Source organism: Ruditapes philippinarum, unplaced genomic scaffold (genome assembly GCF_026571515.1).
Source record: "Ruditapes philippinarum isolate M1 unplaced genomic scaffold, ASM2657151v2 ctg1747_1_1_1_1, whole genome shotgun sequence".
Lineage (NCBI taxonomy): Eukaryota > Metazoa > Mollusca > Bivalvia > Venerida > Veneridae > Ruditapes > Ruditapes philippinarum.
In genome coordinates, this window is record NW_026862839.1 from 4,538 (window position 1) to 65,485 (window position 60,948).

The 60,948-nt window shown below is 32.7% G+C and overlaps 2 protein-coding genes and 1 long non-coding RNA gene across 3 annotated transcripts; 1 reads left to right on the forward strand and 2 right to left on the reverse strand.

The window, feature by feature from the left end:
* Window positions 1–24,158: 24,158 nt before the first annotated feature.
* LOC132720350 (uncharacterized) lies at window positions 24,159–34,880 on the reverse strand. The gene is made up of 11 exons (XM_060704471.1): window positions 34,849–34,880; window positions 31,271–33,856; window positions 30,761–31,030; window positions 29,661–29,840; window positions 29,199–29,261; window positions 28,449–28,668; window positions 27,952–28,204; window positions 26,769–26,892; window positions 25,973–26,041; window positions 25,017–25,643; window positions 24,159–24,493 (listed from the first exon to the last, which is right to left on the reverse strand). The coding sequence occupies exons 2-11, from the start codon at window positions 33,802–33,804 to the stop codon at window positions 24,214–24,216; spliced, it is 4,620 nt and encodes a 1,539-aa protein (XP_060560454.1). The 5' UTR covers window positions 33,805–33,856; window positions 34,849–34,880; the 3' UTR covers window positions 24,159–24,213.
* A 762-nt stretch (window positions 34,881–35,642) lies between these two features.
* Window positions 35,643–43,694, reverse strand: LOC132720351 (uncharacterized). Its single transcript, XR_009624332.1, has 3 exons — window positions 43,611–43,694; window positions 36,242–36,295; window positions 35,643–35,879 (listed from the first exon to the last, which is right to left on the reverse strand). It is a non-coding gene; the product is annotated as an uncharacterized LOC132720351 (long non-coding RNA).
* A 9,705-nt stretch (window positions 43,695–53,399) lies between these two features.
* Window positions 53,400–60,709, forward strand: LOC132720352 (uncharacterized). The gene is made up of 6 exons (XM_060704473.1): window positions 53,400–53,508; window positions 54,135–54,465; window positions 55,642–55,709; window positions 57,972–58,061; window positions 58,474–58,510; window positions 59,830–60,709. Exons 1-6 carry the CDS (start codon window positions 53,437–53,439, stop codon window positions 60,219–60,221), a joined length of 990 nt encoding a protein of 329 aa, XP_060560456.1. The 5' UTR covers window positions 53,400–53,436; the 3' UTR covers window positions 60,222–60,709.
* Window positions 60,710–60,948: the final 239 nt, after the last annotated feature.

A 60,948-nucleotide genomic window follows, 5' to 3' on the forward strand; every position in this document is an offset into this window, starting at 1 on the left:
TGATGTAATCGAGTACGCAGAACAAAACGAAAAACCTGGAATATTATTTTTTGCTGATTTTGAAAAAGCTTTCGATAGTTTGAATCATAATTTTATTTTAAAAACACTCGATATATTTAACTTTAGACCAAATTTAAAAATGTGGGTAAAATTGTTATACAAAAATCCAACAAGTTGTATTCTTTACAATGGTTTCTTGTCGGACTCATTTAATATCAGACGAGGAGTCCGACAAGGCTGTCCTTTATCTCCTTACATTTTTATTTTAGCAATTGAACTCCTCTCCATAGCAATAAGAGAGAATATAAATATTAAAGGAGAAGTAAAAAACAGCATGTTTGCTGATGATGCAACAATATTATTAGATGGTACAAATAACAATTTCAAAGAAATGTTGAATATATTTCAACAATTTTCATTCATCTCATGTCTAAATCTTAATTTTAGTAAATGTACAGCTCTAAGAATAGGCCCACTGCGAAACCAGCACGACTTTATATATTGTAGAAAAAAATATAGTAATATTTCATGAACATCAGAAAGTGTAAAAACACTAGGAATAACATTTCATTCAAAAACTGACCATATCCTCAAATTAAATTATGATAACAGATTATCTCAATTCCAAATAGACATAAACAGATGGAAAGCTAGACATGTCACAACAATTGGTAATATCTCAGTACTGAAATCATTAATAATTCCAAAATTAACTTTCCTGTTTTCTGTTCTACCTAATCCTCCAAATAATACTGTAAATACAATTAAACAACAATGTTATGAATTTATATGGAGCTCAAAAAGGGATAAGTCAAACGGGAGGTGATAATACAGGGTACAAAAACGGAGGTCTAAATATGATTGACATTCCTATATTTTTGAACTCAATAAAATCGAACTGAATAAAAAGAATAATTAACGATTCAAATAATGGGTTGTGAAAAGAAATAATAAAGAAAAATATTAATCATTTAGGTCGAATATCTTTATTTAAATGCAATATAAACACAAAAGATATATTGAAATTTAAATCAAAAATAAATTTATACACGAAGTATTAGTAGCTTGGAGTGAAATCAATTTTAATGAAAATCCGAAAAATATTTCAGAACAAATTATTTGGCAAAATTCAAACATAAAAAATAACAATAGCCTTCTCTATTTCAGACAGTGGAGAAACAAAAATATATACCATGTAAAAGATATCTATGATACAAACGCAAAAGAAAATAAAACTTTTAGTCAATTAAAAACTGAATATAACATTCCTAATATTGAGTTTTTAAATTACCATAGACTTATTTCTGTAACAACTGAGGAAATAAATATTTACGAGCTTTTAGAAAAACAGAAGCACATCTCCTCAATAGAAAATTAACACAGGTTCAAAAAGAAAGAAGGCTAAAATACCAGAATGAAAAGCTAAAATCCCAGTTAAAATGGGAGGCAGTATTTCCAGATAAAAATTTCAATTGGCAACAAATATATTTAAATGCGTTTGATATCTGTAAGGATAATATTTTGCAAATTTTTTATTTTGATTTCTTACATAGAAATATTGCAACTAACAAATTTCTCTTTAGATGTTAATTAGTGGAGTCTAGCCTTTGTGATTTTTGTAATTTGGAAATAGATAGCAAAGAACATATATTTTAGAGCTGTCAACAAACACACATTTTCTAAAATGAATTGTTTAAATGGTTGGTTGAAATTGATATAAATGCAACCCAATACACATTTTTGTCCTTTTTTTATTCACGAAATACAATTTTATTATATATTCTCTTATTTGCCAAATATTATGTATATAGTTGTAAAACAAAAAAGAAAATGCCAAATAACCTTTTGTTTAAAAGAAAATTGATTGATAGAATATCTTTAGAAAAATACATAGCATTTCAAAACGATTCTTTTGATGATTTCAACAGGAAGCGGAATAACTTTCTAATAATGTTATAAGAACTAATTGATGATATGTCAGAAGTATATTACCAAAGCAGCTTTTCTTTCTTAATATTACCCTTTTTATCTTATTGTAGTTTGTTGGAAAAAATTGTTTTGTTTACTACAGTTTTTTTTTTCTCTTGAAAATAATCCTTTTATATTTTAGCACCTCCTCAAAATTTTCAGCATTTTTCCAACTGACTCAAGGAAAATTTTTAAAATTGATTAAAAAAAACTTTATCTTGTTTAAAATATAATATCCCTTTTCTTACTTTTTCTTAAAGAGATTCACGTTTAAGCTCTTTGAAATTATTTAAAATGTCTACAACAACATAATACATTAGTTTGTAACGTATGTTATGTAAAATAATGAATTGAAAAATGTAAAATGAATGTATTATGTAAAAAGGTAAATGTAAATAAACGGGCCTTAAACGTCGTTCCAAAAAAAACAAAAACAAACTTGCATGCTATTCTTCCTTTTGATAGAGGTAGGGGTCAAGGTCAAGGGTGCCAATTACAGATTTCTACACATGATTCGTTTTCTTCATGAACTGCGATAATTTGCTTGCATCTCTTAGTAACAAATTGTTCTTTCTTATCATTAACAATTAATGAAGGCATTTACTTACCGAGTTTAATAGCTAAAGGCGTTTGAGAGAAATAATCAAGATGCAAAGGCTAAGACGGAAAAAGAACTGAAGGATAGAGTAAAACATGCTCAGGTGAGAAGACACATACAAATTAGCTACTTCACTCTCTAAAGTTAAATTATTGACAACAGTGAGCGCGGGGGCATTTGTGTTTTAAATTATCAAACACAGATTTTTGTTTTCCATGGGATGAAGTAATTTTTAGCTCGACTTTTTTTTTTTTAAAAAAAGGTAGAGGTATTGTTATGGTCGGGTTGGCGTTGCCGTTGCCGTTCCCGTCCGCAAACTTGTACCTGGATCATAACTTTTTTATTTCTTGGTGTATTATCTTCATACTTGGCCACAACAACCCTTGGGACAAGACCTTTCAGTAGACCACACTAACATTGACCTTCATCCATAAATGACCTTGACCTTCAAGGTTAAAAGTCCAATTTTTGCTTGTTCATGCTGTTATTGGCTGTAACTTTGTTATTTTTGAATGGATTGTCTTCAAACTTGGACATAATAATCTTCAAGGATATCCCTTAAAAATAACTAGCCAGACCTTGACCTTCACTCATAAATGACCTTGACTTTGAAGGTCAAATTATTGTAATTTTCATTTTTTTGGGCTATTATTGGCTGTAACTTTGTTATTTTTGAATGGATTGTCTTCAAACTTGAACATAATTATCTTCGGGGATATCCCTTAAAAATAACTAGACAGACCTTGACCTTCCCTCATAAATAACCTTGACTTTGAAGGTCAAATTATTGAAATATTCATTTTTTGGGTTATTATTGGCTGTAACTTTGTTATTTTTGAATGGATTGTCTTGAAACTTGAACATAATAATCTTCAAGGATATGTCTTAAAAATATACCGAAGGACCTGGCCTTCACTCATTAATGACATTGTCTTTGATGGTCAAATTATTGAAATTTTCATTGTTTTGGCTGTAACGAACTGTAATTTTGCTATTATTGAAGGGATCAACTTCATATTATAACAGAACATTGTGTGTGTGTGTGTGTGTGCGTGCGTGCGTGCGTGCGTGCGTGCGTGCGTGTGTGTGTGTGTGTTGGGGTGTGTGTGTGTGTGTGTGCGTGTGCGTGTGCGTGTTTATATTTATGTTTGCATCTGGCAAGACTCAGCAGTTTATTTATGTCAAGATAAAGTAGAACAAATACCAATTTGGATGAAAATGTCCAGGCCCAGAGGGCACTGGACTGTTTATTTAAAAAAACAAGAAAGAAAGGCATATAAAGCTTATATAAGTAAAAACATGACATAAAGTTGGACAGCAATTCGTCCTGTACATATAAAAATAACATGTAGTAAAACAAACAATATTAAAACTAGGCAAGGAGTTGTGGTGGGGTTGTGGCGGTAGTGTGAAAAAAAATTCAAATAAAAATTTTGCGTGCGACACCTAGTTGTAAAATTTTTTCTATGATCCGAAAGATAGAATTACACCGAAAAGTGTTTAAACACCAGAAATGCCTTAAATGTGTTTTGATGTAAAATAAGATGTAACGTACAAACATAAATCACTTTATACTGTTCCACTATATAAAGTATAATTTTATGTTTGCACCTGGCAAGACTCAGCAGTTTATTTATGTCAAGATAAAGTAGAACAAATACCAATTTGGATGAAAATGTCCAGGCCCAGAGAGCACTGGACTGTTTATTTAAAAAACAAGAAAGAAAGGCATATATGCAACAATACACATCGGCGTATTGTTGAAAGGCTCTAGACCAAGTAAGTATAGTGTTTATTTGTTTCTTGGACCCCTCCTGAATAGAGGTGACCGTTCTATTTCCAGATTCCTGGATTGTGGTGGTTTTTTGTATGTTTTTTTCCCAAAAATAAAGAACCCCCAGATCTACAAATTCCCGATTCCATATCTGCTGCCTTAGTTTTGAGTCTATAGGCGGATGGACGAGACTAAAAGATCCTAAAACCACTGAGTTGTTACTTAAATCAAGGGGAACAGGTCCAGAATCCATGGTGCTTAGACTAACACCACCCTCATGAGTGTATATTTGGTCATGGTTAGTGGACATGGATTGGACATCCTGGTCTGATTCAATTTCATAATTGGCCGTACCGTCATCTTTATCCGTGGTAGGCAGTAAATCCACAATTTCATTGAGCACTTCCTCATCCTTGCTGATGGCAGTGGCGATGAGTTGTGCCAACTTGCTGCTATCTTTTTTCTTCTGCTTCTTGCCAGATTTGGCTTTGTTTGGTGCAACTTTAGGCATTCTGAAATGTAATGTCTTACAAGAATTAATTATAGGTGGGAATATGTTGGGAAACTCCCACTTTGATATGGTATAAAAATAGTCTACTTGTACAATAAGTGAATATGACCAACTGGAACCGATTGTTAAACTAGTGGTAAAAGTGTACTTGTAGAAAGGTATCCAACCAGTGTTACCCGAAAAAATTCACACGCAGGTGATAAAATTAAATAAATAGTGTAAATAGTATGGTATAATTGTGCATCCCCAAACAAACACACGCACGTGTAAATATCTCACTAGCAGAATGTATAAACAGGGAGCAAACCACGTTCAAATGGTCAACCATACAACGAATATCCTGAGTATCAACTGATGGATGTGTCGGTATATAAAATTAACAATGCCAACTCAGGGCACTAAATGTTGTTAACAGGGACCTTATTAGGATAAAGGTCCAAAACTAAACAGAATAGATGAGACTTGTATGGCAACACAATTCATAAATAATGCAACAATGAAAGGCAAATTGAGTTATCACTTACTTATCTATGGCAAATCTTTTAATGTTAGTTTTACCAAATCAAATCTTTGCATCAAATAAATGTCCCACACAACTATCACTCATTCACTGTTTTGTCAATTTAAGTGTATATAATCTAAAACACAATGTATGAAAAGAACATGTAAAAGAAATACATATATAAATATATACACATGTGAAGACAGGAAACTTATTGTGATAAACATTTTTCAGCCAATAAAATGGAGCCTCTAACTGAAGCATAGTAACGAGGCATGCCCGTTTGGTTGTCAACATGGACACCATCATTTGCAACATAATCCCTAATAAAACGACGGTTGAAGTTGTTCCGTTTGTGAGTCCAAAATATTAGGGAAGGCTTGTCTTCACAATATGATTTTAATAACTGATTTGTTGTGTCAGCCTTGGCATGATATACATGGTCACCAGCTCTATGTAAAATTGCATAGATGACAACAACTTGACTACCACGACTAAATATATTTGAACATAAACTGATAATGCTATCTGCCAACTGATTTGGCTGCAAAACTGGAATGCATAAATCATTACTTCCAATATCTACAACTGTGCAGTTTATCTCCAATTCATTTACCAAATAAACATCGCACCAAATTGATTTCGCTTTAGACTTTGACGTGACATAAGCTCCGCCCACTCCATGCCAATAAACTTAACTTGCACCCGGTCCGAATCTAAATTTAAATTCAACAAACATTTCGTACCACACCATCTCTGGAGGCGCTTTGTAAAAGAGTGGCCCAGTAACAAACAGGGCTGGGAATCAAAACTGCGTCGTATCCTACAAAATGTAAACAAACGCCGCCATCTTGGAACGAAAAACGTATGTTTTTGTTTATAACTCTTTTTGTTGGAAATGACTGAAAACCAGATATATGTATTAACACGCTACACTATTTACCGCTTCGTTCGGTATATGTTGCTTGCACAACTATTTTGTAAAACAAAAGTTATAGCGAACTTGCAACTCGAAGCGGGGCAGAATTTTTATGAAAATGTGTGGATACGACGCAGTTCATATTGCTTTATCTATCGTTTTTTCTTTAAAATCAATTATATATTTGTTTCAGAGTTCACCATAAACTTCGAAATATAATTTTGCATCATTTACTAAAATTTCATTAAAGAGAGATGTTTATTTTCAAAGAAAATAATGATTTTTACGAAATGATACGACGCAGTTGTAAATAAAATATGATACGACGCAGTTGTATTATCATTGCAGGCTGCATATTGGTTAAACTATTTAAATTATGTACTAGGTATGCTAATAACGTCCAAAAATATTTCTTGTTTACAACTTAAGTCAAAACCAGAGGTCACTCATTGGTTCCATAAAATGGAAATGTACGTAATACAATTCTATTAAGGCTGCATTTTTCGGTCGCGTTTTAGTACCTATCATAAGCATCATCAGATTCCGAAAAGCTGTATCAAATGCAATATACATTGAAACACGTGATCGCACACCCATATGACTACTTGTTCCAGTGTTGCCTTAGCATGATTCTAAAACTGTTCCCGTGAGTTTGAAATGGGAGTGATTACTATTTTTGATACAAAATTCAATATTCCAGTGTAACCTCTCCTGGACCCTGTAGTTATCAGGAATGACCTTTTTTTAAAAAAAAAAAAAAAAAGAGAAAGAATTACAAATTTTGAAAAGGTCTCTTGCTATCGGAAGATAGCTCCTTTGTTACTTGTAATTAGCAATAATTTCCATCAATTCCGTTATAACTTATGTCTTTTACGTGCCGATTTTATTGTATTCATTTTCTTAATTATCGGTGAGAACAGATGAGCTTGACTATTTGAAATTGAACATTAAATTATTAAAATTATATTATAAATGGTTAAGCTACAATATATTTTTGCAAGTAGGTTATGCGTTTTGTTTAGTCATTTTATGTTCAGCCCCGCGGAACTTTACCGCTGATTTTTGTCGTATTGCATTTCTTAAATATCGCCGATGAGGAAAGGTCTATGTGTTTTCTATATTTGCACTTAAGTATTTTTCTCCATTAAATAACTTTAGATTTTCAAAATCGAGTTACATATGATACAACTACAAATTATTTTGTAAAGAAGGTGTCCGTTTGCAAAGGATTTTTACGATGTGCACCGATAATTTGATACAGATATAGACAGACATGATCTTTCAACAGTATTGAAGAAGTTTTCACAATATTGAAAAGAAAATTTAGGTCAGATTATCGCATCGAATTTTCTAGAGACAAGGCATCTTAACATACCTTCATACTGAAGTGTGATTTTTATTTGATAATGAATTGCCTGAAAACTTAAACAAAAGTTTTCAGAAAATGACTTCACAGAGAATTACCCCCTGTTTACATTGAAAATTTCTCTGCTAGTCATACCGAAATAAGAAATTTAAATGTTATTCTCTTTATAATTAATTCAAATATTTATAATCTTAAAACTTCACGCCAGAAGTTAATAAAAAGCTGCTTATTTGTACAGGTGACGTTAACACATTTTGTTGAAAAAAAACCTAACAAATCCGACAGGTGTGTCCGACCGAGGCCGAGCTGTTTATGTTTACTGAATTCAAAACACTTAAACTGAACTGCTATGAATTCGAAAACACCAGGGACTTTTTATTCTTTCGTGTGGAAAACCTATCAAGCTAGTTTCAAAATGTCGATGGTTCTCTGCAGGTGCACTATTTTGCCTGAAATAATGCACAAAGGTGCACCTGAGGTCCTCGCCCCTAATGTGTAGAGTGAAAGTTTGAAAACAAACCACAAAAAACAGTCATTTCCCAGGACGTTAACTTAGAGCGTAGCTAGCCAAAATGAATTCAAGTTAATAGATTTCTACATTTTTTTTTGCGAATAATATTGAACATACAGGAAAATATAAGAAATTATTTCAGATATTATGATCAATTAGGTAACATGTTCATGATTAACTAAAAAGTAGCTTCCGCAATGTAAACTTTCAAATTAAATGTTATATTGGACATGACACAATGTATTCTAAATAATCAAAAGCAAAAGAAAATTGCTTCACATCTCAAATGATCTGGTGTTTTTATCTAGCGCAAGTGATTATTCCATAAAATAGAAATATACTGCCAAAATTATCCCTTTTGAAAAGACTGCCAAAAATACAACTGCGTCGTATCATATTTTATTTTCAACTGCGTCGTATCATTCCGTAAAAATCATTATTTTCTTTGAAAATAAACATCTCTTTTAAATGAAATTTTAGTAAATGATGCAAAATTATATTTCGAAGTTTATGATGAACTCTGAAACAAATATATAATTGATTTTAAAGAAAAAACGATAGATAAAGCAATATGAACTGCGTCGTATCCACACATTTTCATAAAAATTCTGCCCCGCTTCGAGTTGCAAGTTCGCTATAACTTTTGTTTTACAAAATAGTTGTGCAAGCAACATATACCGAACGAAGCGGTAAATAGTGTAGCGTGTTAATACATATATCTGGTTTTCAGTCATTTCCAACAAAAAGAGTTATAAACAAAAACATACGTTTTTCGTTCCAAGATGGCGGCGTTTGTTTACATTTTGTAGGATACGACGCAGTTTTGATTCCCAACCCTGAACAAAGCATTCATAACTATTCTCAAACAAAGAGATTAATGAAAAGGAACGATACAAATTATGTAACAAACCCACGCTATCCACGCTGTCCTAATTAGGTCAAATCACGCTCGTCGTTGAAGCTGTCGCCGAGAAAAACTAACTGTTTTTTAACCAGAAGCTATTTGCGTCTACGTGGTAGATTAAATAAGCTTTCCCAAATAAATTATTATTGAGAATAACTGTTGACGAGCAATAAATAAAATATAAAATAGAGTGAAAAAATTTTCAGATAGAAATTTTGCGTGCGACACCTTGTGGTGAAAAATTTTCTATGATCTGAAAGATAGAATTACACCGAAAAGTGTTTAAACACCAGAAATGCCTTAAATGTGCTAAGATGTAAAATAAGATGTAACTGTATCACTAAATCACTTTATACTGTTCCACTATATAAAGTATAATTTTATACATATCTATCATCATCATCATCATCATCATCATCATCATCATCATCATCATCATCATCATCATCATCATCATCATCTTCATCATCATCATCATCATCATCAACAACAACAACAACAACGAATTGTGCATGTTTCTATTTTTAGAATTGCGTGTTTCTATTATTAGAATTGCGTGTTCTATTTATAGAATTGCGTGTTACTATTTATAGAATTGCGTGTTTCTATTTATAGAATTAAATGTTTCTATTTTTAGAATTTAGTCTTTCTATTTATTGAATTGCATGTTTTTATTGATAGAATTGCGTGTTTCTATTTATAGAATTGAGTGTTTCTATTTTTAAAAATTGCGTGTTACTATTTATAGAAATTGTGTGTTACTATTTATAGAATTGCGTGTTACTATTTTTAGAATTGAGTGTTTCTATTTATTGAATTGCGTGTTTTTATTTATAGAATTGCGTGTTTCTATTTTTAGAATTGCGTGTTACTATTTTTAGAAATTGCTAGTTACTATTTTTAGAATTGCTTGTTACTATTTTTAGAATTGCGTGTTCTAAAACTGCGTGTTTCTATTTTTAGCATTGCGTGTTACTATTTATAGAATTGCGTGTTACTATTTTTAGAATTGCTTGTTACTATTTTTAGAATTGCCTGTTACTATTTTTAGAATTGCGTGTTTCTATTTATACAATTGCTTGGTTCTATTTATAGAATTGCGTGTTACTATTTTTAGAATTGCATGTTACTTTTTTTAGAAATTGCGTGTTACTATTTTTACAATTGCGTGTTTCTATTTTTAGAATTGCGTGTTACTATTTATAGAATTTGCCTGTTACTATTTTTTAGAATTGCTTGATACTATTTTTAGAATTGCGTGTTTCTATTTTGAAAATTGCGTGTTTCTATTTTAAGAATTGCGTGTTACTATAAATAGAATTGCGTGTTACTATTTATAGAATTGCGTGTTTCTATTTATAGAATTGCGTATTTCTATTTTTAGAATTGCATGTTACTATTTATAGAATAAGGTGTTTCTATTCTAAGAAATTGCATGTTTTTATTTTTAGAATTGCGTGTTACTATTTATAGAATTGCGAGTACAATTTATAGAATTGCATGTTTCTATTTATAGAATTGCTTGTTTCTATTTACAGAATTGTGTGTTTCTATTTTTAGAATTGCGTGTTTCTATTTTTAGAAATTGCGTGTTATTATTAATAGAAATTGCGTGTTTCTATTTTTAGAATTGCGTGTTACTATTTTTAGAATTGCGTGTTCTAAAAATTGCGTGTTTCTATTTTTAGCATTGCGTGTTACTATTTATAGAATTGCGTGTTACTATTTTTAGAATTGCTTGTAACTATGTTTAGAATTGCCTGTTACTATTTTTAGAATTGTGTGTTTCTATTTATACAATTGCATGTTTCTATTTAAAGAATTGCGTGTTTCTATTTTTAGAATTGCTTGTTACTTTTTATAGAATTGCGTGTTACTATTTTTAGAATTGCGTGTTTTTATTTATTGAATTGCTTGTTTCTATTTTTAGAATTGTGTGTTAATATTTATAGAATTGCGTGTTTCTATTTTAGAATTGCGTGTTACTATTTTTAGAATTGCGTGTTACTATCTATAGAAATGCATGTTACTTTTTATAGAATTGCGTGTTCTATTTATAGGATTGTGTGTTATTATTTTTAGAATTGCGTGTTTCTATTTATAGAATTGCGTGTTACTATTCATAGAATGGCGTGTTGCTTTTTATAGAATTGCTTGTTACTATTTATAGAATTGCGTGTTTCTATTTATAGAATTGAGTGTTTCTATTTTTAGAATTTAGTCTTTCTATTTATTGAATTGCATGTTTTTATTTATAGAATTGCGTGTTTCTATTTATAGAATTGCATGTTACTATTTTTTGAAATTGCGTGTTACTATTTATAGAAATTGCTTGTTACTATTTTTAGAATTGAGTGTTTCTATTTTTTGAATTGCGTGTATTAATTTTTAGAATTGTGTGTTTCTATTTATAGAATTGCGTGTTACTATTTATAGAATTGCGTGTTACTATTTATAGAATTGCGTGTTTCTGTTTTTAGAATTGCGTGTTTCTATTTTTAAAATTGTATGTTTGTATTTACAGAATTTAGTTTTTTTATTTATAGAATTGCGTGTTTCTATTTATAGAATTGCATGTTTCTATTTATAGAATTGCGTGTTTCTATTCATATATATATATATTCAAAATAGATAAATAAAACTAATGTGACAAGACAGACCAACTTAATTTGTATAAAGAAAACTTTAAGATATGTTCAAACCTTTCGAAAAAGTAAAAAGTCGAGCGTTGCCCCTGCCCGGCGGTGGCTCTTGTTGAATTGGGGTGCTACCATTCTATAGTGAAATTACTCCCATTGGCGACTGTAAATAAATAAAGTGTACAATAACCATGTACATTTATATGACATTTTACAGGTAAACATTTATAACCTTATTTTAATGCTACATGTATTTATTATGACTTTGTTGTAATTTTAAAGACATTTATGTTAAGTTTGTTTAAATGTATCAACATTTTAAGTTTTAGTTCTTTTATGTTGAAAATGCACCATCCTGGTGTATTTTTTGTACTCGTGTTCATCAACCAGAAAATAATGTTTAAAAAATAGCATGGAATAGGAAGTAGATGTTTTTTCAAGAATTATAATGCTAGAAGGGGTTTGTTTCTCAACAGCTTGGATTTTTTGTGGAAAGACTTGTCATACATGCTGGCTTCTACTAAATATTTCATAAATCTTTAAAGTGCATTGGTCCATAATGGGAGGTTTGTAATTGCTGATAGTACTTATTATTGTACAACAAACCACAAATTAACTAAAATAATAACAAAATGATTATATATCTGGCAACAAACCACAAAATTATTATACATGGATATTGCTTATAATTGTGAGATATATGAATGATATGAAATATCTGTATCAATGAGGCTCAAAAAAATATTGTTTCAGAACAAAATATTATTATTCATCTTATACATGTTTATACTAATTAACTTGAAATACTTTTGGAAAACATGCCCATTGTAGACCAATCCACTTTGCTTGCATATTTACATAATTATGACCTTTCATTGCTTAGACAATGTTTTGAAATTGATATTTATTTAAACAGGTAAATATCAACACAAACTGTAAGCAAAGTTTCTCAGTTATTAACTACATTTTGACATAGTTATGCCCCATCTTAATATTTTGTGCCAACTTGATTTTGTAAATGGGCCCAATCAAAGTTTTATACACAAAATTTGATGTCAATCAAATTGTCATCTTAATTAGATAAAATGTATATAAGCCTATAATTGATGTCAATTTGTGTTCAAGGACCATATTTTTATGTAAGCATGTATAGAAAACTAAAAAAATATCAGATTTGCAGTGATATTGCAGCAATTTGAAAATGAATTAATAAAATTGTATATTAAGTATCTGGGTATTGCTTTATTTCATCATTGAAATCTGGAGATATAACATATAACATTCATTAAGAGAGCATTTTTCTACTAAGTAGTGGCATCAGATTTGACCTCCAGAATGCATTTCAATATATTTATACAACCAGGCAGAAATATTACAATTTGATGGCATTTGGCAGGTGTTGTTATTCTTTGTACAGTTCGCGAAGGGTATCCAACGTCTTCTATGACCCTTTTTAGCTCACAAGAACCAAAGGAGGTTCAGGATGAGCTATTAGTATCGAAGGGGGTTGCTCCAGCGTCATGCATCAACAATCATCTTCTCTGAAACTGATACGCAGGTTTACATCAAATTTGGTCTGTAACATCCTTGTGACGGTCACACTTTAATTTACTCATATGATTTCAATTGGCCTTTTAAGGGGTCAACAGAGCTAAGAATAGAAATAACCTTTAAAGATCCTGTATGTTTGTAGATTGATATTGTTACTGTGTGTATACGACACATCGAAGAATATGTAAAATGTGTACTGCAAATATTTGTGAACATTACATTTAAAACTACCATGCCAGGACATATTTATTCGGTAAGGGCTTTTGGCTTTTCATTCTACATAGAATACCCTCCAAACATGTACAAAATCGAAGTCGCATTGGAACCAGACAAATGGTTTTTAAACGGTTGGCTCTAGAATATGGCGTATACTCTAAAGTTTTTACAACTAGTTAACACATGTTACAGGAAGAAAAGATTCGCGTTCCAAAAAACGACCATTCCATGCGGAAATCTCCTGTACATATTACTTAGGTTAGGGCTTTTGGCTTTATATTGTGCACAAAAGATCCTCCAAACTTGTACAAAATCGAATTCGCATTAGAATCAAACAAAATTAATAGTGTTTAAACGGTTGGCTCTGGAAAATGGTGAATATCCCGAAAATTTATACAATTTATAAACAGAAAGAACAAATCGTCGGATATTCCTTGGGATACGGCTTTCAGCTTTATATTGTGCAAAGAAGACCCTCTAAACTTATACCAATTTAAATCTGCATTGTAATCAGATCAATGGTATTTAAATGATTGGCTTGGGAATATGGTGTATTTTTCTGAAAATTTATCAATTTTATATTCACAAAGACCACATCGCCCGTCCAATAGAGATATTTTAATGGGACCTCTCGCTATTGCATTTCTTATGGTATAGCTATGAGGGGGATCATCTAGTAAGATAAAAACAAGTTGATAATTACATTTTTAAGTATGCATCGTTCATTTTAAATAACTAATTGTACAAGACGTCAATTCATATAAGAAATTTTTCTATAGTGCGTTAATTTCTCACACTAATCGTACTTTGATTTATATACAGTATCACAATGATGTAAATCTGAGGTTTTGAAGGATGTTGTCTCTTAGATGTTGTTTTTTTCAGACAAAAGGTGTTTAAACGGTTGGCTTAGGAAAATGGTGTTTTTTATTGACGTCCGCGCCAAAGCGCGGCGCCTTTTATGTAATGAAATCAGATTTTGTGAAAGGGCGACAGGAACTTCTCGAACCTTTATAGTTGTTCATAATAAAAGCCGATCATTCCGATCGGTATGAGGATGCTTGATTATTATTAGTCGCGATTTGTACAATGAATAGCGAACTGGAGAATTTCTAAATGCAAACATTTTCAAATTAGAATCTAAATAAACTTTTCCGTCAATAAATCGCGCTCTTCAGGGTATTTCTATTTATCATTTTGTAGTACACAGTGGATTATTATGGTATGTTATTCCGAAAGCTGTAAATAGAATGATGAGTTGATGACCTAAATATTCCGAAAATCTATTTATAGATGGATGTACTCCTGTCGGTAAATCCCGGTCTCTCCTGGTCTATTTTGACGACCGGCGAATAGTACCACACGTTTATTGTCCGGTCTCTCCCGGTTTTGGAGTAGATGTTTGATATCGTTACAGAACAGAACAAATATTTTTACAGATAAACACGGATTTATTAATATAAATCCGTGAGATAAATAAGCTTTTTTTTCAAAATGAATGTTTGTCACTTAGTTTGGTTACAATAATTAAGAAACACAGATCAACTCTCAAAATTATTGATTATTATTATAGATAAACATACAATTCGAAAAAAAACCCAACAACACACATCGCATGTTTTATTTTATCTATATGAGATAAAAACAATAAATATGTACAATAATTGAGAAAAAATGTACATTTTTATGGCATTAATATGACACTATTAACTTTGAAACATTTTATCTAATTTATTATTCGTGTTGAGTAAAGATGCCGAGGAATTGTTCAAAGTTACAAATCAGATTTTCTGAATTATTCAATTGATTGATAATTTAAGAAATGATAAAGAAAAATACAAATGTACATGTATATGGTTTAAGAATAAACAATATTATATATTGAAAGATTAACCATAATTTACTGACTTTTTGCAGTTAAGTTTTGACTTATAATCGTCGGTCATTATGACAATTGAATTCTTAAAATAATAGTGTAAACGTAAAAATTCAGTATTAAAATAGTGCATAAAACACAAAAAAGTAAAGCAAACAATATTCATAAAATCTGTATTTTTTTATTAAAAAAGATATTACAATTAGTGTATAATAAGCATTTATGCTCAACATGATCAACATGGTAATATAACAAGTGTCTTATTGTTACTAAGTGTGAACAGATACCATAAGAGGGGGTCTTCGCTAATAGCGATAACATAATAAGGGAAAATTACACAAGTGTGGTGTTGATCATGCGTTACTCAAATGGATTATAAATGATTGTATACATGTATATCCGTGGCTATTAATAATCAATTCAATTTATTTTATTCACTCAGATCATACAAACATGACAACATGAGGTAAAAATACAATTACATAATAAATGAGGCTTCAGAATCAGACAGTATCAAAATAACATGATATATAAATTGTTAACATAAATATTGCGGGAGAGTCAGTATTAAAACAAATACTTCAATAGGGTTCTCCACAGCATAACATTTATACAATTTTTGGCTCATTTGAATCTTAATATAATTTCTTTAATAAATAAACAAAGTTTTTTGTAATCTGGAATGTTAACATCAGTGTTCATAAGAAGATCAATAGAATGTATATTATGTTTCTGTAAATAGTTATGTTTCAAAAATCGTTTCCTGCTGTTATCAAAACAAGGACACTCAAAAATATAATGATATTCATCACCAATTGATCTATCACACAGTGTACAGACACGCCTGTTAAGTTCGATGTTGTTCCAACTTCCGGTTTCTACTGGCAATTTGTTATTTCTTGTTCTAAATTTTATCATGTATTGTAAAAATTTTGATGGAGTTTTTACAAGATATGTTTCAAAACAAAAATTATGTTTGAATAATCTATAATTCATACATTTACTAGAATTCTCAATATCAGAATACCACTCATTTAAAAATAAATCTGATAATTTTTGTTTGACTGACATCGTTAACCATTTATGGTTATGAAATTCATGGTTATGCCAAATGTTATACAGACCACATTCATACAAAATATTCTGAACAAATTTTATCCACTGAAATCTTAATCTAGATACAGTCTGGGAGTTATTAAAATTATTTAACAAAATACGATATATCAAACACGGTAACTTGTTCTGTTGTGGTATGACTAAGTCTGACCAATATGATATAATTCTACATTTAATTTCAATAGATATTGGTTTAACACCAGTTTCACCGTAAACCATACAATTTGGTGTACTTGACTTTAAACCTAGAATATATTTCAAAAATTTAAGCTGTACTCTTTCAATACAATCAATATTACCAAAACCCCATATCTCACATCTGTACAGTAGGACAGGTTTTACAATTTTGTTAAATAAATATATTTGCATGTCAATTGGCAATTCTAACATTTTAAATTTTTTTATAAGACTATACATAGCTTCACGATCATAAAGAAATAACAAGTAATATTCTAATTTCTAGCATGCCAATCAAATTTATAAATAATGAACAATGTCTTTCGTTCCTTCGTTCATAAGTGATATACAATTCTGGTAAAAACCAATGAACCATTGAACAGTTTATCAACATAATTATATCTACTAGTTCATCTGCACCTGATGCATTTCTTGCTTGGACGCCCTTTGATAAAGCGCGGCGCCTTTTATGTAATGAAAGTAGATTTTGTGAAAGGGCGACAGCAACTTCTCGAGCCTTTTATAGTTGTTCATAATAAAAGCCGATCATTCCGATCGGTATGAGGGAGCTTGATTATTAATTAGTCGCGATTTGTACAATGAATAGCGAACTGGAGAATTTCGTAATGCAAACATTTTCAAATTAGAATCTAAATAACCTTTTCCGTCAATAAATCGTGCTCTTCAGGGTATTTCTATTTATCATTTTGTAGTACACAGTGGATTATTATGGTATGTTATTCCGAAAGCTGTAAATAGAATGATGAAATGATGACCTTAATATTCCGAAAATCTATTTATAGATGGATGTACTCCTGTCGGTAAATCCCGGTCTCTCCTGGTCTATTTTGACGACCGTCGAATAGTACCACACGTTTATTGTCCGGTCTCTCCCGGTTTTGGAGTAGATGTTTGATATCGTTACAGAACAGAACAAATATTTTTACAGATAAACACGGATTTATTAATATAAATCCGTGAGATAAATAAGCTTTTTTTTCAAAATGAATGTTTGTCACTTAGTTTGGTTACAATAATTAAGAAACACAGATCAACTCTCAAAATTATTGATTATTATTATAGATAAACATACAATTCGAAAAAAAACCCCAACAACACACATCGCATGTTTTATTTTATCTATATGAGATAAAAACAATAAATATGTACAATAATTGAGAAAAAATGTACATTTTTATGGCATTAATATGACACTATCAACTTTGAAACATTTTATTTAATTTGTTATTCGTGTTTAGTAAAGATGCCGAGGAATTGTTCAAAGTTACAAATCAGATTTTATGAATTATTCAATTGATTGATAATTTAAGAAATGATAAAGAAAAATACAAATGTACATGTATATGGTTTAAGAATAAACAATATTATATATTGAAAGATTAACCATAATTTACTGACTTTTTGCAGTTAAGTTTTGACTTATAATCGTCGGTCATTATGACAATTGAATTCTTAAAATAATAGTAAACGTAAAAATTCAGTATTAAAATAGTGCATAAAACACAAAAAAGAAAAGCAAACAATATGTATAAAATCTGTATTTTTTTATTAAAAAAGATATTACAATTAGTGTATAATAAACATTTATGCTCAACATGATCAACATGGTAATATAACAAGTGTTTTATTTTTACTAAGTGTGAACAGATACCTTAAGAGGGGGTCTTCGCTAATAGCGATAACATAATAAGGGACAATTACACAAGTGTGGTGTTGATCATGTGTTACTCAAATGGATTATAAATGATTGTATACATGTATATCCATTGCTATTAATAATCACGATCATAAAGAAATAACAAGTAATATTCTAATTTCTAGCACGCCAATCAAATTTATAAATAATGAACAATGTCTTTCGTTCCTTCGTTCATAAGTGATATACAATTCTGGTAAAAACCAATGAACTATTGAACAGTTTATCAACATAATAATATCTACTAGTTCATCTGCACCTGATGCATTTCTTGCTTGGACGCCCTTTGATGCTTTGCATCAATGCTTTTCTTGTACAATTTATATAGAGAAAAAAACAAATCGCTGAAACAAAAAACGACCATGCCACGCGGAGATCTCTAGGACATACTTCTTGGGTAAGGTCTTTGGGCTTTTTATTGTACATAGAATACCCTCCAAACTTGTACAAAATCGAATCTGCATTGTAATCAGACATATGGTTTTTAAACAGTTGGCTCTAGAATATAGTGTATATTCTAACATTTTTACTATTAATAAACAGAAAGAAAAAAATCGAACATACTATGCGGAAATGTCCTGGACATATTTCTTAGGTTAGGGCTTTGGGCTTCATATCATGCAAAGAGGACCTTCCGAACTTGTACAAAATCGAATCCGCATTGGAATCAGACAAAGGTTGTTTAAACGGTTGGCTCTGGAAAATGGTGAATTTTCCGACAATTTATACAATTTATGTAAAGAAAGAACAGATCGTCGGTCCAAAAAACGACCATGCCATGCGGAAATCTCCTGGGCATATTCCTTGGGTAACGGCTTTGAGCTTTATATTGTGCAAAGAAGACCCTCTAAACTTGTACAAAATTGAATCTGCATTGTTATCAGATCAACGTTGTTGGAATGAATGGCGTATTTTTCTAAAAATTTATCAAATTTATATACACAAAGACCACATCGCCAGTTCAATTGAAAGTTTTAATGGGTCCTCTTGCTATTACATTTCTTATTGTAAAGCTATGAGAAAGATCATCTAATCTGATAGAAACAAGTTGGCAATTACATTTTTCTTAAGTATGTAGCGTCATTTTACAATAATTAATTGCGCATGACCTCAATTCATATAAGAACCTTTTCTATAGTGCGTTAACTTCTCACACTAATTGCGATCGTACTTTTAATTATATACAGTATCACAATGATGTATATCTGAAGTTTAGAAGGATGTTGTCTTTTTCTGTCATTTTACTGTTAATAGGAGAAAATAAGCAAATCGAATGTCCAAAAACGACCATCCAACGCGGAAATCTCTAGGACATATTTCTTGAGTCAGGGCCTTAGGCGTTACATTGTGCACAGAAGACCCTCCAAATCTGTTCAAAATCGAATCTGCATTGGAATTAAACAAATAGTGTTTAAACGGTTGACTTATTTTTATACAATATATATAGAGAAAGAACAAATAGCTGAAACAAAAACGACCATGCCATGCGGAAATCTCTAGGACATATTTCATTTGTAAGGGCTATGGGCTTTTTATTAGCTCACCTGAGCATGCTCAGGGTGAGCTTTTAGGATCGATGATTGTCCGTCGTCCGTTCACATTTAGTTGTTAACACTCTAGCGGTCGCATTTTTGCCTCAATCATCATCAAACTTGGTCAGAATGCTTATCTAGTCGATAGCTCGGGGGTCATCTCGGATGAGAAACTAGGTCACAAGAGCTAAAAATAGAAAAACCTTGTTAACACTCTAGAGGTCTCATTTTTGTCTCAATCATCTTCAAACTTGGTCAGGATGTTTGTCTAGGTGAAAGCTCGGATGAGTTGGAACATTGGTCATCTCGGATGAAAAAGTAGGTCGCCGGAGCTAAAAATAGAAAAACCTTGTTAACACTCTAATGGTCACGTGTTTGCATCAAACATCATCAAACTTGGTCAGGATGCTTATCTAGTTGAAAGCTTGGATGAGTTCGAACATGGGTCATCTCGGATGAAAAAATAAGTCACCGGAGCTCAAAATAGAAAAACCTTGTTAACACTCTAGCGGTCACATTTTTGCATCAATCATCATCAAACTTTGTCAAGATGCTTATCTAGGTAATAGCTCGGATGAGTTCGAACATGGGTCATCTCGGATGAAAAACTAGGTCACCGAAGCTAAAAATAGAAAAACCTTGTTAACACTCTAGCAGTCATATTTTTTTCCTGAATCATCATCAAACTTGGTCAGGATGTTTGTCTAGGTGATAGCTCAAATGAGATTGATCATGGGTCATCTCGGATAAAAAAGTAAGTCACCGGAGCTCAAAATAGAAAAACCTTGTTAACTCTCTAGCGGTCACATTTTTGCATCAATATCATCATCAAACTTTATCAAGATGCTTGTCTAGGTGATAGCACGGATGAGTTCGAACATGGGTCATCTCGGATGAAAAAGTAGGTCGCCGGAGCTAAAAATAGAAAAACCTTGTTACCACTCTAGCGGTAACATTTTTGCATCAGTCATCGTCAAACTTGGCCAGGATGTTTGTCTTGGTGATAGCTCGGATGAGTTTGAACATTGGTCATCTGGGATGAAAAAGTAAGTCACCGGAGCTAAAAATAGAAAAACCTTGTTAAAACTCTAGCGGTCACATTTTTGCATCAATCATCATCAAACTTGATCAAGATGCTTGTCTAAGTGATAGATCGGATGAGTTTGAACATGGGTCATCTCGGATGAAAAACTAGGTCACAGGAGCTAGAAATAGAAAAACCTTGTTAACACTCTAGTGGTCACAGTTTTGACTCAATTGTCATCAAACTTGGTCAGGAAACTTGTCTAGGTCATTGCTGGGAATAAATAGAACATGGGTCATCTCGAATGAAAAAAACTAGGTCACCGGAGCTAAAAATAGAAAAATCTTGTTAACACTCTAGTTGCTACTGTTTTCATCCAAGTATCCTGGAAATTGGTCTGCAAGTTTGTTTTGATGATTTCTAGGTCAAGTTTGAATATGTGTCACCTGGGTAAAAAACTAGGTCACACTGCTCAAATATGGATAATCCTTGTTAACACTGTAGTGGTCACATTTTTGACTCACCTGTCATGAGACTTGGTCAGAATGCTTGTCTAAGTAATTGTTTGGATGAGTTTGATAAGTCAGGTTAGCGATCTAGGGCCAGCATGGCCCTCTTGTTGTACATAGAATACCCTCCAAACTTGAACAAAATCGAATCCGCATTGAAACCAGACAAATGATGTTTAAACGGTTGGCTCTAGAATATGGTGTATATTTTAAAATCTTTACTAATAATAAACAGGAAGAAAAGATTCGCGTTCCAAAAATCGACCATATCATGCGGAAATCTTCTAGACATATTTCTTAGATAAGGGCTTTAGGCTTTATATCATGCAAAGAAGACCCTCCAAACTTATACAAAATCGAATCCGCATTGGAATCAAACAAATGGTGTTTAAACGGTTGGCTCTGGAAAATGGTGAATTTTCCGAAAATGTATACAATTTATATACAGAAAGAACAAATCGTCGGTTAATAAACGACCATGCCATGCGGAAAATATCCTGGGCATATTCATTGGGTATAACAGCTTTCATCTTTATATTGTGCAAAGAAAACCCTCTAAGCTTGTACAAAATCGAATATCCATTGTTATCAGATCAATTGTGTTTGAATTGTTGGCTTAGGAAAATGGTGTATTTTTCTGAAAATTTGTAAAATTTATATACACAAAGACCACATCGCCCGTCCAATAGAGATATTTTAATGGGACCTCTCGCTATTACATTTCTTATTGTAAAGCTATGAGAAAGATCATCTAGTCTGATAAAAGTTGATAATTACATTTAAAGTATGTATCGTTCATTTTAAATAACTAATTGTACATGACGTCAATTCATATAAGAAATTTTTCTATAGTGCGTTAATTTCTCACACTTATCGTACTTTTATTTATATACAGTATCACAATGATGTAAATCTGAGGTTTTGAAGGATGTTGTCTCTTAGATGTTGCTTTTTTCTGACAAATGATGTTTAAACGGTTGGCTTAGGAAAATGGTGTTTTTTATACAATTTATATAGAGAAAAAAACAAATCGCTGAAACAAAAAAACGGCCATGCCACGCGGAAATCTCTAGGACATATTTTTAGGGTAAGGTCTTTGGGCTTTTTATTGTACATAGAATACCCTCTGAACTTGTACAAAATCGAATCTGCATTGGAATCCGACAAATGGCGTTTAAACGGTTGGCTTAGGAAAATGCTGTTTTTTATACAATTTGTATAGAGAAAAAAATAAATCGCTGAAACAAAAAAAAACGACCATGCCACGCGGAAATCTCTAGGACATATTTCTTGAGTAAGGGCTTTGGGCTTTTCATTGTACATAGAATACCCTCCATACTTGTACAAACCCGAATCCGCATTGTTATCAGACAAATGGTGTTTACACTGTTAACTTAGGAAAATGGTGTTTTTTATACAATATTGAGAAGAACAAATCGCTGAAACAAAAAAAAAACGACCATGCCACGCGGAAATCTCTAGGACATATTTCTTCGGTAAGGGTTTTGGGCTTTTTATTGTACAAAAAGAACTAATCGATGAAACAAAAAAAAAACGACCATGCCACGCGGAAATCTCTAGGACATATTTCTTGGGTAAGGGCTTTTGGCTTTTTATTGTGCATAGAATACCCTTTATCCTTGTCGAAACGAATCCGCATTGGCATCAGACAAATGGTGTTTAAACGGTTGGCTTAGGAAAATGCTGTTTTAATACAATTTATATAGAGAAAGAACAAATCGCTGAAAGAAAAAACGACCATGCCACGCAGAATCTCTTGGACATCTTTCTTAGGTAAGGGCTTTGGGCTTTTTATTGTACATAGAATACCCTCCAAACTTGTACAAAATCGAATCTGCATTGTAATCAGACATATGGTTTTTAAACAGTTGGCTCTAGAATATAGTATATACATTCTAACATTTTTACTATTAATAAACAGAAAGAAAAGATTTGCGTTCCAAAAATCGAACATACCATGCGGAATGTCCTGGACATATTTCTTAGGTTACGGCTTTTGGCTTCATATCATGCAAAGAAGACCCTCCTAACTTGTACAAAATCGAATCTGCATTGGAATCAAACAAAGGATATTTTAACGGTTGGCTCTGGAAAATGGTGGATTTTCCGAAAATGTATACAATTTATTTACAGAAGGAACAAATCGACGGTCCAAAAAACGACCATGTTATGTGGAAATCTCCTGGGCATATTCCTTAGGTTACGGCTTTGGGCTTTATATTGGGCAAAAAAGACCCTCTAAACTGTACAAAATCGAATCTGCATTCTAATCAGATCAATGGTGTTTAAATGGTTGGCTTAGGAAAATGGTGTATTTTTCTCACAATTTATCAAATATATAATTCAAACACCATTGATCTGATAACAATGGATTTTCGATTTTGTACAAGTTTAGAAGGTTTTCTTTGCACAATATAAAGCTGAAAGCCGTTACCCAAGGAATATGCCCAGGACAATCCAGCCAGGCTCTATACTGTTAGTAGCCCTATTTTTGTATATTGATATTGAAATCCCTTAGGCTTTCAATTGACAAAGCTGGACTATCTCATTGCCTAAGGATTAATCTGTTGAATATTTGTAATGGAGATATCAATATAAGTCTGCCAACACGATATCTAGCCTAGTTGACAGCATAATTACAGGCTTGCCTGGCTCTATACTGGCGGCAAATAACAATCATTTTCAGTTTCAGCAGGATAAAAGTTAAAATCATCTATTCATGAATCATATAAACGAAAACTCTGATCTTTTAATCATTTCATATGTTTAATTTCTTTAATTATCAAAATACAAAATCCGGCTTTGAAATCGGTGGCAGTTTTCTCGTGTTTCTTGCATTAACTCTCTGTGTGTTTGGTTTTGTAATGGGAGGTAACTGCGCCCTTGTGTTTGGCTTCGGAATGTGAGGTAACTGTGCCCTTGTGTTTGGCTTCGGAATGGGAGCTAACTGCGCCCTTGTGTTATGCTTCGGAATGGGAGGTAAGTGTGCCCTTGTGTTTGGCTTTCGCAATGGAGCTAACTGCGCCCTTGTACTTGGCTTTGGAATTGGAGCTAACTGCGCCCTATAAAATAAACAATGCTTATCATTGATGCAGAATACAAATATTTAAAATAGAAATTAATAAAAAGGGCAAAATAGTAGTTTATTTATTGCATATGAAAACATGATTTGTAACCGACCTAATAACAATGCTATACAAACAAGTTTATTTGGCATCAGCTCCTTGAACTTCATTATGAACTAGAATATGTTAGCTATGCTAAGGACGAAGATTCTATTCAGGTGCCCACTTATGCCTGAAACAATTTCCGAAATGGCACGTGGGGTCTTCCTGTACCAGTTAAGCCAGAAAAATGCCATATATAAGTAACGGTGTGACTGAACCCCCCTCCCCCCCACACACACAATTTTAGAATATGTCATTATGTATAGACACTTGCAACTTTAATATTTCTGACATTTACGGTAGTTCAATGGGTTTAAGTCGTGTACATTTCTGCTGCGTTTTTTAAGCTATGCAAGAAGATGATACTGGAATAAATACGTAAGTGTCAAAAAGCAAGTACAAATTTTGCTGCACTAACCTTTGTTTTGCATTTAAAGATCTGGCAAGTTTTGGTACTTGATCTTGCGCTGGTTTTCTCTGTGGCGGCTCTAAAGGTGGCAACTTGGACTTCATGTACCTATCACCATCATGCTTCGGTTGTGCAGCATGCTGTTTAATCTTGTTTGATTCCAATTGATGTCGCAGACTATTTCTGTTTTGAGTTTTCATTGTGTCTTCCGACTTAGTTTTAAGTCCAACCATTGTTTTATTTGTACTGGTAGTAGCAGTGTTTGAAGACTTAGAGTAATTTGGCTTACGGGTGGGAAGTTTGGGGTTCTCAGCTTTAGTGATATCATTTGTGTTCTTTTGAGTTGCACGATTGTTCTCTTCTTTAAAAGTTTTCAGCGTTCCTGCAACATGCTGTGCTTTTAATCGATTCACATTTGAAACATTCTTGTTTCCCACAGGAGTTTGGCTTCCACCATGTGTATCAATATGTTTCTTTGTTTCAGCCACGTTTTGAGTGGTATTTTGTGAATTTTTATGTCCAGATTTTAATCCTTTATTCCTTTTTATTAGGGGTTTTCTTTCTATCTGTGACATTTTGCTTGCCGACTTTACATTGCTGCTGGTCATTGTTGAAGATTTGTTTGCAGAGTTTTGCCTGGTGATTTAATCATAATACATGAACACTATTTATTTTATATGATTGCCCTTTTCTTATTCTTTAGACTTTCCTCAGTAAACCAAAGTATTCAAATCAATTAATTATTTCATTTTAAGTATCAAAAGAAATGCAAAAACAAAATCAATTTTGTTTTGCGATATATATTTTCTTCTGTCAAATCGTTCTCACTAATTTTATAGTTAATTCATTAACTTGATAGTCAGAAAAGTCAAGGTTTTCAAATTACAATTTTTCTTGTAGCTGTACAAATATAAACTATGATATTGAGATGCACTGATATAAGTTTGAATATTAAATTCATGTACCTAGAAACGCTCTGGTCACTCTCTGTAAGCACTCCCTGTGTTTCTGGCATTTTAGGAGGTATCTTTGGCCTGTAATAAAAACAATAAAGTGAGGACATATAAATAAATATACATGTATAATGTTACAGCCTTTGCAAATGTAAGCTCAATGTAACTGGGATAGTACACAATTATAATTTTTATTATCTATTCGGATTTTTAAATGTAATAAGTACTGTAATATTTTGCTAAAGATTTGCAAGAAAGAGTTAAGATAAATGTGTGAAGACATTACGCTAAGTTCGTCCAGCGATTCTAATTCTGTCTGGGATTTTAAATTATTTATGTTTTAAGAAATCCCTTAAGCTTTCTGAACGTCAGTTATTCTGGCTCATGACTGGTGAAAGGTGTAAAATTGATATCATGAAACAAGAAAGGCACAGGGATGTTCCTCAGATTTAAAACAATAGAGGAAAAGTACATGATTGTGTACTTCCGGTAAATTCAAACAAGGTTTACGTCAAAGCAGTTGGAGCACAATTAATGCAATTAGTGACACAGATGTGTTTCCCATAAGGCATAATGCAAAATGAATTGAGGAGCTTAAGTGATTTTCTTCAACAAAATATGGAGAAAAAACATATGACCGTGGCAGTTTTGATGCGACTTAAAAACTGGACAAAATCATTTTACAGTTCAATAACATTTTGAAGGAATAAGAAAACCCTGTTACATTTCTAAATCAGACATATGCATGCGTGAGAAAAGAGATAATTGTTGTATTAATTTTTACTAGTATAAGATATACAATAATTACATATAATTGTTGTCCATAGGATCTTTGAAAAATTTCCCTTTTCTCTCTTTGTCTTTCTTATGCCGTCCTCCTTTCTTATATTCTTCTTCAATTTTTTGTATCTTTTCTTGTCTTACTTTATTTCCTACAAAAAGGAGAAAATATCACAATTGAATGAAAGACACGAGAGACTGCCGTGGTTGTGCCAACGAAATGCACTACACGATGATCAATCAGTCCACTATATACTGTTAAGTTTTGACATTTTGTAAACAAGAAATAGGTAGAAAACAACAAGAGCATTTCATTGATTCTAAAATGACGAAGCTACTTTTTAAATTAGATAAACTAACAACAATTCAATCGTGAAATAAAAGATGTTCTCAGTTTTAAACGGAATTTAAAACATCATTGTCATCAGCTAGATTGACATATTTTGTCTCAGAACTTTACATTTATACATGTATTTAAATAATAAATTGAACGAACATATGCATAAAAACATGAAACAAATAATTGTTTTGTTTTATTGTTAACCGTTTCAATGTCCATCTCAATCTCAACTGTAGATCCTTTTAATTTCGTTATCAAAAAAAAAAATTACCAAAAATAATTGTACCATCTTTTTTGTACCATTTGTGAAAAGTGCACAGCATTTTCTATATACCAACGGTATGTGTATTTGGAAGAATATGTCCTTACACAACTCGAAAGTTAAATGCGTTTGAAAAACAACAACAACAACGAACGAACGTTAACTATGAAACTTAAATTTAACTTGTAATAGTTCTTTAAAAAGTTACTTCCGGCCTGCATGTATAAGGTCTATTTACTTCAAAGCATCGTCAAAGAATCTGATGAATAATTCACAGAACATTATACCATATGTAGAATTCAACAATGTTTATATTTTCACAGCAAGTATGAAAACTAATGTTTTTGGGGTTTTTTTTTAATAAAAATAAAATATGGCATCCAAGATTCGAAAGTTCATTACCTTTTTAAAATAACATATATGAATGCCTATTTCAGTTTAGATGAATTGTAATGATCCAAAGGTATTGTCTTTTTTATCAACAATGAAAACATACTATAGTTAGAAAACGTTTTTACTCTTAATTATTGTTACATAGAAAAATTCTGGAATTTTGAAATGCATTTTAATATTTGATTGACATAACAGTTTAATTACGCATTTATTAACCTTTATCCTTTTGAAGACGCAATGCGTTTTTTGTCATTCTTGGCTTTATTTTCGGCTCTTTTGCCTTTTTAATAGGCTTCAGGTTCTTCTGCCCAACTGTCGTCTGCAACTGGTGTTCCAGGTAAGCTATACTGCACTCTTCAAAATTTCTTTTCTCGTGATAGGTCTTCGCTAATTTTTCGGCAAGTAAATATTCTTCAATGACTCCAAATTCAGTTTCAGGATTAGGTTCTTTTTTGTAGATCTTTAAAAGCTGCATAAGTGAGAATGAAAAAAAATTTTTTAAATGCAGTTTTACTGACGGTGAACTAGATTAGATAGGTAACTTCTTTCGTTAAACAGAAGAAAAGAACTTCATAGCATATAACGATTTTTTGTAGATATGTTTTTTTATTTATTTATTAAACTATTTTGAGCGGGTGGGCGGGGTGGCGGCTGGGGTGAATTCATGGAATGAAAACAAGGTTACAAGATGTACATAGTTATATGTGCCATACCTTTTCATCAACTTTGTTCTTTTTCTCTATAGTGTCAGCAAGTTTAGTTTTAAATTTATCCAACTCTGCTTTCAGTTGTTCTTCCTCATCCTTGCTTTGAATCATTTTGTTTTCCTGCTCTTTTTCTAGCTTAGTTAAAAGCTTTAATTCTTCAAGCATCTTGCCGGCCGCTTTATCTTCTTCATAAATGACACTCATCATCTCGAAAGCGTCACTGTTACTATATTTAGTAATAAATGAAAATAAATATATTAAAAGCCCAACCAAGAACGATAATTAAGTTAAAATGATCAACGTGTGAACGTTTTGGCATTACGACCTCAATAGTACATGCCAATGATATCATACATGTAATTGACAGGAAATAACATTATAACACTTAAAATTTGTTGATTTATCGTGTGATTACTACAATTAGTTCACTCTTCGTTGATAAAAGCAGGTTAATTATATCTAGTTTTAACATTTCATATGGGGCGTCCGTGGCCGAGTGGTTAAGGTCGTTGACTTCAAAACCACTTGCCCCTCACTTTGCTGTGGGTTCGAAGGGATTTTGGATTCTTTCATGTGAGGAAGCTATCCATAATAATGCACGGAAGGGCACCTGAGGTCTTGCTGCACCAGTGAAGCAGGAACGTTGCCAATTGACCTATACTGTCTCGGTGTGACGTAAAACACAAAGAAACAAACATTTCATATTATGATAATTGATAACCCAACGATGTCAACAAAGTTTTTGAACTACATTACCTGACACCATTCGAGTTTTCTGCGAGGCGATCCAACGTCTGTCTTTCAAATGCAGCATCCACCCTGAAATCGAATTATACCTGATGTAGAAAAGCCAGGATGAAATAACATAATTATACATAGACAAACGAACAACTTTACTCGGGAAGATATTCTATATGTTTATCAGTTTACATTCCTTTCTAAATTTTTTGCATATTTGAATCCGTACAAGATATATCCAAGAATTGTACTACAACAAATTTGCAATATACTGAAATCGACAATGTAAAACGGGTGTGAAGAAGGAACTTTCTGGGTTTCGAGCTCACTAGCTAGTTCAGATCCGTTATAATTACGCTCTATAGCTTAATGGCTGGACATTATATACCATAGAACGATAGTAATTGATATATATCATTCAGGCATTCAAGATAACTGTTACAAATGAAAACAAATGAACACATTAAAACCAATTCAAACCTTGTTGTTGGCTTTTTATGCTTTATTTTTTTCTTTCGCTCATTCTTACAAGGTACTGTGGTTATCCGGCTGTTAGCAGTCTTTGTGCCCTTAGTTTTCTCAGCATCTATTGTGCCATCAGAGTTGGAAAGTTGATGTTCGTACTCAGTGCTTTCTGCTACATCTGCTGCGACGGGCGAACTATGAAAAGAGAGGGGAATCCATAAAAAATATAAACAGCAATACATCGGAACTAAGTTTTTAGCTTTGGAAAATTATTTACATTGGGTTTTACAGGTATTTGGCTAATGCTAGTTTCAAACTGTAATCATTGTAAAGTTCTAGAATTATATTTGATTTATTTATTTATTGTATGCAGCAGCTAGGCTGCAGTTAAATCGATAGTTCGAAAATAGTGCGGAAACAAACAAGTATTTGTTGTCGAATGGTCATTTTCATTTTGCTTACGCGCATCATTTAATTTTTGTATCACGTGATCAGGAAATTAATGCTTCCTGTCCTACGGTATTTTGTTGTGTGCATTAATCAACTCCCTTGTAAATCTAAGCTACCATTTAAAGCTGACATATATTAATATTTGGAAAAAAAAGATTCTAATCATTATGGTCTTGTTCCGGCGCAATATGACCTTAATTGTGTTGGTGCGCCATAAAACCAAGCAGAAAAAAATTCTTGTCATACGAAAGTTGATTCCATTTTCTAAATTAAAATAAAAATCATAAACACATCAGAATTAACGAATTATTTGCTCATTTAAATTAACGTAACTGGTATATACAAAGGTAAAAAACGTTGAAAATATAATTAACAGATTATTATTTAATGTCCCATAGTCTAAATACTGACTGGGGTCGGTACCTAAGCGTTCTGCCAAAGATACCACATTTTGTACTTCTTTAACTTGTACACCACGTGTTAGTATTGAAGGCTTGTATTTAGTGATTATATAATTCTTTACATAACCTATAGTGAGGATATTGCTCTCACAATGTTAATAGATCAGCAGCTTGCAATATTAATTACCTCTGCATTTTGATACTACATGTAGTAGCTGTTCAAACAAAGGCAAGAATAACAAAACAAACAAAAAACATAATTACCGTGCATCGATAGACTTGGAGTCTAGCCCAGAGGTAGCCACGCCTCCAGACTGTACCTCATTGCTGTGGTCAGCCTCTTGAGTTTCCATTTGTGTTTCGCTCTGGTCAGCCTCGGAACTGCCAATTTCTGTTTCGCTCTGGTTACCTTCAGGAGTTATAATTTCTGTTTTTGATGCAACAACGTCGGCAACGTGCTCTTTCTGACTAGTGACAATGACATCAGCTACATCTGCTGTTGCTGCTCTCAAGGTGGAAAAATAGTTCCAGCCGCTGCAATGTATAATAATACATGAATTGATAACACATTAAGTCATGTTATATACAATATATTTGAATTGTTTAAAACTGTCCGTTCGAATCTGATCATTAAATGATAAAACTTTGTTATAATATTATTTACACTGATATAGCTTTTTATATCACAATATTTATAATATCATGTATTGGAATATACATCGGGATGTCATTTAAATTACATGTACTGAATACTTATATGCAGTAGAATCTAACCTTTGATGATTGTTTGAATCTTCTGAAGATATTGTTGTCTCCACATTTCTCTTAACGTGTCTGTCATCTTGCACATTAATTTTCGCAAGGAGAGGAATCGGATCTTCTTTTTGAACAAGCACCTCGGAACCAAGCAACATGATATTCTGATCGGCAACCTTTTCGTCCTGAATGAACTGGCTTGTAACTTCTGTAGTAACTGGAGCCCTGGAAAATTGCTTACTGTTATCGTCACCGTGAGAGCAACTTTCGTTGATAGTACGACTTATTGCCTCAGTAGCTTCTTGTTCTTTGATGCACATCTTTAGACTAAACTCCAATGCAACTGTTGCTGCCAGAAAAGATAACTTGCTAACATTTCTTACAACTGGAATCTCGATCAGATCAACAACATCTACGTCTTTGGGTATAAGGCAAACAACTGGACTCTCAGCCACATCAGCAGCATCTATGTCGTCGGGTATTGGATAAACATCTGGAATCTCAGCCATATCAGCAACATATTTGTCTCCGGGTATAGGGCAAACAACTGGAATTTCAGCAATATCAGCAACATCTACGTCGTCGAGTATTGGATAAACATCTGGAATCTCAGCCATATCTGCAGCATCTACATCTCTGGGTACTGGACAAGCAACTGAAATCTTATTTGCATCAGCAACATCTACGTCGTTGGATATTGGATAAACATCTGGAATCTCAGTCAATTCCGCAGCATCTACGTTTCCGGGTACTGGACAAGCAACTGAAATCTTATTTGCATCAGCAACATCTACGTCGTCGGGTATTGGATAAACATCTGGAATCTCAGCCATATCAGCAGCATCTACATCTCCGGGTACTGGACACGCAACTGAAATCTTATTTGCATCAGCAACATCTACGTCGTCGGGTATTGGATAAACATATGGAATCTCAGCCATATCAGCAACATCTACGTTTCTGGGTACTGGACAAGCAACTGAAATCTTCTTTGTATCAACAATATCGACGTCGTCGGGTATTGGATAAACATCTGGAATCTCAGCCATATCAGCAGCATCTACATCTCCGGGTACTGGACAAGCTACTGAAATCTTCTTTGCATCAACAATATCGACGTCGTCGGGTATTGGATAAACATCTGGAATCTCAGCCATATCAGCATCATCTACGTTTCCGGGTACTGGACAAGCAACTGAAATCTTCTTTGTATCAACAATATCGACGTCGTCCGGTATTGGATAAACATCTGGAATCTCAGCCATATCAGCAGCATCTACATCTCCGGGTACTGGACAAGCTACTGAAATCTCCTTTGCATCAACAATATCGACGTCGTCGGGTATTGGATAAACATCTGGAATCTCAGCCATATCAGCAGCATCTACGTTACCGGGTACTGGACAAGCAACTGAAATCTTCTTTGTATCAACAATATCGACGTCGTCGGGTATTGGATAAACATCTGGAATCTCAGCCATATCAGCAGCATCTACGTTTCCGGGTACTGGACAAGCTACTGAAATCTTCTTTGCATCAACAATATCGACGTCGTCGGGTATTGGATAAACATCTGGAATCTCAGCCATATCAGCAGCATCTACGTTTACAGGTACTGGACAAGCAACTGAAATCTTCTTTGTATCAACTATATCGACGTCGTCGGGTATTGGATAAACATCTGGAATCTCAGCCATATCAGCAACATCTACGCTTCCGGGTACTGGACAAGCTACTGAAATCTTCTTTGCATCAACAATATCGACGTCGTCGGGTGTTGGATAAACATCTTGAATCTCAGCCATATCAGCAACATCTACGTTACCGGGTACTGGACAAGCAACTGAAATCTTCTTTGTATCAACAATATCGACGTCGTTGGGTATTGGATAAACATCTGGAATATCAGCCATATAAGCAACATCTACGTTTCCGGGTACTGGACAAGCAACTGAAATCTTCTTTGTATCAACAATATCGACGTCGTCGGGTATTGGATAAACATCTGGAATCTCAGCCATATCAGCAACATCTACGTTTCCGGGTACTGGACAAGCTACTGAAATCTTCTTTGCATCAACAATATCGACGTCGTCGGGTATTGGATAAACATCTGGAATCTCAGCCATATCAGCAGCATCTACGTTTAAGGATACTGCACAAGCAACTGAAATCTTCTTTGTATCAACAATATCGACGTCGTCGGGTATTGGATAAACATCTGGAATCTCAGCCATATCAGCAACATCTACGTTTCCGGGTACTGGACAAGCAACTGAAATCTTCTTTGTATCAACAGTATCGACGTCGTCGGGTATTGGATAAACATCTGGAATCTCAGCCATATCAGCAGCATCTACGTTTCCGGGTACTGGACAAGCAACTGAAATCTTCTTTGTATCAACAATATCGACGTCTCCGGGTATAGGGCAAACACTTTTGTCAGCTGAAACATTATCATCTGTTTGGTTCTCATCTTTTCTTAGTGGACTTTGTTGGCTGGTGCTTCGCATACAATTCTCTGTGCTGCTTAAACCGTTGACGCCGGACATTAATGTCAGAAGTGTGAGAGAGCGTGCCGTGAGAGGGTTATTCTGTACTTTCCTATAATGTTTATATCAAATAAACCAATTAGAAAGATATCACAGTTATAAAAATTAATTGATATTACAACGGAAATGAATTAATGCATACGTTTCAGACAAATTTTTATTTATAGTAGATGATTCTCTGGTGAGATATATAGGAATTACGTGACTGTATTTCTTTTGTACAATGTAGCAATAAAGTTGAATATAATATTTTATCATATACTTATAAATGAAATAAATGTATTGGGAAATATTGATATTTTCAAAGTAAAAATTTATTTTTCACTGCAGTGAAACACATTTTCCGTATTTTCACTTGTGTCTTGCCGGACTATTTCCTTCTAAAATCAGCGTATACATGAAATTTAAGGGAAAGTATTTCAAATTGTAATGTCTAAAACGAGAACACTTTCTATGAAGGGAAAATAAACAAAAGAAATAAGTTTTTTTCTATAAAAACAGGATTTATTTTAATCTTGTGGCATGAAAATTATCATATTTTATTCATGGCTACCGCCACTAATAAAATTTCTATTTTCATACAACTCGGTGAAAAAAGCCTGTATTTAAAAAAAAATAAAATAAAAACTTTAATATCCCATATTTACCTTTTTCTTTAAAAAGTAATCTTATGTCGTTATAAAGGAATCAAAAACTAACGTAATAAGAAAAGGCAAAGAAACATGGTGGACGAAAATGTCGACTGAATGTCGTTTATTGGAAAAACTTTTACAAATTTGAGCCGCGTCAAGACAAAACCAACATAGTGCGTTTGCGACCAGCGTGGATCCAGACCAGCCTGCACATCCGCGCAGTTTGATCAGGATCCATACTGTTCGCTATCAGTGTATTTATACTTGTAAAAGGGTTGGTAAGCGAACAGCATGTATCCTGATCAGACTGCGCAGGCTGGTCTGGATCCATGCTGGCCGCAAACCCATTATGTTGGTTTTGTCGTGACGCGGCTCTTTTGTTTTGTATACAGATTCATAAAAACATGCTTACGTATTCTGTGTATTCTGCACTGACAATTCAGGTGATATGTGCAATTGGAATCCCCGTTCCAGATCAAGCCGCGCAAATGGTATTGGGTATATATATTGAGTTAGTATTTGATCTTCCAATTTGGCTGTAACATCAAAACCAAAAGACAGTAGATTGAAAGTTTCCAATTTATAAAAATGTATTTTCTTGGAATATTATTCTAATCACTAATAGCTTCTAAAGATGTCAAATACTAGCGTTGAAAATGAACTCTATTTTGTATCCTAGGGTACTGAATGTTTACTATTGCCATATTACATTGAATTTACAGATATATATGTACAATATAGGCAAAAAAACATAACAAACCAATGAAACAAAATGGGTAAAGAAATAACAATTTCGAATATCTACAGCTTGGAAAACTCTAAAGTTAACCTGGTTGATATCACATTTCACTGTTTATTCCGTGGCCAAATGTGTAAACTATTGGCGTATGAATCCCGCAAGCTAAGGACATAGGGTATATTTCATGTAAGAAAGTTTTCCATATAGCCTATGGCAGGTCGGTGGTTCTTCTTAGGTGCCAGCTTACTGTCTAAAATACTGTTATCTAATGAAAGGGCACCAAGTGTCTTAGAGTAAAAGTCACCGAATGATCTTAATACATGTAGTGTTAGTGTTGGTGCAACTTTATACCCAACTAAATTCCTTCATTTGAAAAGAGTGAACAACATGTATAATGTAAGAGTTTTTCATGAATTATCAATGGCAGAAATGCCAGATTCTTAAAACTGAAGAAAAATTACCTATCCAAGAACTTTGCAAGCTTTGGATTTGGTAGATGTGTTCCAGACTGCATCTGTTTAGGTGATACACTGCCTGGCCTCCAAGGTATTGTGTGGGCGGTCATGGAGAGCCTCGGTGTATGGGTATTTGATGAACCCAGGTTCGGAACACTGGCAGATCTGTCAGGTTCCGTAAGAAGGGTTGGTATTTTGCTAGGCATTAGTGGTTCACTATTTGGTCTGCCAATAGATTTCCATCTACTTCTGGAAAGAGATAGTTAGTTTTTCAATTTTACATTGTTCTTCAAAATAATTCTTTTTATGTAGCGGTTATTTTATGTAGCGCTTGAGTAAATACCATTAATTGCAATGGCTACAGATTTTGCAAAATTTTAACTTCAAAGTGGTTATAATCAAAACTAAATACGTAAACAAAACGGAGCATGCTTTGATTTTGTAATGGCTTTGCAACTGTTTAAGGATGAGGGAATATATTCATACAGGCTTTCATTATTTGAGTATTCTTTTAAGCAAAATAGCATCAGAAGGAATAAATAACTTTTGAAAAGTCTGGAAAAAGAGTCTGTATACATGAATAAAAGAAAAATTGATTAATTTTTACTCACTTTGTTGGCATCGCGAGTTTATCCACGCTTTAACAGCTAGGATGCGTCGTCGATCTGAAAATACATTACTTAAACTAAAATATTGAGCACATAATTTTGTAGCAAAACTACGAAAGACTGGTGGGGACATTTCATTTTCATGAATTTTCCGATTTCATCTCGTGAATTCACAATTTTATCTTCCTGAATTCACGTTTTCAACATAAGAAATTCACGATTTCAACTTCATGAATTAACTATTTCAACTTAATGAATTCAAGATTTCAACTTCTTAATTCACGATTTTAATTTAACGAATTCACGATTTCTCGAATTTAAATCGTGAATTCATGAAGTTGAAATCTTGATTTCGTGCAGTTGATTTTTTTGACGGGTGTCAAAGGGTAACCTTTTTGTAAAAACACTTATTTTACGAGTTAGGCCTTTACCTCAGCAAGACCACTTTTAAAAACAGTATGAAATATCAAGTGACAAATATGCAAACAAGTTACTCTTATTGAATAATTCATTGGTCTTTTAAAATGGCAAGTTTTAAAAGGGACTGCTACAGGCGAGGATTACTGTTTGAAACGTTTAAAAACATATGGTTATCTGGGAATTTAAATAATGCCAAGGGTAACTAAAAACCAATTCGGAAGCCGGAACTTCAAGCAAATCATCGAATCAGTCAAGTGGTCTTAAAAACAGGCTTTTCTAGCAATTTTGTTTGAAATTGTAAAAATTTGGAAGTTGCACCCGAGAATTCAAGAAGTTGAAATATCCCCACTGGTCTTTCGTAGAAAACACGTTCATTTATTGAAAACGAGATCAACCCTCACCAAAGTTCAGCAAGCACGGTGCACGTTTTAATATCAATTATGGCAAATCATCAATGTGACAAGATATCAATTATGGCAAGTTATCTATATGGCAAGTATTTAAATATGTCAAGCTGTTATCAATATGGCAAGTTGTCAATATGGCAATTTATCAAGAAGGTAAGTTATTATAATTATGAAACGTTAAGAACATATGGCAACAGTTATCAATAAGGCAATTTATCAATATTGCAATTTAACAAAAAATGGGAAATTATCAAATGGCAAGTCATCATTTTGGTAAGTGATCATTATGCAAGTCATCAGTAATCAAGGTATCAATGTGGCAATTTATAAAAAGGACAGGTTATCAATATGACAAGTTATTAATATGTAATTGACAGATTGTAATTATTCAATGTTTAAATATGGCCAGTTATCAATATGGCAAAATTTTCAAGGTATCAATATGGCAAGTTATCAAGATCATAAGTTATCAAGATTTTTAGTTATTTATTGGGCCAGTTATCAATATAGTAAGTTACCAAAATGATAAGTTATCACAATTCATGGTTTTAATATGGCAAGGAATCAATATGGCAAGTTATCACTATTCAGGGTATCAATATGGTAAGGTATAAATATGGCAAGTTATCACTATGTCAAGTTATCACTATGTCAAGTTATCACTATCTCAAGTTATCACTATTCAAGGTTTCAATATGGCAGGTTATCAATATGGCAAGTTATCACTATGGCAAGTTATCACTATGCAAGTTATCACTATGTCAAGTTATCACTATTCAAGGTTTCAATATGGAAAGTTATCACTATGGCAAGTAATCACTATTCAAGATATCAATTTTGAAATTTATCAATATGGCATGTTTATTTTTATCATATATCAAGTATAATATGGCAATGACAATATGGCAAAGTTATCACTAGTCAATCTCTCACCATTCAGGACAATTGGCAAGGTTTCAATACACAATATAATAATAGTCATTTATCACATTCAGAGACAAATTTTGAATTTATCAATTAGCAAGTTAATGATATGAAATTAGCACTATTTAAAGTTTATCAATATTGGCAAATTTAATTATTCAAAGTTAAAATAGGGCAAGTCGATGTGTCCGGAATTATGTCATAACAAAACACATGTAAGAAAAATAATCAGTTTTAAATAAGAGCAGCAGACACTTATTAATTTCACACAAGCATAAAAATGAATAATACACAAAACGATTATCCTAAATAATTCATACTATATAGTTACGACAATTCTATTATAACAGACAGTCACATGATAAATCAAATTACTTCATCGAATGATGTAACAGTGATCATTAACAGCTAAATAACTAATATGAAATACTACAAATCCGCCAACTCCCGGCCAAAAAAAAAGCAGCAAAAATTAAAAAAAAAAAATAAAGTAACAAAAACGAAAGCAAATGAAAATTTTACTTTACATTGATATATACAAACTTTAAAGCGGCACACCTTTATACATACGGAATGCTATGACAAAATGTATTTGGAAACAACAAACCAATCCGTTACCGAAGATAAATTTCAAAACATAGCATCAATTAAAGGCATGCAGCTTTAAACAAACAAATTACAAACAATAAACAAACATGCTAATAGCAATTACAAAAATCAAATTGAACAAAATGAAACATTGTGATATTAATCTTAAAATACAAACAAGAACAAAGATAACGTAGAGATACCATTATCATGTGTTCTATAACCATAAAAGAAGTACAATACCTTCTTTAAAAGTTATCAAGTTTCAAGTTTCAAATTTATTAGCATCATCAGCAAATCAATTGCCTTTGGTCATTTACAAAGAAAACACATGAAGTATGGCAAAGACATACAATACAGAATAGTATAATAACAATACAAATTCATACAAACAAAAACTTTCATGAAACAGTTAAAGTTTCAAGGGTATTTTTACGCAATTCAAAAGCCTCTTTAATAAATTTCGATAATAAAATCAGTTTCTTTTTGCTGTTACAAGACATAATACTATTAAATTTATTCAAGGAAGGCCATGATATGTTACCAAGGTATTTCTGTCGAATTTGAGAGTATTTTGTACAACATAGGAGAAAATGATATTCGGTTTCTGTTACATTTTGATTACACATTTTACATAGACGATTTTCTCTATCTAATCTACTATATCTGCCTAGTTCTACCTCTAAATTGTGTGAACAAAGTCTTAAACATGTAAATTGTTTTCTATGCATATCATTGGTAATCTTATCTAAATAAGTTTCATAGATAAATGTTGTTTTAAATTGTCTGTAAAAATCTAATTTAGATATATTATTTAACGATGTATTCCATTCTTGTATAAACTGATCACGTAATGTTCTTTTTAACAGAGGAAAATAATTCATACTTGTATCGAAGTTAAGTCTTATATGCGAATATCCAAGGTGATCTAAAATGGAATGAATGCGACTTGCCCAACAAGAAATATTTACATTGTTGCATTGGTCAATATAAGCATTAAAAATAGGCATGTTTATAGAATTTTTAATTTTCAACCAGTATTTGAGTGCTCTCTCTTTTGCAACAATAGACAATGGAAATATCCCTAATTCCCCATAAATTGCCATATTTGGTGTCTGTTTACGTACTCCTAACAAATATTTTAAAAATCTTATATGTAGTTTATCTACTTCTTTGAAATTGTAAACACCCCAAGTTTCCGATCCATAAAGCAAAATAGGTACAACCATAGAATTAAAAAGTTGTAATTTGGTTTTGATATCTAATTTAACTCTATCAAAAATAAACATCAGATTATGGTATGCCTTAAGGGCCTGGTCTGACAACGATTTAACTGCATTTAGAAGATTTCCAGTGTATGAGAATTTAACACCTAGATATGTGAAATTATCAACAATTTCAATATTTTCATTATTTATAAAAAAGACGTTATTATGATCAGTTCTTCTCTTTTCAAAAACACACACTTTTGTCTTATTTACATTGACTTTCAAACCCCACTTTAACGAGTAATCATATATTGTGTCTAACTGTGCCTGTAAACTATTAGGATCAGTTGTGAACAGTTCAATGTCATCTGCAAAAAGTATCATATACATAGATAATAGCTCTAGATCTTTATTAGTCATTGCATTTATATCAATATTTGCAGAAATATCATTTATGAAAAGTATGAATAGCAAAGGAGACAATGGTTCTCCCTGTTTCAAACCCAACGTTACATAGAAAAAATCTGACATAGACATACTAGAAGATATTTTCACACAACATTTTACATTACTATATATATTTCTAATCATGTTAATCATTTTACAGCTAACGCCAGATTGAAGTAGTTTTATCCATAACTCATCTCTCACAACAGTGTCAAATGCCCTTTGGTAGACGATAAAAGCGCACCAAAGTTTTTCCTTTTTCGATAAAACTTTTTGAATAATAGTATGTAGCAAAAAAATGGCGTCAGCTGTAGAACGATTATCACGAAAGCCAAATTGTTCATCACAGAAAATATTTTCTTCTTCACACCATTTATTTATTCTGTTCCTAAGCGTTAAAGAGAAAATTTTGGCTATAACATTCACTAAGGTAATCCCTCTATAGTTAGAAGGGTCATGAACATCGCCTTTCTTATAAATAGGTACATTTATACCTTTACACCAGGCCTCAGGGTAAATTCCTGATTCGAATATTTTATTAAATATTATACAAAGATATGGTGATATAAAATCTTTCGCGTCAATAAAAAAGTCAGCTACATTGTTTTCGTAATCACAACTTTTATGGCGGTTTAATGTAGAAATAGTTTTTATAATTTCATTAACAGTCAAAGGTGAATCTAAAACATCAATTATAACGGTTTCATCACGTGAGAATCTCTCAGAATCAGAATTCAGTTGTATATTTGGTGAATTAGAAAAAGTTGAAAAATAATTTTTAAAGTCGCTCAAACTAACATTGTTATGAGTTTTATCACGTTTTTTAAAAAAATTTTATGTACTTCCAGAATTTGCGCGGGGACTTCTTACTAACATCTGCTAATTTAGTTTTTTCCTGATTATAAAAATTATTCTTTGCATGACGTTCGCTTTTGCGAATTCATTTCTAAATTTTTAAAAATGATAATTTGTTCTCTTCTGAGTTATGGTTCTTGAATACACGTTTAGCACGGAAAAATAAGGCTTTTGCATCTCGACATTTTTCATTGAACCATGGAGATTTTTTCTCTTTAGTGATAGGGACAGACGAAAATGTTTTACCACAACTTTGAAATGATAAATCATGCACAAGTTTAGAAAAAGCATCAACACCCTGGTTCACATCAATATCACTAGACTCAAGTTTTCTTATAATGTCGTCAAATCAGTTTTACTTAAAAGTAAATTAAAAATAGTTATCAATATTGCAAGATAACAAAGTATGGCAAGTTAACAATATATGGCAATTCAAAATATTAAAGTGAATTGGTCTACAATGGCACATATTTCATAATTATTTCAAATACAAACAAATGTATTGATAAAAACAACAGATCTGTATCACTTGTATATTTTTTTATAAAATACTACTTGATTAAAAAAATGATACAGTTTAAAGTGATTTAGTATTTAGATTAATATGGTGAAACATAATATTTTGTTCTAGATCATTTTGTCGTCTGCTATATAAATATATGTAATATCGGATCATGTGTCTCACACTTGCAAACAAAACATATATGAGCCGTGTCACGACAAAACCAACATAGTGGGTTTGCGACAAGCATGGATCCAGACCAGTGCAGTCTAATCAGGATCCATGCTGTTCGCTTACCAACTCTATTATAAGAAGAGAAACTGATAACGAACAGCATGGATCCTGATCAGACTGCGCGGATGCGCAGGCTGGTCTGGATCCATGCTGGTCGCAAACGCACTATGTTGGTTTTTGTCATGACGCGGCTCATATTATATCTTATTCTTCCGTGATTTGCTGTTATGTCTTATACTTAGTATATTTTCAATGTAATTATTTATTGTATTATATACTGGCCATTATGTAGACTAATTCACTTTAACAAAATATGGAAAATAAGCAAAATATGGAAAGTTATCAAATTAAAATATGGCACAATCCCGTATTGCTTTGCAGTCAAAAATAAATCTTTCCCTTAAATTCAGTTTTTAAATATTTAAGGATGCATAAAATCTATATCTTCAAATCAAATAAGGATTGTGGGATCCACGTGGTTATAAAACTTTTTAGTCTCAAAGCTCATGATTTCATGAGAAGAATCCCTTGATATAATTCGGATAACACTTGCACTAATAATCTTCCTTTCGATTCTCAGGGGAAAAAAACATTCCCTTTTTTCAGAATAGTTCATGATAATACGTTTAAAGCTGTAAAAGACCTCTTTTAATGTTTTACACATGCAGAAATAACAGCAGATATCATTTACAATTTTTTTTAGATACGTTTGTTTAAGGTCGCCGCCGGAAAGCCCATATGGGCGACCGTACACTCAAGTCGGGCCATCCCAGGAAGACCCCAGGTGCCCGGCCGGGCATTATTTCAGGCACGAGCGGGCACCTGGGTAGAACCACCGACCTTCCGTAAGCCAGCTGGATGGCTAGCTGGATGGCTCACTTACATGAAAGATTTCGACCCGAGTGAGGATCGAACCTACAGCGGTGAGGGACCTGTGCTCTCAAGTCAGCGACTTTAAATCATTTACAAAGGTTCTCGATAGTGTTTATATGGGTGGTTATGGAACGCCGTGTCTGTCTTATGTAATCGATGTTTTTGTTATTTTGTGAAACGATGATATTATTTTGTCGTTTGAGCATGTTAACATGTGAAATTTACATCATGTCTTGTCAAAGGAACATGCTGACTTGTACAAACAGCATGTTAACTTGTCAAATTATTATGATGACATGTGCAGACAACATACTAACTTGTCAAAGTATCATGATGACTTGTGCAAACGACATGTTAACTTGTCCAAATATCATGATGACTTGTGCAAACGACATGTTAACTTGTCCAAATATCATGATGACTTGTGCAAACGACATGTTAACTTGTCAAAAATTCATGATTACATGTGTCCGGTAATGAATATGTAGGACGTAAGCCTACAGTCAACCCTTTGTCTCGTTTTTCATTTAATATGAATCAGTCCGGTGTCCTAAAATATTTTACGAGGTTGTCATAAAAGTACGTCCTACTAATTCATTACTGAACAAAACATTTTGCTGCGAAAGCTGCCAAGAGCTTTTAAGGCCGCCTTATAAAATTCATAACATGACAGCAACATCTTGGACATAAATAATTGAATAAATAAATAAAAAAAAATGAATAAAAAATGTTAAAGTTAACTAAAATTATGGCAAAACTGGTTAATTAAGTATATTGATGTAGTTATATGATTTTATAGCTCTAAAAGTAAATAGAAAAGAAAAACAAGACTATCGTTCAATATCGTTAAAAAAACACATAAATTACTATCTACACTACATATATTTGTAATAATTTAGACTTCAAAAACTTACGGCGACTTATTCAGTGCCATCTTGACGCAGTAACTTACGAGCTGACGTCGTCTTGTTGACCTTTGAACTAACAATGACCAATCAGATTAAGCATATGATAATTGTGACGTCATGACATGACGCCGCGTGACGATGGTCAAGTAATATTCGTGAAAAAGTCACATAAATATGAAGGAGATCTAGGATAAATCAATATAATATTTTACTGATTTATGTAATTTCCACGTTAAGTGTTTGACAAAGAAATCCCTTGGAGCGCCGTTTCACTAAAACTTCCTTCGTTTTGCGTATTTTTACGTAAATTAGAACTTACGCAAAACGTTAAAACTTTTTTCTAGAGACTATTTCATTTTCATCTTTGAACAAACTGGTCCCATCTATATAGCTTGGAGAATCGAAAAACTTGACAATTGAGCAAAATTATCACTTAAGGTACAAAGTTTACGCCAAAATTTAAACTTAGAGCCATTCTTCGGAAATTTTGTTATGTATTACCTTGAAACTTCATCATTTGTTGAAGTAAAATTAGAAAGAGCATATTAATTTCACTTCAACAAATGATGAAGGCTATAATTCCCTATTCTCTATTGATGACTTAATTTATTCAATCAAAACTGCAAAAGATAGTGCTGCAGGCCCGGACGAAATTTACTACCAGTTTCTTAAACATTTACCACCCAATCTCTTGACTTGCTCCTTGAAATTTTTAACAAAATTTGGGTATCTGGCAAATTTCCCAACACTTGGAAAAAATGCGTTGGTTATTCCTATCCCTAAGCCTGGAAAAAATTCAACTGACCCTACAAACTATCGTCCAATTTCACTTACAAGTTGCCTCTGTGAAACATTCGAGAGAATGATAAATAATCGGTTAGTTTGGTATCTAGAAAATAATGGAATTATCATTTTAATTTTCAGTCAGGTTTTCGTAAACAGCGAAGTACAAACGATCATCTTGTACAACTTGAAACTTTTATTAGAGAAGCCTTTGTTAATAAACGACACCTGGAATTAATTTTCTTTGATCTTGAGAAGGCTTACGATACTACTTGGAAATATGGTATCCTAAAAGATCTAAAGGATGCTGGACTTAAAGGCAGACTTTCTCTTTTCATTTCTGGATTTCTAAACGATAGGCACTTTAAAGTAAGACTTGGTTCAACTTTTTCTGAGGACCACCAACAAGAACAAGGTGTTCCTCAAGGAAGCATACTATCTGTTACACTTTTTGGCCTTAAAATAAACAATATTGCTAGCGCTCTTACACCAGGCATAGATTGTTCTCTAAATGTAGACGATTTTCTTATCTGCTATCGATAGAAAAGTATGAGAACAATTGAAAGGCAACTTCAACAAAATTTAGATAAAATTCAAAAGTGGGCAATAGAAAATGGTTTTAAATTTTCAAAGTCAAAAAACTCAGTGTGTTTATTAATGTCGATTGCGGAAACACCACAATAACCCTGAACTTTACATATCTGGTTCTAAAATTCCAGTAGTTGGTGAAGCTAAGTTTTTTTAGGAATTATATTTGATAAAAAACTTTCTTTTAAACCACATATTCAACATTTGAAAACTAATTGCCTATAATGTGTCTTCAAAATCCCAAATAAAAAATGTATATTCATCATTTGAGTATTTTCCTTTGGCAAGCATGTTCTTTGCATACTCCCTTATCAAGAAGCTAACCTTTAGAATGAGGGGAAAAAACGTCGAAAGCTAAAGAAAATCGGTTGCTTTTATTTAACTGATTATTTATACTTTTAGAATTAGGAAATGGAAATATCTGTCGCTGAAAACGTGTTCATGATGCCAATCTCGGAACACAATGTATATTTAACTATATCCAGTTATGTAAACTGATCTTTGATTAGTTGATTTCATAAATTTGCGTTTTACCATTTTGCTAATTCGTATTTTACGACAATTTGTTTCGCTGGGAAGTACGAGGTGTTTGATCGCGACATAACTTTCAGGTCATTTACATTGTGAATTTGTGTCATATATGAACTACAAATGTAATATTACCATTGAAGACCTCATGACGATATTGTTAATGTAACTTAAAATTTCGTCTTTTGGATATGATCTAGGTTTCTTTGCTAACTTCTAATATAACTTAAGCTACCCTTTTTGTTAATAATAAATTGGCCGCTCCTTGTCCCCGGTTAACTGCCCCAGCCCTTTTGATGCCAATTTGGGTGCCGAATCTTTTGAACTTGTTGATTGGGGGTGTGTGGTTAACGTTGCTCTTCCTTGCTGATCTTTGTTTTCATGTTATCTTCCTCTTCCACACACAATTGCAAGGTTTCAGCTTTTCCCGCCACTCATTGTATAGGAATAATTGGCGGGGCGTTCTGAATGCTCAACTTATATATAAATATATATATGCTGTTACCGCAATGATTCCAGAAAGTGTTACTTCAAAAAAACTTTATATATGTACAATGTATGTAAATAGAAATTGGTATTACTATTTGTGAAAAAGAAGCTACAATACAATATAATTCGATGCGGTACGAACCGATGCAATACAATCCAATAGACAACAATTTCCGTATATATAAGGCCAATCAATCAAACGTATATTGTTATTCAAAATCATATTTCACAGAAATATTTCGTCGCATATTGTTTGGTTATAAAATCTATTAAATTTAAAAATGTGTAGTTTAAAATATAGGCCTTTAATTGTTACTGTTTTAAATAACCAGTATTAAAAAAACTAAAGTTGGGCCTACAACAAGTTCTTTTTTTACATTATATTTTTATTATACTTCAAGTTTCCACCGCACTTTTCGTCGGATAACTGTTTAAAACTTTATATATATGTAGTTTTATATGCACGGCTGCTGTCACTTTTCTAAGATATCTCATTTTTTTCTCTTAAAAACGTAAATTTGCTGTTTTATTATTTCGTTATAAATATTCCTGGTAGGTTATATGACCGTATTTAACGGTTGTTTGCAATATAACGGCTCGGGTTATATTTCAAAACAGCCGTTAAACAGCCGTTTATAAAGTGCCATATTACCTGTCAAAGAACTGTATAACTATTAATATATCAAACCATAAACGGTGCTGAAATCATCATACATATTAAAAAGATGCAATTTCGTGCGAAAGTGTGGAAAAAAGAGCCATAGTTCGTTCAACGCAAAAGTGATATTTTTCGCGCCAAAAAAAATGCTAGAGATATAGCCGTGGCAAAGGACATATATAGGCCTATTTTTTTTACAAATCATAACATTAAATAAATTCCATATTTTTCACAATACTATACTTAGACCTACAAAAGTTACTGGGACAGGGCGCTCCGCGTAAACGTCATTCGAACTTAACAATGTACAGCATATTCTAACTATAATATAAAAAAAATATCGTCAGAGATGTCTTTAATTAATTCTACAAAATATGATGCTTCTATTTTTAGATAAAATCAAATTTTATAGCAAAAAATGTAGAGAAATACTTACGGCGACTTATTCAGTGCCATCTTGACGCAGTAACTAAGGAATAGACGTCGCGTACTAACCTTTGAACTTTGAGCAGCCAATGAAATGAATCCAAGATATTATGACGTAATGAACTAAAGACGCGGACTAATTTAAACGGCGTTTACTGTACCACGCTGAACGTGCGTACTATATAATCTGTGCATGGAAGACCTGTTTCAATATACATTGTTTTTTTTGTGTGGTTTTTATTTCGGGACTACGGACCGGCTACAATGTAAACGCTGACAGTCTTGATTAAAATAATTACATTATCATATTAATATGTTGTAAACTAATTGTTTTTTTGTTTACATGTTATTACAAAATGTATGGTCTAAGAAATTTAAAAAATGTTCTATTCTATTATAACTACAAAGCGTTAACTTTTGAAGAAAATTGCATAAGCGTTATCTTGGTTATATTAGGGACTTATATTTCATATAACTCTGTGGTTATATATTTTCCATAGTTATATCATAATGTCATAATTGTATGACATACCATGCTGAATATGTTTCTCTGTACATGGTTCGTTGCGTTATATAGTATAGCACTATAAAGAAAATAATATATAATATATAACTAGATCTAGTGTGATTAAAAATAACGATTATGATATAATAACAAGTACAAAGTTTAATTGATGTTGTTGTTGTTGTTGTTGTCGTCGTCCATGTTGTATGTTAAATAGTGTAAAATTTGGATGATTTGTCATTAAAACTCGATTTGCAATACTCACTAATAATTATTATATAGGTTTTTTTTTGTTGTTGTTTTTGTTTTTTTTGGGGGGGGGCGGGGGTAAGGGGTAGGGGCAGGGTACTTGAAGGGATTTTGCCAGCTGATTGTTCATACGAGACAAGCTTAGTTCTTTTGGGGTTGAAATTCCATAAATAACATCCCCGTCTATTCCCGGGGATTTGGACCGTGGTACAATTGACAAGTGCATAATAAACGAAATTAAATTGAATGAAATTTGATGACATTTACCTGACAAATATCTCTTGTATGAACATCTTTTAACGTCCCGAAATGATCAAATGGGTCTTGCGTGTACATTGTATATCTCTGTCACAAAGGCTGAAAATAAACTTTAAAGAAAAAACCTATATTGTTTTTTTTTTCTCTTAAAATGAAAAAAAGGCCGAACCCGTGACAGCTGATGTTTGGTATGAAGCAACATGCACCTAGTTGTTCCATAAAAAATACAAGGTATTGAATTTCCCTCCCCAAGTCATTCGTGGCTACAGGTTTTGATATATGAGTAAAACTGATCCCATCTCGGTAATATTTGATTTCCCAAAATTTCTCAAAAGATTTTTGTCCAGAACTGATGGTTGATTTACAGTTAAAGCTCCATGCTTCCAGATTAACCATAATCTTTCAAGAAAATCAGCATTGAAAAAAAAATTGCATTAAGCTTTTAAACAAGAGGGCCATGATGGCCCTGAGGTCGCTCACCTGTATATAGGCCTCTGGAGCGGGGCCAGTTTAAACCCCAGGGCTTTTATTTGAACAAACTTGAAAGACATCCATTAGAAGATGTTTCATGATGTTAAGTTTTTACGACACGCATATAATGAAAAACAATGATCTTTCTACTGCTTCTCCCCCTCCCGGCAGGGCCAATTTTAACCCAAGGGCTTTTATTTGAACAAACTTGGTAGACACCCATAAGAAGATGTTTCATCCTAAACATCTAAGCTCTAGCTCATTGGGTTTTTTAAAAGAAGTTTTTTTAAGTTTTTACTATACACATATAGTTAAAAAAACAATGACACCCCTGGGGCGGGGCCAATTTTGACCCCAGGGCTATTATTTGAACAAACTTTGTAGACACTCACTAGAACATGTTTCATGCTTAATATCTAAACTCTAGTAAAGCCACTAAATTTTCGAAGTACACCTTACCAGTAGTGCAAGTCTTCCTCGGGGAGGTAGGGAAAGGTAAACTTTCAAAACAAAAAGAGTAAATATTGAGTTTTGACGAATTGCGGTGCCTTTTCTTCATTGTTTTTTCGCTAAATAATGTTAAATGATATATTTTATGTTTATTAACGTATTATTACCAAGGAATTTGTATATTTGTGTAAAAGCGTTTTCCACCCTATAATAGACCTTCAATGTTTTTAACCTTTGGGATTTTGACCATGTCAAAAATTATCTAAAAATCCCGTAGGTTAAAATATTTTGACTAGGTACGGGTCAACTCGGCCCATAATTATATATTACTGGTAATGAATACTTTTATTACTTTTTATATGTTTTCATCATAACTTTCATTGTTTAATATTTTCACGTTTATATATCTCTACTCAACAGTGATTTTTTTACCTCTGCATCCCGAGTCCAGGACTCATTGAATTTGCTGTGGATGCAAAGTTTCAAATAATGTGCATCTTTTGGATGCATACTTTTTCTGAGTAGGGAGTCCTGTCTGACAGGAATTTGGTAATAAATACCAAATTGTGTTCAAGTTATGTCAATCATATTCTAGGTCTGCAAATCTTCTACAGATAAGAAATAATAATGTGCTATACTATAGATAAGCATAAAAATATTAAGGAAAATGAAGTTTTGATTAATCTCAAACTAAATTAATGGAAATAAACTTATTAAATTTATTTGACAGTTTTGAATAATTTCAGTATCAGAAGCATTGTAATTAATGTAGAAATCAAATTCATTTTTTCTTCATTCCATTGTTAATATACCTTTCATATCACTAAAGCAATATTAAGCCTTGTAACTTGGATTTGTCGGCTAAATTTTGGGACTCATAGATTTATAGCCCAGCGAGTCCTAGGACCCACACTGATGAGTTTGTAAAAAAATCACTGACTCAAGGATAATCAAAAGTTTTATTGACGAAAGTACCAATTTGTATGTGATTTTGTAGAGAAAGGATAAATTTACAATTTATATGCATGTTTGTCAGATGTTTTTTGTAAAAAAAATATCGTTAAATCAGCATTGGTCGTATTAGCCTATTTAATTCGGCGTGAACGGTTTGACCCATTTTACAGATTTTTTTCCCTTACTGAAAAAGACAGCGCCCGTCCAAAATTATCTCGGTGTCTTTTTGACAAGTTTAATTAGTTGGACTATGGTCGTATTAAAGAACAAATAGTGTTAAATACAATAGCATTTAGTGTCATAAAAATTCAATCCAAAAACTTTATTTATGGATCAATATTTAACATATATTGTACTGTTTTGATATCTCTTCTTAACTAAGATAATTTCAAACAATACGTACATATGTACACTGCCAACCTTTTCAATTTCTATTTGTAATTGGTCGTACTTCTGAATACTTTTATAATAATTTACTCCTTAAATTTTTATTAACTAAACAATCTATATCCTTTTATAAGTTTTTAATAGAGGGCCGAGTTGACCCGTGCCAAGTTGGTATAGGGCCGAGTTGACCCTTTACCCATTTAACATGTTTAACCATTTTATTTCACTTAATGTCCGTGATAAAAGTAACAGATGTATTTATTTATCTATTAGATCTACTTATTGTCACACAGGTTACTCTAGTTTTCTTGAAAATCGTGACATTATAAACCTGAAAAATCCTCAGGCAGTTTCCAGGTTTTAAACCCTGGACCTCTCGTTTACAAAGTAGGCACTCAACTACAATGCAAAGGTAAACCAAACAGAAATGGCCTACAACTTTAATTACTCAGGGCTCATCCTGGGGGGGAATTTTAGGGAGAAGTGACTTCCTCGCGAAAATTAGGGAGAATGGAAACAACCCAATGTGTATGCATTAACATGCATGGCTATACATCCTTTAATTATAATATAAACACAATTAACATCACATATAATATTTCTCCAGTTTATTAATTAATAGTAGATTAATTAATAGTAGTATTAATTAATAGTAGATCTGGCAATGACATCTAAATGTTTTTGAGCTGCAAATATGAATAAAAAAAATTATTTTTGATATCTATTGATCAGCTATTTATAAGCTTTCTCTAAATATGTGTTTATATATTTTCATGTAGATTTGTTGATAATAATGTGTAAGAAAAGATATGATGATAAAATCAATTTTATATTTTTTACTTTCCTCACTTTTAATAGAAGATGAAGTCACATTGGATATTGATTAATAATATCTGTTCTATTCTGTTCTGGTAACAGAATTTTCTTTCAAATTCCAAAATGTTGTAATGTCACATTTATATGCATATAATTATGCTTATAAAACAATTTTCAAACATCAAAGAATATGTTAAATATGTACTGCAAACATTTGTGCACATTATATTTGATCACTAAAATTACATACATTCATTTCTTATTGAAAAATTTGACTGAGAAATTGTAGAAAATTAATTTCTAATTACCTCCCTTTATTTTCATGAAATGCTAAATTCGGTAATATCTTTATATTAGAATAATGCTTTTTAACATTTACAATATTGATAATCTTAATCTGAGCGTCATATTTACGACATTAAAACAAATATATATTGAAACAAAAAGAACACTTCTTTCCTGACAAATTTTGTTGTTATATATGTTACATGATATACGACCGATATTTAGCCGGGATGTCGTGCCCACGTGCGTAAACTGTGTCAAATTTGGCATTTAATGCCAAACAGCCCCACTGTCTACAACATACCAATCGCAAGTTTTTTTGCGAATTGGCTTTCTTAAATTTTCGCGTAGGTGTAACTATCAGAATCAGTAACTTTCTTAAGTTGCTCGGTTTCGGCATTTCGCCTTGTAGCCATGACATGAGCGACATAACAATTTACAGTAAAAATTGATGTTAACAGACTGAAATCATTCAAGACTATGATTAAGTTTTTAATCCGTTCGCTGATCATTAATGAAATTAATTATTTTTAATTGACTAACAGTTTTGTGATAGCCGTGAAAAATCCATTGCACATCGCCTTTAGTTACTCGGGTTAAAAACCCGCCATCGAAGTGCATCGTGTATATCAATTAGGGAAGATTGCACATGTTTAGATAATCGGGAAAAAACAATCTATAATTATCGCCAAATCCCGTATTAAACTCGCAAAACTATCACACAATTATACCGTTTCGGGCCGATGCTCTCATTATTTACTGTTCTAGAGTAGGCGGTCTATCGCTTTGCTTACAGGTAGAAGGGTAGTATAAAGCGACGCTCTGATTGGATAATGATAATTAGCGGTCGTCATATGGGCGGATACAATCTCTGCTCTTTACATCGCTAAGTAATTACTATTTGGGAATTAAGATTTTATCGGCGATGTTGACTTCTCTTTGATCAATCGGGAGAGCGAAATTGGAATATACACGGCGAAGTTTTCGCCTGAATCGCCCTTCCGGATGAGCCCTGTGAGTATTAAATACTGCACATTAAATCCTGATGCAGAAAAAAATCAATATGATTTTTTTAATTGATAAAATATTCAACAACATAATCATTAGACAAACATACTGGCCATGGACCATCAACCGGACACTTTATAATCCGAAAAAACATATTTCAGTTCCTTAATATAGCCTATATTATAGGTTTGTATAGTAAAAATTATAGTTACTGACTTGTGCCTCGTTTTCGCCCTGCGACTCCGCCAAGCAAAAAGTCAAAAATTGACAAGTAAAAATGTCAGGGTGCGGAGCGAAAACACCCTATTTTGCAGGGATGCGGGGCGAAGTTTAATAAATAAAACTTCATCCCACAGGGGTGGAGGCCGTGATTAAAGAAATAAAACGGCGAGGGTGGCGGAGCGAAAACATGCTAATTAGCACCCCTGCTAATTAGCATGTTTATGCTCCGCATCCCCACCATTTTAACTTGTTAATTATCGCTTGGCAAGTTGCAGGACGAAAACACGCTTATCAGCGAGGGCGCGCGGCGAAGTTTTATTTCATTTAACATCGCTTTGCGCCCCCGCTTGTTGTCATGTTTTTGCCCCCTATGCTATTTTATTTCTTCGGCTCCGAAGTTTTATTTATTTAACTACGTCTGCACCCACGCTAATTAGCGTGTTTTCACTCTGTGCCCCCACCATAACTTGTTAATTATCGACTTTTCGCTTGGCAGGGTTGTGGGATGAAAACAGGCTTATTAGTGGGAGCGTGGCGAATTTCGCCCCACACCTCCGCTAATTAGCATGTTTTTGTTCCGCGACCCCAATGTTTTATTTCTTAATTTTCGCTCGGCGCCCCACGGGGTGAAGTTTTATTTATTTTACTTTGTCCCGCGCCCTCGCTAATGAGCGTGTTTTCGCTCCCCGACCCCACCATTTATACTTGTTAATTTTCGACTTTTCGCTTGGCAGAGTCACGGGACTAAAACACAAATGTCACAAATCAGCCACCATAAAAATGACTTAAAAGACCTCTCATCAGAAACTACAAGGCATTGTGCTAAGGTATTTTGCATGTAGCAGGTAAAACTTAAAAAAAAAATTAGGGAAATTTTTTCAAAAATAAAGGGAAAATATATTATTATAATTTTATATAATATATGAAAAATAAAATTTATATATGTTTTAAAAAAGGGGAATGGCGCAGAATTTCAGCATTAAAATTTGTGAATTGAGAGCCCTGTTAGCATATGTGAAATACAGATGATTTATTACCTGAAAAGTTCATATTTTTTAAGGTCACACAGTTAAATTACAAAAAATAACCAGACAGCCTTCATGTTTTGTGACTTGACATTAACTTTTAACGAACAGAAAGTGATTAGACTTTGTCTCCAGTTAAGATCCTCAACAGTCTGCACATCTGTGTCTATACTGTTTAAGGCTCAATATTTTAATTATAATAATTGAAATCCCTTCAACTTTGAATGGACTGTTCTAAATTCAAAGTAGGGCAAATCCATATATATATTTATATTTGTATATATATGGATTTGCCCTACTTTGAATTTAGAACAGTCCATATATAAAAATTATATATATTCTGGGTTATCATGTATACACTAGCCATTGTTGCATCAAGTATTTATTTATATCCTATTTAAGTATTTTATTTGTATTTTCAATTTCAGGAAATGGTAACATATGTTATTACAGGCAACGCTATAAGAGGGTATCATGAAACTTATAAGCAGTGGACACCCAAAAAATATGAAGTTCTAAAGTGCATTTTTGATCAGGGGATAGTTTCTGTAATGAAAGGAAAAGTGAACTGTGGCTCTGTGCCCACAGAATTACAAGAAGTGTCAAGGAAGTTTATCATGGCCGGGGGCAATATAGAAGCTAAGGTGATAGATATTGATCCAAGATGGAGAGGTAAAGGGAAAGAAATTCCTTGTAGATATATTTGGTCTGGACTTGATAACCAAATTTTACAGGAAGCAGTGAAAGCAGCCAGGAAAGGTATTTAACAATTGATTTATTTTTGTGTAATCTTATTTCCAAGTTATGCTGAGGAATTTTGTCAGCATTTACAGCCTCAATGAGTGTTTTGATACTCTACAGTCATACACATTTTAGCTCACCTAAACACAAGTGCTCACAGTGATTTTTTTCCAATTTTCAAAACAACCTGTGGCTTTCTGAAGGGGAAAATATTGCGCGATAAATCAGAAAAGGGGAAAATCAAATTCAAACAACTGAGAATGGAATTCACCCACACATTTAATAAAATTTTTAATTTCAATTCAATTTAACATACACGGTACATAGCAGAGGCTATAGGGACAGCTTTCTGTCTTCTAGCTGATATAATAATTCAGATGCTGTTAAGTAATGGTTCTGGTGAAGAAGTGCACAGGGCATACAGGGGAAAATATACCTATTTTGAGCTAGGGGAAACAGCCTTTATTTGTCTGTAAAATACAGGGGAAAAAATCACTGGCTCAGAGGTAAGCTTTTGTCAATTGCATGATGATGTCCATTTTTGCACAGAATTACAAAATTACAAAGAAATGTAACTTTGGTTGTCTTCTGCTAAAGTAATATATATTCTTCCAGTCTGGTGCACAACTGGGTTACAGTAGCTGAAAATAAACTTTGAAAAATCCTACTGTGACCCCCCCTTCTTTTGAATAAAGGATGTTTCCTCTGGCCCAAAATAGGTATATTTCCTTTATAAATGTTATATTTTCCCCTGAAATAACCTGCTGTGCTCAGTTTTTATCAGAACCATGACTTATATATCAGCTGGCTGTGTCTCAAAGGAAAAGTCACTTAGAACTTTTCTATTTTTCTATCTAATTTTTAGGAATATGATACAGGCATCAAAAATTAATTTTAGAGTCACTCATGTTGCAGGATAAGTGAGTTTCTAAATTCTATGTGCAGGCAACATTTTTCTACACATTCTGCATCAAGTTCTCTTAAATTCTACTTGCAATTGGAATTTTCGATCTTTGGGATATTGGCCATAGTGTCGACACAGAAAGCGCTACATTACTTATATAAAATTAAAATCCATTGGCAATTGAATTATTTTGATTTTTTAGAAGTACATGATGATCAATGACAACTCTTCAACTGTTCAAATCTTGTCCAACTGTAATTAATAACTTTATTGTACATTGTATGTTTTAGCTGTGGCCAAAACAAGGAAAAAGTATAATGATGACGCAATTAAGTTCAGACTTCTACCAAAAGAAAAGGTAAAGATCATTTAATAACAGTACTCAGGTTCGACATTTATTTGTATTTCATTATTTTATATTATATAAGTGGTCTTCCTGTGTGTAAACCCTCATCTTATACAGAGCACCATCAAAATATTCCTACTCAGCAATTATTACATGCAATTCTTAACCAGTTTGTACTTGTATTAAATGATTATTAAAAAAAATTTTAAACAAGCTGGGAATGTTTAAGTAATCACCTTTGCCACCAGTATAGTAGTCTGGTCACCTGCCTACATTTACTACGGTAAGTAGTGTAAGGGGAATGCACTCCAGACTACCTTTATAACGCCAGGCCGGACTGACATGAGGAGTGCAAATTCATTACAGCCGCATATTTACTAAATAATTTATTCATCATTTTCGGCAGAATTTTTCAAATATTTTTCTAAATGAAAACTTTAAAATTCCTAAATGAAAACTGAAAAATTTGTAACACATTATACACATCCAAGGGTATACATGTATAGTAGTGAGTGAACAAGTGAAAGTCAAAAATGTTTACATATGTGTTGCAATTTTATATTTTACTTTGCATGAATGATAAATAACTTACAACTGGCCCAAGGAAATTTCTGTAAATATCTTTCAGAATTTTAATGCCCGAAATGTTTAATTTATGAAAAGAGTGGGACAGTCCTTTTATATTTAAGCCAGATTTATATTTTGTCCTAAACATTCCATTATAAACTCTTGGTCAATCACCATTGAACAGTCTTTTGAAAATATAATTTTTTATACATGTATGTTATCGATTTAGCTCAATGAAAAAATGAGCATAATGTCACTAATATATATTAAAAACTTTACAAGTTTTTGTTTCAACAGAAACTGGATAAAGTTACTTCAAACAACAGCAGGCCAGTAAACCTGGGTTAAGGAATATTTAATTTGCCCAAGTGAAGTCCTCGGTGACCACTTGCACTTTACTGCTGCGGGTACGAATCCCGCCACAGACTTGATTCCTTCATATGAGGAAATAATACAGCTTACTTACAAAAGATTGGTGGTTCTAACTTCTGTAATGTGTCTAAAGTAATGTAACTGTGGTCCTCTACCACCATGAAAACTTGAAAGTCATCATGTTCAGAGTAACAGGCTTAAAACCTAGCTAGAATAGATTAATAATAAAAAAAATACTGACCAAAAACCACAACTTTTGTAAATTTTTGCAGAATTATTATTGTTTATTTATCAGGTCATTGTAATTTCAGAAAATGAAATTTGATCACAGGAACTTAACCAATATTAACGATAATATCCAAAAATACGCCCTACACATGTGTGTTTATTTATACTATATAGGGGGTATTTTTAAATATTATTGTTAATATTGGTTAATGATATAATTTCAAGTACCTGTGATTTGATATATTATTTATTACTTAGTCTAGATATTGCTAGATTGAGAAGAATCAATTCAGATGAAATAGATAAATATTTCATCTTAAAAGAATATTGTACCCGCCCTGGCATCACCATCAGTGTCTCACTTTTGTTAAGGTTTTGCTTGCAAGTAATGGTATCTCCAAAACTTCTGAAGAGAAAAGGTTGAAACTTCACACCCACTCTTCCAGTGATTTTTTTACAAACTCGTCATTGTGGGTCCTAGGACTCGCTGGGCTATGAATCTATGAGTCCCAAAATTTAGCCGACAAAACCAAGTTACAAGCTTAATATTGCTTTAGTGATATAAAAGGTATATTAACAAATGGAATGAAGAAAAAAATGAATTTTATTTCTACATTAATTACAATGCTTCTGATACTGAAATTATTTAAAAACTGTCCAAATAAATTTTAATAAGTTTATTTCCATTTATTTTATTTTGAGATTAATCAAAACTTCATTTTCCCTAACATTTTATGCTTATCTATAGTATAGCACATTATTTAGTTTTTTATCTGTAGAAGATTTGCAGACATAACTTGAACACAATTTGGTATTTATTAACAAATTCCTGTCAGACAGGACTCCCTACTCAGAAAAAGTATGCATCCAAAAGATGCACATTATATGAAACTTTGCATCCACAGCAAATTCAATGAGTCCTGGACTCAGGATGCAGAGGTAAAAAAATCACTGCTCTTCTCTTTGATAATTATATCATGATGGTCATCGGTCACTCTTGAGTTATATTTTTTACAGAGTTATGCCCCTTATTTAACATCATGCACTAAGAATAGTCGAGGGCTGTTATTTATTCAGAATGGATTTGGTTTTGTTTCTTTTCTTCAGAAGAAAAACCTCAGAAAGCGTAGTACAAATGGACTTGGAAACAGAAAGATTGATGAAAAAATTCCAAAGAAGAAAAATGTGTCAACACATGTTAGTTTTCAATTTTAGTATTCCAAATAACTAAGTAAGCATTGAAGTGTGGGTGTTAAAAGTGTTTTTGTGGACACCAGACGGTGATTTTATTTCCGATGTCTACTATATAAATTTGATTCGATTGATCGTTACAAAAGAAAGCACTGATGTTGATGTGTTCAAAAAGTCCAGTTTAAGATCGGGAAAAAAAATCAGATATGGAATTGTACCAGTCAAATTGCTGTGATTGTTTTCTAAATAGACCACTTTTGATTTTTCAGAAACGCTATTATTGATAAGAAGTCATATAAATAGTATAATAGCAGTGACTAAGCTTATATACATCTAAAGAATTGAAAAAAGAGCCACTCACTTTTAGATCATATAAGCAAAAATGTTAAATATTTTTTTCTTACTTTCTAAATTTCAGGTGAATAGCAATGCTGGAAAAAATGGGACCTGTAAAGGTTTGTTGACGTCATTTCGGTGCTATATGTAAACATAATGTTAAAGCACACTAATGTTAACGTTACACTATAGGCGCGTCAATGAAAAATAATTAGTTTTAACAGTTTACCATTTTTATTTTATAAATGTGATAAATAGAACATTATATTAGTGTAGATTCAATACTTAATTTATTGAACTCATTGAATGAAATAATATTTTGCTCGCATAATATGATTTTATTCAATGATTTTAGTATTAAACCTACACTCATTCAATATCCTCTATTTACTGGTAACAGCTATGTATTGTGGGTAAAATATTCAAACTATGAAAACCTTCAATAATTTCAGTCGTTTCATTTTAACTTTCAAGTTTGTGACTTGGTGGGGACATTTCCTATGGCCAGTAGATGACCTTTATTGTGCCCTCTTTTGAAGAAGAGGGGGTATGTCAGTTGGTTGGTCTGTTCCTCTGTAGACCACATGGTTTTCGCTGTTTATCTTATAAAAATTTCACAAAAACTTTCACATATTGACTGGTCATATGTAGTAGATGACCCCTATTGATTATGGGGTCACTAGGTCAAGGTCACAGGGGCCTTAAATGTCAGAATGGTTTTGGCTTGTTGTCTTGAAAACTATGTACCACATAGTCTTCATATTTCACATATTGATTATTCATGATTGGGTCTCTAGTTCAAAGTACAAGGTCTTTATATTTCACATATTGAATGGTTATAGGTCATTATTTATCTTATTTCCATAATTGAACTCTTCCATGTACCCATTTATGGCAAGTTTCTATAACAAAATTACCAATAGTGTGAGTCAAGGGCTAGGGAGAGGGGACATATGTGACATTCAACATTTCTTGTTGATTTTGTGGTCAAAGATCAGAGACACAGTGACAATGTAAAACTGAGAAGCAATAAGCAATACAAAACATTTTGTAAAGGCCTACACAGTTTGAAGATTAGAAAAAATGCCAGCTTCACAACTGAAAGAAAAGATTATTTTGATTGCTGCCACAAAACAAAATTTCAACACTTCATGGCTCTTGTTTTTTATATCATTAAAATTTACCTCTTTAGTTTGTACAGAGTTTATTTGATGATGTATGGTCAGCTGATAGATAGCACTGTTTAAACCTGTTTGTGGCAGCATCTAGGTGGTTTTTTGAAAGACTATTGACATTAAGGATTGCTGGCTGTGTGGGCTCAAACCCTGTGGGGCAGTATGTTTTTTCCTTGAGCAAGAAACTTTACTGTCAATGCTTAGTAGTGGTTGTATATATGTTATATCTTTAATGAACAATAAAACTTTAAATTATTTTTTAGGTATACCTTCTGCAACAGTGACTCCAAGTACTAGTAGTCTTCATAACCAGCAAACCATTGAGGAAAAAATTCCATTGTCTTCCAAAAATTTGGCAAAACTTGCACAGTGTATAAACAAGAATTGGGTATTTCTTGGACTAGAATTGGGACTGAATAAGGCTCAGATCTGGCAAATCAAGGAAGAGCATCCAAACAGTGTTGAAATGCAGATTTATCATATGCTTGAAAAGTGGAGTCAGACAGAACATCAGGGGGCATATTTGCATACCTTTAAAAAAGCTATTGCAGAGTGCCCAAAAGTTGGTTATCAACAGCCAGAGTTAAATAATGCTATTCTGAAGATAACCGAAGATTACAAGGCTCAATTAAATGTTAAACTTTTGGAAATTTAAAGGAACTCGCCTCCAGATGAAAAAAATGGAGAGAAAAAAATTTAATATAATTTCCGGTTACTTGTTAATACTCATCAAGTTAGGTATAAATTGTAAATCTGTTATGAACTGACCCTTTAATTCAATACAAAAAGTTGACAAAATTATCAAGAAACCATGGTTCTTTTTAGCATTATCTACAGCATTGCTTTTAATGATACAGAAAACATATATTACATTGATTGGGAAAACAGTAATTTATTTTCCTTTATTTCACATCCCAATAAAGGCTGTTTCCCCTAGCCCAAAATAGAAAAATTTTCCCTTAAAATGCTGTTTTTTCACTGAAATGCCCTGTGCAGTCTTTCTAGCACCATGACTTAACAGCAGCTGACTTTCATCAGCCAGTTGATAATTTTAATTGACTGAAAGACAGAAATCTGTCCATATAGAGAGCCTTTGCTATGTACCATGCAACAGTTAAATTGAATTGTAATTGATTTTTTTTTTATAAAATGTGAGGATAAATTTCATTATCTGTTGTAGGAATTTGACTTCAGGTTTTCCCCCTTTTCTGATTTATCAAGCTGTATTCTCCCCTTTAGAGAAAATTGGAAAAAAATCACTGAAAATTTTCAAGATCATGTAAAATCATTTCAATGTTAGTAAATATGTTTTAGCTCTCATCATATTTAAGTTTGAATTGATACACTGGTCATTATATATGATATAATTGATTAATTACAAC

Excerpts from the sequence above, each read along its gene's own strand:
- LOC132720352 (XM_060704473.1), top strand. The coding sequence starts at position 53,437 with ATGTCACAAATCAGCCACCATAAAAATGACTTAAAAGACCTCTCATCA. Across the intron at positions 54,466-55,641 it reads AGTGAAAGCAGCCAGGAAAG|CTGTGGCCAAAACAAGGAAA; the intron begins GTATTTAACAAT and ends TGTATGTTTTAG. Across the intron at positions 58,062-58,473 it reads AGAAAAATGTGTCAACACAT|GTGAATAGCAATGCTGGAAA; the intron begins GTTAGTTTTCAA and ends TCTAAATTTCAG.
- LOC132720350 (XM_060704471.1), bottom strand. The coding sequence starts at position 33,804 with ATGTCCGGCGTCAACGGTTTAAGCAGCACAGAGAATTGTATGCGAAGC. Across the intron at positions 28,669-29,198 it reads GAAAACTCGAATGGTGTCAG|TAACAGTGACGCTTTCGAGA; the intron begins GTAATGTAGTTC and ends TACTAAATATAG. Across the intron at positions 25,644-25,972 it reads AGTGACCAGAGCGTTTCTAG|GCAAAACTCTGCAAACAAAT; the intron begins GTACATGAATTT and ends TTAAATCACCAG.